The sequence below is a fragment of the Carya illinoinensis genome, chromosome 3 (assembly GCF_018687715.1).
Source record: "Carya illinoinensis cultivar Pawnee chromosome 3, C.illinoinensisPawnee_v1, whole genome shotgun sequence".
Taxonomy (NCBI): domain Eukaryota; kingdom Viridiplantae; phylum Streptophyta; class Magnoliopsida; order Fagales; family Juglandaceae; genus Carya; species Carya illinoinensis.
The window spans coordinates 6,287,749-6,355,394 of NC_056754.1; the positions used below are offsets into that span (position 1 = coordinate 6,287,749).

The 67,646-nt window shown below is 37.3% G+C and overlaps 5 protein-coding genes across 5 annotated transcripts; 1 reads left to right on the plus strand and 4 right to left on the minus strand.

Annotated features, from left to right (window-relative positions):
* The first annotated feature begins 4,891 nt into the window (after positions 1-4,891).
* On the plus strand, positions 4,892-5,359 carry LOC122302643 (leucine-rich repeat extensin-like protein 4). Its single transcript, XM_043114012.1, has one exon. It carries the CDS (start codon positions 4,892-4,894, stop codon positions 5,357-5,359), a length of 468 nt encoding a protein of 155 aa, XP_042969946.1.
* Positions 5,360-6,832: 1,473 nt separating this feature from the next.
* LOC122302872 (protease Do-like 7) lies at positions 6,833-46,202 on the minus strand. Its single transcript, XM_043114320.1, has 24 exons — positions 45,654-46,202; positions 45,351-45,421; positions 26,958-27,092; positions 26,352-26,410; positions 25,604-25,640; positions 24,389-24,514; positions 23,956-24,045; positions 20,943-21,008; positions 20,795-20,851; positions 20,586-20,651; positions 19,892-19,999; positions 18,386-18,466; positions 15,085-15,134; positions 14,057-14,222; positions 13,322-13,831; positions 11,967-12,149; positions 11,446-11,548; positions 11,003-11,173; positions 10,841-10,920; positions 10,534-10,761; positions 8,978-9,193; positions 8,621-8,778; positions 8,155-8,266; positions 6,833-7,361 (listed from the first exon to the last, which is right to left on the minus strand). The coding sequence occupies exons 1-24, from the start codon at positions 45,943-45,945 to the stop codon at positions 7,185-7,187; spliced, it is 3,342 nt and encodes a 1,113-aa protein (XP_042970254.1). The 5' UTR covers positions 45,946-46,202; the 3' UTR covers positions 6,833-7,184.
* A 3,210-nt stretch (positions 46,203-49,412) lies between these two features.
* LOC122302873 (probable aquaporin NIP-type) lies at positions 49,413-51,451 on the minus strand. Its single transcript, XM_043114322.1, has 5 exons — positions 51,132-51,451; positions 50,749-50,970; positions 50,367-50,564; positions 49,982-50,043; positions 49,413-49,873 (listed from the first exon to the last, which is right to left on the minus strand). The coding sequence occupies exons 1-5, from the start codon at positions 51,279-51,281 to the stop codon at positions 49,660-49,662; spliced, it is 846 nt and encodes a 281-aa protein (XP_042970256.1). The 5' UTR covers positions 51,282-51,451; the 3' UTR covers positions 49,413-49,659.
* Positions 51,452-53,471: 2,020 nt separating this feature from the next.
* Positions 53,472-56,736, minus strand: LOC122302874 (U-box domain-containing protein 4). Its single transcript, XM_043114323.1, has 2 exons — positions 56,214-56,736; positions 53,472-54,578 (listed from the first exon to the last, which is right to left on the minus strand). The coding sequence occupies exons 1-2, from the start codon at positions 56,525-56,527 to the stop codon at positions 53,726-53,728; spliced, it is 1,167 nt and encodes a 388-aa protein (XP_042970257.1). The 5' UTR covers positions 56,528-56,736; the 3' UTR covers positions 53,472-53,725.
* Positions 56,737-64,690: 7,954 nt separating this feature from the next.
* Positions 64,691-67,154, minus strand: LOC122305647 (putative transcription factor bHLH086). Its single transcript, XM_043118226.1, has 5 exons — positions 65,935-67,154; positions 65,649-65,750; positions 65,475-65,540; positions 65,276-65,341; positions 64,691-65,164 (listed from the first exon to the last, which is right to left on the minus strand). The coding sequence occupies exons 1-5, from the start codon at positions 66,613-66,615 to the stop codon at positions 65,042-65,044; spliced, it is 1,038 nt and encodes a 345-aa protein (XP_042974160.1). The 5' UTR covers positions 66,616-67,154; the 3' UTR covers positions 64,691-65,041.
* Between the last annotated feature and the right edge of the window lie 492 nt (positions 67,155-67,646).

Below are 67,646 nucleotides of genomic sequence, written 5' to 3' on the forward strand. Positions count from 1 at the left end.
AGATTTTAAATAACCCTCCGAGTCTGATGGCACAAACTATAATACATTTTGACACTTCTAACTATCTCCAATAATCAAAAACACACTTCTGATACCATAGTAAATAATAACACTAACTATGTAGTTAGACAAAAACTTATACGATTAATGGATTCGTGAAAACTTATGGGGTTTTCACAAGATTCCTAAAGTTAATAGAAATTTCACAATTGAATTTCTATCGGGCTGTTACAGGTCATCTCCTTTATCTCACAATTACAAGACCAGATATCAACTATACAACATATGTTCTCAGTCAGTTCATGGATCACCCTTCAACCTCCCATCTTGCTACAGCCCATAAGGTATTGAGATACCTTAAAAACTCACATGGTCAAGGGATCCTCCTGTCTTCTTGTTCTTCCATTCACTTAAAAGGCTACTGTGATTCATATTGGGCTTCTTTTCCTGATACTCGAAAGTTAATCAATGGCTACTGCATTTTTTTATGCCAACCCAATCATCTCTTGGCGATCAAAGAAACAGAAAGTAGTATCAAGATCTTCTACCGAGGCAGAATACTGTGCCATGGCCTTTAACTCTACTGAATTTATTTGGCTCAGACAATTGTTTAATGATTTGTTCATTCCCCATCCACAAGTTGCTGACTTGTTTTGTGACAACCAAACTGCCTTACACATAGCAACCAATCCCCTTTTTCACGAGAGAACAAAACACATTGAAGTTGATTGTCACTTAGTCCGACATAAAATCATAGAAGGTTGTATCAAAACTGCCCATGTCTCCACACATTTACAACTTCCTGATATATTCACCAAGTTTGTTCCATCGTATCTGCTTTATTTACACCTTTTCAAGATGGGAATAGTCAACATCTATTCTGCATCTTGCGGGGGGATATTAGAGCAGCATACATAGTATGGCATCAGTGTCCTCAAATATCCAGATGATGAATAATTTGCTGCTCGTGGCAACATAAATGGTTCTGATATGAACTCTCCATCATCAAGCTAATAAACAAATTACTTGTAATAGTTTTTCTATTCATTTACTAGAATGTCCTTCCCTTAGCTGAGGTGTAACACACCTTTATGTAATTTCATTGTATAGATGTATAGAATATTCAGATTGATTCTTTAGTTAGTTAGGATTTGGTTTTCCTCTTGTAGTATAAAGCAACAGCACCCTGTAAAGAAAACTCACGATAGAATAGAAGGAAGAATTTTCTTTCCATTCATTCTCTCTCTATTCTTTCTCTTCTTTCTCCTTCTTTGCTTTTATTATTCTTACATAGAAAATGAGAAACATTGAAGAAGATATATAAAATTTTTATTGTTTTATTTTGGCATTTAGACCTTGACCCGTTCACATAGTAACTTCTGCTCTAAAAATAGTTTGGCTGATTCTGACATTCCTGAAAGAATTCTTATGCCAAAGAATTATGAGTCGAGAAATACCTTCTTAAACTTGAAGGAGAACGATTACTTCGTTCTTTAAAAATTAATACTATAGTTGGGTATTGCAAGAAGACCGTGGGGTTCGAAAGGACTACCCCAAAATTATAGTCTAAGCTCATTTTAACAGAAATCGATCTCACATTTTCTCAGCAGCCAAATAGAAATCACTCCCACGTTTTCTAGGCAACCAAACAAAGATTAAAATGCAATAAAATTAGTGTAAAAACTGACCAAACAGAAAGAGAGAGAGCATGTATGGGATGGTTGTGTGGTATTTGTTGTAAAAAAATTTGATAAAACTAGCTCTCTACAACCAAATAGAAAAATGAATGAAGAAAAATTAAACAAAAGACGAAAATATAGGAAAACCCTCTGATCTATTATTGACTTTGCTCAAAAGAGTTGGGTTGTTTGGGAACGCTTGATGTTTGCGCATGAGACTTGAGGTTGAGGGGGCAACAATCGGAGGAGAGGGAGAGGAATTTCAAATGAGAGATTATTTGCTTGGAGAGAGAGAGAGAGAGAGAGAGAGAGAGAGAGAGAGAGAGAGAGAGAGAGAGAGAGAGAGAGAGAGAGAGAGAGAGAGCCCATGGGTGGAGGGAGAGAGGAGGGAAGAGATCACAGAAAGAAATAAAAGGAAATCACCTACATGTAGGAGTAAATTCAATTTTGCTATTACTCCTACGTGGCAGTTCTTCATTTGTTGGTGTAAAAAGGACTACACACCTGATTGGTTGAGAGTTACACCATAATATAAAATTACAATAATATCCTTTTAAAAAAGATATTTTTCTCCTTTCACCCTCATTTATCAATGAGATTGCATACACAATCCCCTACTTAGGACTGCAAATAGAATTTCTTATTAATTTTAATATTGGAGTGTTGTTGATAAGGAAGAGAGAGAGAGGAAAGATAGTAGTATCGAAAACGAAGATGATACTATTAATTTAATGGAAAAAGATAGGGATCATGTTGCCCAGTACCGCTCCCATTTGTTTTATTTTTTTAACTTAGTGATTAAGAAAGTGTTGTTTAATAATATTGTGAATTTTTCTTTTTTAAAAAATATTTTAAAAGTGTTAGAAAATGATAAAAAAATAAAAAAATATATAGATTAGCAGGATTAGACAACGGAATCCCTCAGCAAGATCCCTAGCATTGCCCTAATTTAATGTGTGGGGTGTGTCAATAGAGCTTGTGCATTGTGAAGCTTCTCAATCACTCATCAATATACATGGACTTCTTATTCCTAACTTTTGTCCTTTTTTTTCTAATTCCATCAATACCCAGTACCATACCTGGCCCAGCTCCCTTCCTGATCACTAAGCATTCGTGGGATACAGTGAGTGATGCACGCCATTACTTTCAACAAAAATTGTATTTATTTTCTAAGTGCATGTTTTTATATTGATCACATATCACATATATATATATATATATATATTTTTTTTTTTTTAAATTTTTATTTTATCTTTTTAAATTAATTAAAATTTTCTACTCATCATCTATATAACAGCAAGAGAAAAAATAAAAAAAAAGTGTGATGTGTTGCCTTATGCTTAAAATTTTTCATAAAAAGAATGGTTCATTATTGCTTCGATGGAAAAGATAAAAAGCTATATTGCTTATATATGCTTTTTTGATCTTTTTCCAGTATGGGTATATGATTCGGTCTGATGAATCGATGATGAACGAGATGGGCCGAAACGGATGTCCCTTCGATATTGATCGATGATCAGGTGTAAGTAGTAATGGTACGTACGTTGGATCACCGAAGTACTTTTCACTAATCAAATATCACGGCCACATTAATCTTCTGATAATTCCCATTCGATTCTTTGGATTTCTACTAAAAAAAAAAAAATGATCAGATTTATTACCTGTACATGATATATCCATCGATGTCTCTTTCTTTGAAACGATCGATATCATAATAATTATAAGTTATCTTCGATTTAAAACTTCATTAATTATTGTTTGTCGTCACGCACTTTAATTAACAGGCAATTCCTAAGACAGAGGATCGAATATATTGCATTGATTGGCAAAAAAATTGATTAAAAGTAGATCAAACTGATGAGAGAGAGAGAGAGAGAGAGAGAGAGAGAGAGAGAGAGAGAGAGAGAGATCTAACACGTACGAGGACCACAAACAAAAAGTGCTCCACTACGTCCTCTAGTATTCGTAGTTGATCGATCATGCAATTATAAGATGCTCGATCGAGCTATATATATATATATATATATATATTTATAAGTAGAAGATGATTATATAAATCTATTACAGTACTGTGATATTGGGCGATGGAGCATTACATTATTGAAAGCCAAAGTGGAAGAATAATGCCAGAGTTACACTTTATGCAAAGTGCAACATTCATCTCTAGTTGGTGGTGAGACCCATGCGTAAGCAAATTTTAATTGAAGGTTCCTTAATTTATAATATATATTATGGTGCAAAAGTAGTTCAATTCTGATATGTTTCTTCAATTTCTTCATTGATAATTAATTAGCTGGATGAATCAGTCACCGATCTTTCTGCGTCCTAGTCTTGTAACAAAGGAGTAACGAAGCTAATCATTGAAAAACATTAATAGATCATTATAATATCCATCGTTCTTATAAGGTCATCATTTTTGGGGATCGATGGTCTATTTCCCTACTTACTTAGCTCTTTCATCATGTTAATTTTGTCATAAAATATCTCCACCATCTTAGTTCATAGACATTAAAACGCATAATATATATATATTCTTACTTTAAGGTATATATTCTTTCTGAGACAGTAAAACAAAAAGATATTGGTACCACATATGGCAAGGAACATATGCCTATTGTCTCATCAACTAAAGAGGCTCATTAAAGGCAGTCTGGCCGCCTTACCAAAGCTAGCTAGGAAGAAATCAAGATGGAAAAGACATATTCTAGGTAATTATCTTTCTGGTAAGGGCTGTTGATAATCTTTTTGTGCAACTTGTAGTAACATGTACTTTCTTATACAATATATATTACCCTTTTTCTTAGCTCTATTAACCCTCGAAAATGCAGCATGTCTATCGACACATGCAAAGGTCCCCCAACATTTACAACAGCCACATGCAATTCGCTTTCAAAGCCATTGCATCCCCCTTTAAACAGGCTCATTATAACAAGTCCCTCTCAGCACTCACCTATGCATTTTTGCACAAAACTAAAATTAATAGTGTGGTAATAACAAGACCCTTTGGCGTTGAACTTCCCCATGCACCAAACGTAAGCCATATTGTCATATACACCGATTAAGCTAGGCCTCAGTTCTCACATCCAGTAGCTCTCCTTTTCTCTTCATGTAATCTCCCTCTCTGGCTCGACTCTCTCTCTCTCTGTGATCAACCCGTCTGCATCCATAAACAAACGAAAAATCAGTCACGCGCGCGTCCTTTTCCCCGGGAAATGATATCACCAACACATTGCTCGAGCCCTCAGAAACTTCTCATGCTGCTGCCTTTTCTGTTCATGTCATTTTCGTTAGCAATGAGTACTACCTTTCCACAGAAGTTGGACCAAACATCGGTGCCTCAGGAAGCAAATGCTGAAATAAAGTGCGGAACATGCCCTTGCGTGAACCCCTGTGCCCAGCCGCAGATGCCTGTGCCACCACCATCACCTCCGCCGCCGCCGCCGGCACCTCCAAAGAATCCTTCCACACCGTATTGCACTACTCAGGCACAGCCACTACCACCACCGCCACCAAGATTCATTTATGTCACAGGTGTACCGGGGAATTTGTACGAGACTGATCCATATAATACTTGGGTGTATTACTCGGGTGCTGGACAGAACGTGATTGGGATCAGGTTGCTGCTTTTGGTTGTTTGTGGAATTTTAGAAGTACTGATAGTGATCGGGTGGCAGATGTAGAGCATGACGCTCTGTCAAATAATTCGTCGGGTTGGAGACGGATCATGATCAATTAGTTACATTCTTAGCTTTTATCTCATTAATGCTTTAACATGAGCTATATATTCTGGTTTTAATTCCTATATATGCTATATATTCATGTACTTGTCTCTTCTCTAACATATAATTGGTGGTCCATTATGGAGATTGAAATGAGCTTAATCTTTTTTATTTTGCCTGCGGAACAAATGTTTGACTTCCAGTTTTATTAACAATAAAAGCAAATGGTATCTTTCTATAGAATATATAGAACATATAGACTCTGCATTAGGGGGGCACATTAAAAGATGATTATAAGATAAAAGGATGCTTTTCTAGTTACACTTGGGTGACTAAAAATGATCAGAAAGGCGAGTGCTTGAATTCCGAGTGAGACAGAAAATGCAGAGTGGATGCTTTTATTTCTAAGTGTAGTCTCATTTTAGTTATTACAGTTATACGTTGTTGCTTGGTCAGAAGTACTGTAGATTTTATGGAATCAGTGATGCTCGCCAGTTAGAATTTTATGAAGCTTGAAAGTCAGTCAGTCTCTGGGACTCACCGAGCTATATATGCAGTAGTGTCACAGTTTGAGGATGCAACGTATGTACATTCATCGATATAAAACCGACGGGCCAGTTGCTTCCTCAGCCCTTACGAGTGCGTCATGTTGTACTTTCTCGTTATTTATATCGACATGACAGATTTCTGCAAAAATCGATCCGTCCTTATCAAATTAAAATCTCATTCACTTACAACACCATCGTGGCAGTTTCTAGCTGTCAGTGACTACTCACCGCTGACTCCCACATGAAGAGTAGTAAACGAAGCTCTGTACGTCCAAACCTGCTTGATTCAGGCTCAGAGTATCACAAAATGCCCAAGTAGCTCTATAAAATTCTCTAACATTGATGCAAAAGTTTGCAATTGGCCAAAATGGGAAAAGCTTTGTAGCAAAAGAATGTAGGAATATATACACACATATACATCTATATATAAAGTTATGGCCACGACTTACCGTTGGTTGTAAGTACAACTAATTCCGTGGCTTTTAAGTGATAAGTTATTAACATCAGTAATTTGTTGACTGTCACTTATCACATCTACCACTTATCTAAAAACCGATTTAAGGTTATGTAAGTAGTAGTAACATTGGACATACTGTAGAGGTTGCGTTTACTGGTTTTAAAATGTTTTTTGGGGTTCTAGCAGCAATTCTTGCCACCTCTAGAGTCCAGAGAGAGAGAGAGAGAGAGAGAGAGAGAGAGAGAGAGAGAGAGTTGAAGCCCATTAAATACAAAGCCGATGCCCATTCCTAAAGCATCCCCTCAAAAATTAATATGCAGGAGAAACATTTGCTCGCTTGGGGATGGGAAATTTGAGATGCAAAATGTATCTATATAAATAAGATATACAGCTTAAAAAAAGGCATTCATGCATCCACGACAGCCAAAATAAATCTTTCCAATACATGGAAATAAAAAAGTGCGGGAGAGTATTTATTTCCTTTTTCATCTAATAATTCACTTGTATGAATATTTTCAGCGTTACAATGAAACCTTACATACACTGCTTCAATATATTTTAAATTAGCTGTCTTCCAATCCCCACTTCTCAATCCTCTAAACAAAATGCCCGTCGAAACCCAAGAAATCCGGACATTTCCCATGATAACTTTGTCCAAACTGAAGCTCCAATTCGTGTCAGAACTAACAATTCCAGGTAAGGATACTTCTTTTATGCTTTTAAGGTGCTATTTCCCCAAGGAGAAAGTGTCAGGAGTCTAGTCCGATTCCGCGTGTTTCTTTCATACGTTAGCGCAGCCCAATGCCTTGATCGTCTTTCGGCTCCATATTGATGTGTCAGGATCAAATCTCACCTCCCATGTAGGCCAGTAGTGCAAATCCTGCTTCAACGTTAGCACTCGAGGCTTCCCATTCAGGTGGACTGTCTTCACGCGGACAAACTCCCCATGTTCTATTTCCTGAATTAATGTTTAGAGTTGCATCATGAAACTAGCCAAAAGTAAATTGAAATTGCATACCATGCCTCTGTTTGACCACGCACATACAGCTGACCAGGCGCTTGCTTAAGTTGGAAGCAAAAACAAGTATATCGTGATTGATAATTCACGTGCGCAGAAAATAGCATCTTATAAAGGAACATATTCTATATGAAAAATATAAAAGTAATAATGCAGCCATATGGATAAGTCATGGGTTTAATCAATTTACATGAATAATAACCGTGGCATCTCCCACTAATATCATGGAAGTCAATGCATCTTGCACCGACACAATTGTCCGTTTGGTGTTCTTGTTGGTCTTGCAAACGATTGAGTTAGTTCATATAGCCACAAGATACTAACGATCTTGGAGGCCCTGAAGTCAAAGTGAGGCTTAAGAAAGTGTTAAAAAATCCACATTATGTTAAAATTAGTTTATCATTTTTTTTTTAAAAAAAAAAAAAAAAGAGAGAGAAACCTCTAAAGAAATGCTTTTATTTCCTTTTGTTCTTCATGTTTGGCATTTAATACTCAGCATGTAGCTTCCCCTGAAACCGGAAAACCATGTCATAACGTTTTCCAATTGGCTAGCAAAATCTAATAATCTAAATGGAAAAAAGAAAAGAAAAGAAGCAAAAGAAAATGGCGAGTTAAAGGGGTAGGAGATCCTTGTTGAATTTTCAAGTCACAAACGCATCCCAGTTCATATTATTGTGTGCACATGTACGCATGTACAAAGAGAGAGGAGGAAGAAGAGAGGTAGCAGATATACCTTTGTCACATTAACAAAAGCGTCCAAATCAGGGGTCGGTTTTCCATTAACTTCTAGTATCCACTGAAGTGCATATAGACCATACCTATGCACTGGACTGCCATGGCACCACCTGGTAAATTTGACAAATTGCCAGACAATAAGTTGAAACTTTGGAATGGCAAGCACTGAAGTTTTATTAGAAATGTAAAAAGAGTAGGGAGGCAATACGCTAGGATTGGACTGGGCTCGAGTCAACAGTGTAAAAAGCACAATTGAAGTTGATGTTTGGTGCATATTATCATTCCCCACCCAAATTTTGTGGGTACAATTTCCCTCAACATCCATAAACTAGCAGTTTAAAAACATTTGGCCGTGCAATTGTTTGTGAAAATGGTGCTAATGGACAGGTATTGCACTTAGGTTTCTGTTACCTCCATGTAAAGAAAAAAAGAACAGGATATATGGTAACGGTTGAATTTCATACCTTGCCACATACACACCATGACCTTCTTCAGGAAGAAATCCAAGAGCACGTACCGCTGGATGAGGATCCTGAACAATGCACCCACACCAATTTATCACACGAGTTGTGCCATTCCCATCCCTAACATCTGTCCCCACAAGAATCTCAATTTCACGTCCCTGGCAAACCGTGCAGATCAAAGTATGAGCAAGGATTCATTCACTAGAGCTCTCTTATATAAAAAAAAAACTTTTAATGCACAAGAATATGGAAGCAGATGAATAAACTGAGGCAGGCCTTTCTTCAATCCCTTCTCCGAAAAGAAAATATTAAAAAGAAAAAAAATGAAAATCTACATGGGAGATATTATTTGCTCACCTGCCGGAGAATGGTCATGTTAAGCTTCTGATCATTGTTATCATATTTGTCTAATGCTTGGCAAGCATTTTCTATGTCACGGAAACATGTAACAGGCTCTTTGTTGATTGCCAAGACCATGTCTCCTTGCTCCAATAAATTTTCAGCTTTTGATCCAGCCAAACAACCCTTCACACGTAAAACCTGCCGTCTGATTGGATCTTTCTTGACAAGAGCCTACAGGAAAGCTCACCAATTACTGAGTTTAAAACCATGATATTTGTATTACAACAATATCATCCAAGAAGCACAGCAAATAAAGGCACCAAAGCAAGATTATATAGATAAACTTATCATAACTACTTGCACGCCATTCCATTATCTAAACCTGGAAAAATAGTTGATGTCTAGGCAAAACCACTATTGGTGAAAATAATGGGGGAACTCAAGCACAGACAACAACTAGAGCCTAGGCACAAACCGCATGCGTAAATTTTTTAAAAATATAATGTACAATAAAAAATAGTAAAAAGTAAATAAATAAAATTTTAAAAGGTAAGAGATATTAGTATCTTTAGCCTAGTAACTCAGTTTGTTGGAGAATTATCCAGCATGACAAAAAATTCAACATAGCATTTTATATAATTCTTGTGTTTAAAAGAATATGCATAACCATGATATTTGACAGCCAAAATCAATAAAAAAGTTGAGTTAAAATATATGCACAAGGTAACAACCAAAAAAGCATGGAATTGTAGGTATTGATTTCTATGATAAAACAGGCAGTAAAATGCCATCTTAAAGTATACAATCCTAGGTATTGTCCCCAAATAAATTGTTCAGACAAACATTAATAGTTAAATATGATACATAATATTTAAAAAAAAAAAAAACTATAAAAGCGTGCTTTTTGAGCTTTAAGCTGAATAGAAAAAGTGCCAAGCGAAGTGCTTTGACCTTGATGCTTCATGCTTAAGCATGCATGCTTTTACCAAAACTAGGCATAACATTACACTTCAGTTAGTAAGGTTCTTTAAAACAGATCATCTAAATGCACTTGTAAGGCATGGGCATATTGATAGGACAGCAAGAGCTATTTATTTTTCATCCTCAGATCTGTATATGTTCTTTATTCATGCTCTCATTCCAGTTCTGAAAGGCCTCCACAGACACCACAAAGTTGAATTTTAAAATAGTCCGACTCTAAAAGTAAAGCAGGGAAAACAACACACGTAAAGAAAGTCCTTGTTGAAATCTCCAAAACTTAAAGAGAGACTTCGTTTTCTATCACCAAGTTCCATCATACAGGCTATTTCCTCTCTGCATCTTTCAGGAACCACAATATTATATCAATATCAGAATTCTTTATTTTGATAAGTATATCAATATCAGAATTCTCTAGCCATTAAAGATAGCATAAGCAATACAAACTCAAAATAAAAACAGATACAAAGAAACAAAGCCACTTTCTTCATCATGAAAATAATTAATGTCTCGAGGCTTATTCAAGAGACCAATGCATTTATATTGAAAGGGGAAAATGAAACAATAAACATTTTGTTAGGAAGAATACGTACTTGCACCCAATCGTCGTTGAGTCCAAAACTCCGGGCCTTTGATAGCAATGTAGGATAAAGTTCAACCTCTAAAATTCTAACAAGCGGCATTGGCCTTTTGACACCATTTATGAGAAGAGGTGTCCCTTTTGCGCCAGATATGATTTTGTCAAGGACTTGGCTGATTGCATATATTGGAATACCCCTGACAAATTGATGATCCTCAGACGTATTGCAACCAAATTTCAGCTGCAATCAAGAATATATGTATCAGAGCTATGCTATAATAAGGCATGAGGCATATCAGAAGCGATATAAAAATGGAAACCTGGGTTGAAAAGCTTCCCCAGATAGCTTGGACCCTTCCATGCTCATCAGTTAACACCCCCGAAAATGAACTTCCAAAATCTGACAACAGAAGACATCATATATGTGTCAAACTAAACATCTGGACAAGCAAGATCTACTTAACAACAGCAAGTGCAGTTACCAGTATCAAGCTCAATGACTTCCATATTGGTTGCCCTGTATCGTGGACAATCAGCTGAGCCAATGTTCAACGCAGCGCAGGGATTGGTCACAATGGATTTTCTGGATGTTGCTTGTAGGCTTCTACTTAACCCCACGAGATAAACCGAGTCACCACGACGTAATGCAGGCTCTGTCTCATAGGGTAAATAAATAAATAATATATATATAAATCCTTCTTAAAATGCCTCTTCTGGGTAAAAGAGTCAATCCAGGAATAACAAAATTAAAATATGATTCGCAGATGTGAAAGAAGACCAGATATATGCAATATGCCTACTAGAATATGACTAGTTATGCAAGGTGTGAGACAGCAAAATTAGACTAATGGAATATGGAATCTGAAAAAGTAAAATTAAATCAACAAAAAGTAGTTTAAGAACTAATGCGAAAAGTCAAAGCTACCAGGAAGTAACTCAGCAGCACGAACTGAGGCACCATTAGCTCCCAAAGCAGAGGGGTCATATGCAACAAGAGCATAATTGTGAACAGGATGGAGAAAAACCACCTATAAATAAAAGTGGGCAACTTAAGCTGAATAATAGACAATGCTTTCTGACATCTATTGACATTAAGGGCTCGTTTGGACACTTGGAATAACTCATAATTATGTGAATAGTAGTGAAATAGTTTGTGAATAGTAGTGAAGTGGTTTGAATTAAGATGTTTTATTGGGTTTTGGAAAAGGAGAAAAAAAGTAGAATAAAAATATTATAAAGTTGAAAAATAAAAATATTTTTGTTTTGAAGTTTAAAAAAGTATTGATTTTTGTGTTTTGTTTTGAAGTTTGTAAAAGTTGTAATGATTAAATGAAAAAGTTAGATATTTGAAATTGAAAAGTGTTCTGTATTTAAATGATGTTTGGGAAGGAAGTTTTGAGAATTTCTCATCTCATTACATTATCCAAATGTACCCTAAAAACTTACCTCCCCAGGAATTTCAATTGGAAAAGCAGCAAAGGACAGCATCACGTCAGAAGCAGATATTGCAACTGTGTTCTTGTCAACCACCACAAGTCCCATGCTTTGAGAATGATAAATGATGACACCAGTACCAAAAAAATGTTGTGAATGGACACCATCAAGCATACACGATGGTGGCACATGGACCTGCAAGTATAAGGACCATCTTGCTAACAAAATCTAAGCTCTGGAAACAAACAGTTCCGTAAAAATATAGCAATAAGCCCTCCATGCCAACTTATTGGCATCACCACCTTAACATATATGATATATTTGTACACAAACAAAAAGTAAAACCATGGGGAAATGACTGTGAACCAAATATAGCAACAACATTGATATAAGATGGAAAAGAGGCTTCAAAACCAAGAAATAAGGAAAACATAAGCCTAGTACTACAGATTTCTGAGATATGATCCAAATACTGACGAACCACATTCCTTGATGCAACCAATTAAACAAACCACACAAATAAAGATAAGGATTGATAATTATATTTATGGAAAACACATTCCCTGTATGCATGCCCAGTATTTGCAAATCCCATGGGATTCAAACCTGTCGACTGTTACCCACAACAGTGCATGTTGGTGGTAAAGGGTTTTTTTTTTTTTTTTTTTGGGGGGGGGGGGGGGGGGGGGGGGGGGGGGGGGGGTTGGGGGGGGAGGGGGAGGGGGGAGGGGGTGGGTGCACAAGATGTGTCATTTGCCCAGGGGCCGCAGGCTCCCTGAATTGGAGGGGCCACAAGAGGTGGCCTTAAGCCAAAAAAGTGCGTAGTCAATAGCATGTTGGGCAGTATGCATAACAACATTATAAACATAAATATTCACATGAAAGGTGGTCCCCTTACTAGAAAATTATGGATAGCTATCATAATGAACCACATTGACACGCTCATACAACTTAACAAGGAACATACTCCAAAACAAAGTTCAAAGGGTATGTGGTGGGAATTATGAGCAAGGTTGGAGGGTAAAGCATGAAAACCTTTGATATCTGATATGATAAAAATAAAACAAGACGTACGACAAACTAGTTGGGCAAAAGCCCGCCTGGACAGTCAACTATACACAGTTGATAAAGACAATTAGATCATTTGTTTTCACAAATCATCTCATCTCTCATCTCATCTAATCAATACAACTTTCCCAAACTCCTACACAAAATACAATAAACAATTCAGTTTTTTCAAATCTCAAAACAAAAATAATATTAGAAAATAATATTCTAACAAGATTTTATTCAACTTTCACCTTTCATCTCATCTCATCTAACCTGATCTGTGTAAACTAACGAGGCCATATTTCAAAGAAAATTACCTCAAACATTACAAGAGTCGGCTCTATCACTCGTTCAGAAAATGAAGCATTGGCTGTTGTTGCTGTTGCACCTTGAAAATCTCTTAAAATAGCATTTTGCACAGTATTAGGATCCTCCAACTTCACTTCTCTTGTTTCATGCAAGGAATAATCGGAAACAACATTTCCATCAGCAGACAAATCCTCTTCAACTCGTCGTTTCTTTGTCCCAGTAGAGTCATCCCGAGGTTGTGCATAATCAGAAGCATCTTCACAATTTGTTTCCATGCTAGTAACACTATCAGTCAACTCCTGGTTGTTACTTTGATGTAAATGGTCCATGCAGTTAGCTCCACCACTCAGTGAAAAGGCCTGGACTCCCAGACCCCCGACATCATTGAGACCAGTGGATAGAAGATGAGAGTCAGGTTGAAAAGCAGGCTTTGCAGTCCACAGACCAGTACTATCATCACGGGTGTATATCTGTGGAGGGGCATACCATTCATGGCGATCGACTGTGACAAGTACAGACTGCAGCCACAAAAAAGGGGTCAGAAGAAACTAGAAATGAAGAAAAGGGGGAGGATACAGGCTGCAGACCCACACAAGTTTAATGAACCGATAGGCATCAGCAGGTCCATAACATGACTAAACTAAACCAAAAAGAGATATCAATGGTAAGTACCAGTTCACCATGCTGATAAAATACGATGTGATCCACTAGTAACCCTTATCCAAGTTATTCAAATCACATACCTTCCTGCGGTGACGATCCATGTAACTTATATACTCCAATGGCACCCGAACACCCCTGGAAAGCTTGAATAGAACTGCAATTAGTTCCTCAAGACATGATATTTCTTCACCAGCAAATTTCTTAATGATGGCATGACGAGGAACTCCTGCTCGAAAGAGCATATATCTGGAATATAAATCAATACTCCCTTATGTTAAGAAGGCATATAGTGTCAAAGTACAAATAGCAAACACAAATCAAACCCAACTGATTGAATTTCATGCAAAAAAGGCATATAGCATGAAGTTAACCTTGGCCAATGTGGCAGGGACTTTGGGACAATGATACCAAATTAAAAACCTGCTTGTACAGTGGGACAGGAGGTAAAAGGTATTATAACTGGTTTCTCATCACATAAGGCTTAGATGGTCTCCAAATGTGTGCCAGATGTTGCTGGAGTATCAAATAAAAAATGTTACAAAAAATGGGGAGAGTTTAATTTGTGCTGTGAGACCGCTTCAGCTGAAAGTCATAGGCTCAGGAAATTTTGAGAATTGCGAGAACTCTGGGGAAACAGTTACTTATCTAATTCTGCATTGTCCAGTTGCTGAAGATTTTGTCCCTAGCGTTCTCTTAGTTTGGAGACTATAAATGAGATGGTTTCAAGCTTTTTGGTTGTTGGAAAGGAAAGCATGGACAACATAATAGTTTTAATATTTGGTTGGTTTTTCCAATATGCCATATGTGAACTACTAGGAACCCAATAGTTGGGCTCTTGAGGGTTAGAGCGCTCAGTTTTATCACTTAAATATACGATTTGAGAGGATTGTATGATGGGGTGTGTGCTCTTTATAGTGCTTTTTTCTTTTAACTTCTTTCTTTCTTTCTTTCTTTCTTTTTTTACTTTTATTATTCACTTATTACTTGAATTTCAGGCTGTAAATTCCTAAAGAATTTTCTTGTACAATATTATCTCATTTTAGCAATAAAATTTTTGTTCCCATATAAAAAAGTGTAAGAACTTCATATTAAATCTAATAAAACTTACCCTGGTTCCGTAACATATACAAGACCACAATGGAAACGGAAATTTCTGGCCTGCATTAAGTCAACTAGAAGAGTTACAATGTCTGCTATAGTAATTAGAGTTGCATAAGATAAGTAACTAGCCAAAAACGACATTTACTACACTACAATTTAACACATCTAGATTCAAAAAGTCTGGATTCACATTAATTAGAGGTCAGATTAAAAAAAGAGAGACTAGAAAACTAGAAAGAAAGTGTCCAGTAAAAGAAGAAACTGATGTAACATGCGAAGCCTCATTGGTTCATTCTTGAAAAATTCAAGCTAATAGCTGATTTTTTTTTTTTTTTATATATAATTTTTTATTGTTATCCTCAAACAATTGTTTTTTTTTCATGGCACCGGGCGTCCAGGAACAGTGTCATAATTAATCCCGGGGGTGCACAGGCCCTCGGCAAGGATTTCCCGCAAGTGTAACTCGGGTAATTCTAGGGGAAAATCCCCTAATCCGATGGCCCCTAGAGATTGTTAACACTCAAGGGGATTTGAATCCATAAACAAAATTTTATTGATCATAAAATAGACAAAGGCCCAAGTATAAGGGACATATGCAAGAGCATTGCCTATGCATGCTAGTTTACTGAAATAGCTTATTAAAAAGTAGTAAAAAACCTCTGCACAATATGGTCACATGCAACCATACAAATGAATGTTCCCATAGAAAGTGATAGGTTTAAGATGTCACATGAATAAAGAGAATGTCAATCTGAATGAAGACCAAAGCACAATACAGTAAGAAGATACATATATATTGCTTTAGAAAAAGCATGGAAGCAAACTAATATAAGAATAGAGTTAAGTCAACAGGTATGGTATTTTGGCATTTCCAAGGGAAGACTCTTCCTCCTCCCACTTCCCCTTCCCCTTCAAAATCGTGTATCAAGTAATCTATGGGAACTCAAAGGATATAATTGAATTCAGGATGTTTGAATCTACAACTCATCCCAAGATCTGCTGTGATGTACCTTGATGGGTACTTCTTGCCCAAATAATTAATTAATACCAGAAATGATACAAAATTCAGATAAGAAATGCTCTTCATCAGAACTTTGCACAACAAATGAGGCTTCACCAATGCAATTGTGATTGGCTGCTCTCCTACTTCCACATCTAGATCACTTTACTTGAGATGAAAAGTAAAGATGCAACATTATTTCTAGGCTTTGTAGCCACATGGCACCTCTACATTCTAATGGAGGATGTCCAAGCTCAACTGTGTGGATGTGCGGAGCTTAAGGGCATGTTTGGACACTACGAGAATTCTCACAGTTCTCAAAATTAGGGGTGTAATTGGTCCAGTCCGGTCAGTCCAAAAGGGGTTTTTGGACCAGACTAATACTTTTGGTCCACCCATTTTCCACCCCAGGACCGGACCAATTACACCTATAGACCGGACCAGACTGTTATCTATTGGGTCCGGTTGCCCCTTCGGTCCATTTCAGTCTAGGCCAGTACAATATGGGCCACTTTTTGTTAAAGGCCCAACTTACCTTCTAATGTGTATTTCAGCCTAACATACAAAAAAGCCCAAAGTTTTTCCAGTTTTGAATATCAACTATTTAACTTGATTTGTACATTTTGTTCTTGAAAATAGCCTAAAGAAAAGTTAGATCTCGTATGGGAACCCATCTCATCTCATCTCCTTTCTAAATATCACTCAAATACAAATACTTTTTAATTTCAAATCAACTTTTTCATCTCATCATTATCTAATCATTACAAATTTTTCAAATTTCCAAAAAAAACACAAAAAATAATTCAACTTTATCAAATTCCAAAACAAAAATAATTTTGAAAAATTATATTCTAACAATATTTTAACTTTATAATATTTTTGTTCAAGTTTCTCTCTTTCCTTCTCCAAAACCCAATAAAACATCTTAACTTAAACCACTTAACTACTATTCAGAAATCCATTCACCACTATTCACATATTTCTCATTTCATCTTATCTCATTCCCCAAATGCTATCCATGATAATTAGCAATCATCATAATAAAGTTAAAAACAAATAATAGAGAAAGATATTGAAAAAAATGGGATATCATCCAAACTTCAAATAAAAGTAAAAAATATGGAAGGAAAGAAAAAAATATACATAAAAATTATCCATATCTATCCATGAAGGCTAGCAAGCATTGTAATATAAATAAAAACAACAAATTGAAAAAAAAAATGTAATATCATCCAAACTCCAAATAAATAAATATGGTTAGATGAAACTTACATAATTAACTTATACAACTACTATATAAAATAATATTTTAAAAAACTATATATAGTATTTGGTCGGTCCGGTCCGGGGTGAAAAAACCACCCCCCACGACCAGGCCAAAAACCGAAACCCTAAAATTATTTGAACCGAAACCGACCAGTATAACTATCGGTCTGGTCTAGGTGAAAAAAAACACCCCGCGGCCAGACCGAAAACCTAAACCCTTATATATGAACTGAAAATGACCAACATCATTATTGGTCCGGTCCAAAAAACCTGACCGGTAAACTTACAGCCCTGCTCAAAATTCTTGAAACTTCTTAAAATTTGATTTCCAAACATCACTCAAACACAACAATTTTCAATTTCAAATTTTCAACTTTTCAACTTTTTCATCTAATCATTACTTAATTACTATTTAAACACAAAAATCAATACAACTTTTACAAACTTAAAAAATATATATTAAAATTAATATTTAAACAATTTTTTAAATTAATATTTAAACAATTTTTTAAATTTATAATATTTTTATTCAACTTTTTTTCTCTCATTTCTTAAAACCTAATAAAACATCTTCGTTCAAATTATTTCATTACTATTCGCAAAATTTTGAGATGTTCCAAGTGTCCAAACGTTCCCTAAGTTTATGTCATTCGTTAACAAAGACCCAAAATGAATATAATAATAATAATAGTAATAGTTTTTTGTGACATGGAACCCCACCATGATAGCACCCTTCAAACCCACCCACATATGACGCCACCCATCCATATACATCATCATCCACCATAACTGCATATTTGATAATACAGGGGAACTCCTAGAGTGACAGAACCCAAGATGTTAACGCCTACAACTCATCCCAAACCCACCCTTTGATCAGTAGGTTGTAGCTTGCCTTTCCAACAACATGCAATGCATGTAATGCACAACCAATCATGGTCAAACAGAAGCAACGATGGAGAGCACAATAGCAGTAAACAAAATGGAAATTAAAAAGTTGCCAATCTTAAGAATCAGGCAATACATGCTGAGTCCAGCCTACCTGTTGGTAAGAAAGAGGGTGAATCACTGCTCCACTTACTTCTAAGAAGTGATCAGGAGTTATTGAATGTAAATCCTGCACCTGAAATATAAATTGGTGATATTAAATCTTGCACCTGATATATATATTGAAGATTTTAAATATTGCAATAATTAGTTAAAGTAAAATCAAAAGCTAATAGAAAGAATCCAAGTATAACCAAGTAGTCAATACAAATCAAACAAACCTTAACAAAAATTTTTAGCATGCAGTTGAATCTGAGAGCATTTAGGGGTGTCCATGGATTGGGTGGTCTAAGAGCCAGCCCACACCAACCAAAACCTCCCAAGGCTCATACCTGAGGTTTAGGCCCCTAAGGAACAGTTGGGCGATTTTTCTTCACCCAAGCTTGACCTCTAATGAATTGGATATAACACCCCAGTCCTACATTGGGAACAGATCCACATAGAGTGGGTAAGTTATAAAAGTAGTCATGGGTGCCAAGTCCCACATTGGTTACTCACAAGATGAAATTGGTCTTTATAAGTGGTCCTACTGAAACTTCAGATTGATTAGTCATTTTGGGTTATCACACAAATGTAGCTAGTGCTTTCTCTGGATTGTTACATAACATTTGTAATGAATTTAACCAAATCCAAGGAAATCCCAAGTCATATCAGGGTTATACTTCAAAATGATTAGTCATAACATTGCTTCATCAACCATCTATATTATAAAACTTTCCATGCAACCAAGACAAGCTTTTTAACGTAAGTGAACATAAGGTGGTCCAAGATAAAACTTAACAAAATATAATTTATGTAGGTTTTCTTAAAGTATTACCTCAAGGAGATTCTTACATCATCTAATTAGTTCAATATTGATGGAGCTCATTTGCAAATATTTTTCTAAGATCTAGAGCTGATATTGGATAGACGTTGCAAAGCACATTCATATTACTATGACTGGGAATTCAATTTAGAGTTGCAGAAGGACAAACTAAAAGTTTTCCCCCCCTCCTTGTTTATTTCAAAGTGCCAAGGTTCACTTTTAAGCCCTTGCTCAAGGATCTAAACCCCACTTCTGAATGTTTCCAAGTGACTAAATCTTGGGTTGTATTTGATAAAATTGGTCCTTGGGCAAAAGATTTCGGTCCATAGTTTCTACTGTCAACCTCCACTGGTATCTTCTCCACGCCACTGTAGCCATTCAACTATAAACAACTCTTCAATTGTCACTTACCACAGCTTTTCTGGGTGTTCACTGTAAGATCTCCAACCCCTACGATATGGGTTCAATACTTTCATAGCCATGCAGAAAATGGATCTTGCGAAGATGTTAAACCATCCCAGCATTCAGAAAATGGTTTTGAATCAACTCTCATGAGAATCTAGTTCATTATTTTCTTGCAACAAGCTAAATTCCAGAAGACCTGGCATATACGTCTCTCTGGAGAAAGTAAAAGGCAGTAGCCAAGAATTGCTTGAACATTGGCAAGACAAAACATCAAGCAACAGTAACTCTTACCACCAAATTGACAGTCAATGATGTGCCACCCCTCTCAGTTTGTAATTCAATGTTCTGGTTGACACTGTCATCAAGTAAAGTCTCCAACTTCAGGAATTGAGTAATTACCTGCATTAAAATTTCCATTCATAAAAGCAACACATGCAAGTAGTAGCTCAACTAGTAGAAAGCATTGGCTAGATTATTCTTGGTAAAAATTAAGACAATGATTATTGGAAGTCATTTTTACAATTTGTTCTGTAGTAGATAATGCCCAAATGATATTGCACAACTCCACCCTCAGATTGTTGCCCAGTACGTGTGGCTTAATTCCAAAGTACAAATAAAGCAATCAAAGGATGTCGAGAATGAAATGGCAACAGTTTTCAGCGACCATACTCCCAGGAAACAGTAAACTGTCCCATCCCCTTACCCCCAACAGAAAAAAAAATTATAAAAAAAAATGATATTTAATATTCTACCTATACACCCAGCACAGGAAAAAAATAAAATCCCTAGAGACATCATGTTTCTGAAAATCATGTTCTCCAGTGAGAAATGCTTCCAGAAGGGTTTTAGGGTATTACAATAATGGTACTCGTTTCATAATTACGATGTAGCTGAAGCCCAACAACAACAGTGAAAATAGAAGTCATACAATAATAGTATCTGAAATATATCAATGAAATCAGGAGTAATTCAAAGCATAACTTACTTCCCCATTCACACGAACAAGCACGTCTCCTGGCTCCAAATGCTTATGAGCAGGGCCACCAGGCACCTAAAACAAGTTAAGGACCACACAAGCCGTAAAAATCAACATAATGTTACCTTCGATATAATAAGAAAATTAACATACAATATAACATTTAAAACACAAACGTACTCTCTTTTGTAGGTAAAACATTGCATGATTGTACTTACCACAGAGTCAACAACAAGCATTCCAGTTTCCCCTAGTGGAGATGCATGACGTACTATCTAAACAAGTCAGAAGCACAGTGTTGAGGAACCCCAATCTTATAAAAACAATCATCACTGTCAACAACATGTAAGGAAGGGAACTAAAGACCTGCTCTGTTTCACTCTGTAGACCAAGGCGGCGTGTCTCGTCAAATCCTTTATGGAGAAAAGTTGCCTATATCAAGGGTTACCAAAACCAAATCAAAGAACAATAATTTTTTTTTATATATAAGTAAAAGGAAAAATAACAATAAATCCTCATTCCACACGATATATATTCCATTTACTTGTTCCCAAATAAGAAAATTAAATCAGTAATCACAAGCGAGAGAGTGCACAAAAATTCAGAGTCCCCAACTCCATTCGCCCCTCCCCAGAAAAATTAAAGAAAAGTGAAAAATAAGAAAACAAAGAACAATCTTTTTTTTTTTTAAATTAAGAAAAGATTTTATTAATCCACGTAATTAGGCAAGGCCTAAGTACACAATAAGTATATAAGATAAGCCTAATTACAAGCTAAGCGCTGCGAAAAGCAGCATAAAAGTCATTAAAACTCGTTCCATTCAATAAAATAGATTATGTCCAAAGCAACAATGTATGGAAAAAAAAGTCTTTAAACCATTCAAATGAGCACTCCCTATCCTCAAAACAACAATCATTCTCTCGTTCTGTGTGCACTACATTAAGCATAGAGGCACCATCTTCCAAACAACCACGATCTGACGATTGCCCCGGATTCCTCTCTAACGTGACAATAAATCTATCACCCTCCTAGGCATTACCCATGCAATACCGAGCCTGATTTCATCCTATAAAGTCTTAACTACTTCACAATGAAGAAGGAGGTGATCCACTGATTCACTATTGTGCTTGTACATGAAGCACCAGTCTATTATGTAGAGGTCATGCTTTCTCAGCTTATCAATAGTCAATATTTTCCCATGAGATGCCAGCCAACCAAATAAAGCAACCTTGAGGGGAGCATTACGCCTCCAAATGCACTTCCATGGGAAGGTATTGGAAGAGTTGGTCAACAATACCTTGTAGTAGGATCTAACTGAGAATTTCTTGTTCATAAAGAGATGGGAAAGCATTCTTCGGAGCAACATCACCACACCAACGATCGTGCCAAAATCTGATTTGCACGCCCCTACCCACCTCAAATCTGCAATTAACAAAATAAATCTTCCCAGCCATTACGAATAAATTTCCGAACACCCACGCCAAAAGCCCCTTTTACTTCATTAGAGCACCATCCTCACCAAATGCTCCCGTACTTAACGTCGATAACGTTCCTCAAAAGAGCATCCCTTCTAGATGATACTGTCATAACCATTTTCCTAGAAGGCCTTATTAAAGGTTCTCAATTTTCTAACCCCCAATCCGCCACAAGAGAAAGGTGTGTAGACTTCATCCCACTTAATCAAATGGAATTTTTTTACGTCCGCTAAACCTCCCCATAAGAAATCCCAATAAATCTTCTCCAGTCTATTCGCCACCCCTGCAGGCAAAGGAAATCAAGATAGAAAGTATGTTGGGATTGGATAACGTGCTCTTGATTAATGTGATTCTGCTGGCTTTAGACAAGTAAATTCTCTTCCAACCCACCAATTTACATTTGATATTCTCAACAATCCCATCCCACATTGCCTTGGATTTATGAGGGGCCCCCAAAGGAAGTCCAAGATACTTCATGGGCAAGAATGACATCTTGCAGCCCAAGATGGCAGCCAAGTCACTTAAGTTATTAACCAAGCCAACTGGAACCAGTTCAGATTTTGATAGATTCATCTTAAGACCAAAGACAGCTTTGAAGCAAAGCCAGAGAGCCCTCAAGAACAAATCTGATCAGGGTCCTGCTCACAAAAAATCAGCTTGTCATCGGCGAATAGTAGGTGAGAGATTGATAAACTACCATGCGAGGAACCACTAACCGAGAAACTCAAGATGAAGCCCCTATCCGCCATCCCTTCATTCTACTCAGTACATCCATTACTAAAAATGAATAGAATAGGGGATAAAGGGTCCCCTTGTCTCAAGCCCCAAGAGCTATTAAATAAGCCTTCGGGAGTGCCATTGACCAAAATTGAAAATCTAACGATTGTAATGCAATGTTTCATCCACTGACACTATCTTTCCCCAAAGTCATACCTACCAAGTATATACACCAAGAAATCCCAATTTACATGATCAAAGCTTTCTCCATATCCAGTTTACATAAGATATCAAGGATGCCAGCTTTGACTATATTCTCAAAACATTCGTTAGCAATAAGAACCAAGTCTCGTATTTGCCTTCCTTTCACAAAGGCGTTTTGTGACTTCAAGATGATCTTCCCCATGACATCGCTCAACAGCTTGGCTAGAACTTTTGAGATGATCTTGTCAACCCCACTCACCAAAATTATGGGACAGAAGTCTTGCACCTCCATTGACCTCGCACTTTTTGGAATAAAGGCAATAAATGAGGCATTAAGGCTTTTCTCGAATTTCATTCAAATTCAAGAAAAACCTTCATAATATCCTCCTTAACAATGTCCCAACTAGCTCAAAAGAAAGCCATTGTGAAACCATCTAGGCCCGGGGCTTTGCCTTTGTTGATCGCTTTTAGCACACTAAGCACCTTATCCTCTTCGAACAATCTCTCCAAGTAAGTGCACTTGGTTGATCAATCGAATAAAAAACCAGCCCACAAAGAACAATCTAAAGGAACAAAAGTAAAACAAAGATAGGAAAATAAAACATTGACTTTGAAGTGATGCCAGTACCTAATGTAATTGCATATGTTGCAATTACTGTATTAGTTAATGTACCAATATGCTGGTTACTTTTCTTTTAAGTTCCAGACCTCCACAATAAATGTCATGTTTTATCTGATGTGTTATAGCCTCTCTAACCTTAAGACCCTATCTAGTTATGTGCTGAAATAAATAGTGACATTTGCATCATACTTTAGAAGACCAGCATAAAACTATAATTTAACATGAAAATGACATTATAAGGGTATTCTGACCAACTCAATAAAACATGTTGAATCTTCTATCTAATGCAATTCCAATAAAAGAGTAAGATTAAGAAAATCAAAGGTGAGGAAGTTCTGAAAGGATAATATCAACAACAAACCTGAAGCGTACCACGAGGTATAGAAACTGCCTCCCATTTGTTTACATATGAATCATTGCTCCTCTGAAGAAACTTCAATGCCCTCACAACCTGCCAATTGAGTCATGCCATGTTTTTAAGCCATGATTATTGTATTGGCACAGGGTATCCAAAACAATGTTCCGACTAATCTCGAGTGTACATAGGCTCTCGGCATGGAGTTTCTTGCAAGTGTACCTCAGTAATTCAAGGGGAAGTTCCCCCCAATCCGATGGCCCCTAGAAATTGTTTGCACCCAAGAGGATTTGAACCTTAGACGAGAGGGCATACCACCAAGACCAAGGTCTTTACCACTTGAGCCAACCCCTAAGGATTGCCAACATTTTAACTAAATGCTCCCAATTAATACTGGAAGCAAGGAATAAGGTTTAGCAAAGTTATAAGAATCACTCACTCGTTCTAAAGGCAAAAAAAATGCTGATGCACTAGATGACTTGCTCCCAGCATTCAAAGCCACCGCCCTGCCCTGCCAATCAATAACAGGGGAACCACTAGAACCACCTTTAGTCCCAGATGCAGCCTGTAAGCAAACAAATCAATAACTAAGGAGATCGGCAAAGGAACATTCAATAAAGAAGAAATGAGAGCGTTCGGTAGAAGCTGCAACAAAGCAGATTGGTTATTTGGCAAGACCAGGAAAAAGAAACATCAAATGACCAAATGCGTAAAAAATTTGATAGGCCCCAAGGCACACATATCAAGCATAATTTTTTATAGGTACATACCAAGCCACATATAGGCTTATCTAAAAGAAATAGTCAAGGGTACAATTGGAGCCCATAGGAAATCAAAAGCTTCCTCTCCCAAGCAATATGGGATCCAATTCACCACCTATACCTCCCCAATGCGAGATATCATAATCTCCCACTTTAAACTCCCAATGTTCTTGTCTAAATGGTATGGCTCAAGTACCACACTGTTAGGATTGGCTTTGATACTATTTGTAACGCCTCAATGGAGGCCCAATCCACATTAGGGCCCCTACTCCAAAAGACTAGCCAACGGTCTATTTAGAGCTCATTGAAATCATTATAAAAAGCAAGAATTTCTCCCTCCCAAGTTGTGTGGGATCTCATTCACCACCTGTGCTCACTTATTATGAGGTATCACAATTGTTTTCCTTATTTTTTTTATATAAAAAAAACTCTTTACACGTACATCTTCTTAAGAGAACTGAGACAGGAATATTAGTGAACATTTTTTTTCTTTGATGAGTACATTAAACTTTATTGATTAGTAAGAAACATTGGTGAACAATAGAATGCGTATGGAGAAACTCTTTAATATTTCATAAGTAGAACCCTATCTATTGTTCATTCACTTGGTCAAACCAAACCAATCAGAATATCAGCCATTTTCATGCAATCAATGCCTACAAGTGTTTACAATAGCTTCACAACAACTTTAAACATGTTTGACTTATGTTTCTATTAGATTTCACTATTATTAAAAATTATATTCTGCCTTCTCATTTAAACTAAGTTACTCCATACCCTATTAAAGATCATCAAGGGATATGCCATATTAGATGACTATCACATTATAATAGGCTAGTTTTACTTTGAAACAAAACTATCATGTTGCAAGTACAAACGATTAAGATACTTACTTGCATGTAGAATGTATTGAAGTCATTGTAGCCATCCCTGCACCAAAAAAAAAAATCATTATATAGTACCATCAATATTGAACAGATCTCTTCTTTTTTTTCTGGTAACTAGTGAGACTGTGGAATCAATGATCAACAAGGAAAGCTGTTCAACATGTCAAAGGTACACAAACATGTGACTCCTAGCTTGGTTTGATTTACAGTTCCTGTATAAGGCTGACAAGAAGCCATGACCAACACGTAGTAAGCATCACGTTTTTAGAAGTTTTGTGACAAAAGGAAAATAAACATCATAACTCAGTTTCACAGACCTATGTATCATCCCATAAGCAATAGATGTATAGAAGTTGCACATGCATACAATTATATAAGAGAACCAAAACCAGAATTTATTTTTATGGGCCATAACTGTAGATTTTAATGGCCTCGGTATCCTAGATAAGTGTTTCCTCTTGTATACCATCTTGTGTACCTGGGCTATGCCATTAATACAATCGTTTACTTATAAAAAAAATTAAAAAAAAATAACCAGAATTTCCCAAAGGAAAAGAATTTCTAGTATGATCAAGTTGTTACAAGTTAACATCATTTAATTTTTTATGAATAATAGATCTAGAGCAAATGTGTGAGGATACTAAGAGTACAGAAGATTAATAGGGAGTTAATATCATTTAAGTCTGTGTAGAATATGCATTTCTTCAAAAAGCGTAAAGGAAATAAAATAGAAAGTTAGTAAAGCCACACATACTTTTTATAATGAGGAGCATCTCTATCTAATCGAGCAAGAGTGCCAGCCAAAATGGAAACCTGTAACAAAGCCAAATTAATGAAGGAAGATTCACCAAAATAAAAGGCAATATTGTAGTAGGTTTCTTGACGTTTATCACAAGCACAACCACCCCCCCCCCCCCCCCCCCCCCCCCAACACACAACACCCCTCTCTTAAAAAACTGCTTTGAGAGGAATGAAAGATAATCGTGTCATCTTAATGAAAGGAAAGGACTTAGCAAAATTGAGTATACATTGGCTTTGCAGTAAGGCTGCAGTTAAGTTGGACATGACATCAACTTGCCATGGAGGCTTGGATTAGTGGGTGACTAGTTCTACCACTCACACACACACATTGTCAGGTGTGTTTGTATGGTCAGGCATAATGATGATGTCATATATCAAGGACAGTCTTTCAAACCATGTTGTTGCATTAAACTCTCCCAATGTTAAAAAACTAATTGGGTTCTACGAGTGATGTCCAGTCCAAATCTGATGTGAATACCTTTTCTTTTTTTGATCAGTAAATAAGAATTTTATTAAAATAGGTGAAGCCAAGTGCTTACAATTGATCAATGAGCAATACCTTTTCACCGCTGTCATTACCAACAACCCTGATCTCCAGTCCAACACAGGCAGCCTCAGGGGAAAGAGGAATCTCCTCATAATTCAGAAACTGAATTGCACCAGGATCATAACGAAAGAAGCCAAAATCATGCACCTAGAAGACCATTCACATAAAGTTAGCACCACTGACAAGTACAGAGGAAAGAATAAATTGTTAGAACTTGAATAATCTCTCTCTTATCCATGTCATCATGAGGAAGAGAAGACATGCACATTCACACAAACCCTGTACAGGCAAAATACAGCATCTATGCACTTCAAACCAGAACTAGAGTGTGTATCATGTTAAAACCAAAGAAGCTTAATCTCCAAGTGTAATAGCTCTTAAACCTTCACATTTTAAAAGTAATGCAAAATGATAATAAAGGTATGAAAAGAAAAGAAAAAAAGAAATATATTAACAACCAAAAGTGGTCTGCACCTGTTTGTGGGATAACTTTTTTTGTTTTTTTTTTTAAAAAGTGTTTGTGGTATAGCTGTTAATAAACATGGGAGGCTTGGAGAAAACTAAATATCAAAGTAATAACAGGGAACTACAAAACAAACTAGAAGTGCTAGAGAGGAAGCATAAAAAAATAATACTACAAATATGAAAATGAAAAAAGCATATTTTTTTTTTTTTTTGATAAGTAATGAAGAAATAGGCATAAGCCCAAGTACACAGGAGGTACACAAAGGATAAACCTACAACTTCCAGAAAACAAAAAGAAAACAACCCAGAAAACTAAAACAGGTTCAGAAAATTATCCACCATTACATAAGCTTTCGCCCAAAAACCCAAAGCACTCAAGAAAAAATCCCTAAGATCTTCCAAAGAGCATTCTTTATCTTCAAAACATCTCCTATTTCTTTCGATCCATAAGCACCACATGAGACAACGAGGAATCATCTTCCAAACAGTCGCCGCCTTCTTTTTTTTTTGATAGGTAAAAGTAAATTTTATTCATAAAAAGGCATAGCCTAAGTACACTAGAGGTATACAAAGATCATGCCAAGTTACAACTAAGAACTAGTGAGGGTTACAAGCAAAGTATGGAGATCATCTGTATTACAAATAATGGCCGAAGCCCAGGAAAGCAAAGTACAGTAGAAGAAACGTTTCAGTTCAGCCATAGAGAGCTCCATATCTTCGAAACACCTCTTGTTTCTCTCCAACCACACACACGACATAATGCAGTGAGGTATCATTTTCCGCACAACAGCGATTTGAGCGTTTCCCCGTATACCTTTCTAACAGCACATAAGATCCCTAACACTTCTAGGCATGACCCATGCCACCCCTACCCTACTAAAAACATCATGCCATAAGCTCCGGGCCACTTCACAGTGTAATAAGAGATGATCAACAGATTCCCCATCACACTTACACATATAACACCAATCTGAAATAATGAACCCACGTTTTCTCAAATTATCCGAGGTAAGAATCCGCCTAATAGATGCTGTCCAGACAAAGAAAGCAATTTTGGAAGGTACCTTGCACTTCCAAATAGCTTTCCAAGGGTAGCTATGACCATGGTATAGGCCCAAGAGGGCCGAATAAAAGGACTGCACTGAGAATTTTTTATATCCACTTGGTTTCCACAACAGCCTATCCCTCATCTCATTTCCAAAAGATATAGCATATAGAGAGTCAAAAAAACCAGACAACATGTCCAGCTCCCAATCTTGAGCCGCTCTTGAAAAATTCACATTCCAATGAACAGCACCATTAGAGCGTATCAATAAATCAGCCACTGCAGCCTCTTTGTCACATGCGATTTGGTAAAGCATAGGAAACGCCTGCTTAAGAGCCATGTCCCCGCACCAAACATCATGCCAAAATGAAACATTGTTGCCGCTGCCAATTATAAATCTGAAAAAATGAGAAAATTTGTCCCAGCCACCTCTCATGTTTTTCCACAAGCCCACTCCATGTGCTCCCCTGACTTCGTTAGAGCACCACCACACCCCCCCCCCCCTAAGGCTCCCATACTTAGACTCTATCACTTCTCTCCACAAGCCCTCTCCTTCACTATGATACCTCCATAACCATTTCCCTAATAGTGCTTTGTTGAATACCCTTACATTACGCACTCCCAAACCTCCCAATTGAATTAAAGAACAAACTTTATCCCAACCCACAAGGTGGATTTTAGCTTCGTCCCCCATACCTCCCTAAAGAAAGTTGCGAAAGCTTTTTTCGATGCGAGAAGCAACACTTGCGGGTATCGGAAATAAGGAAAGAAAATACGTGGGGAGGGAAGATAGTGTACTCTTAATAAGCACCCGAAAAACATCCACCTTCTTACAGCCCTTCAAACCCTTCCACCCTACCAATAAATCCACCACATCTTTGGGCATCACCCAATGCAAACCTGTCCAGCTCAGAACCTCATCCCACAAGAATCTAGACGCTTCACAGTAAAGGAAAAGATGATTTACAGATTCTCCATCCTTTTTGCACATGACACACCAGTCAGAAATAAACAATCCTCTCCTTCTAAGATTAAGCAACGGGATTGAGCCCAATCTCTTCAGCAATGGTTCGAGAGCTGCCCAGGGAGGGTCTTCTTCGAGTGGGTCTTCACAGAATATTCCGATGACCTGTTCTGAGCCACTAGAGCAGGTGGCTACACCATTAGTTAAGTCTGAAGAGATACAAGAGGGCTTTGGGGTGCCGTGTGAGGGGATACAAGACAAAACAGTGGATGAGGTGGATGGAGGGTGTTCTTCAGATAAGGAGGAAGGTATGTTGATGTTGTATGATCCTACTAGTTTTCCAACAGAGAAGGAGAAGGCTGTAGGGGAGGACCACACACCTTTAAACGTGGTTCCCCCTAGTATTTCCACTGATTGGCTATTAAAAAAGGTGGAGGACCTTCAAAGCTGTTTGGGGATATCATGTGAGGGGTATGAAGAGCAATTTAAAGCTTTGATTACAGCCATTGCAGCAGGACATCAGCGTGTAGGGTCAAAAAGAGATAGGGAGCTGAAACGCTTGACGTGGTCCATAAATTACGAAGGAAATGAGGGAACTGCGAGTAGGGGAAGAAATAAGGGAAGGGCTGGAGCAGTTTGTTAATGAAGCCAAAAATTCTGAGTTGGAATGTTAGGGGGTTGAACGAGTCGAATAAATGTCATCGTATAAGAGCTTTGTTAAGGCAATGGAAGGGGGACGTCATTTGTTTGCAGGAAGCAAAGCTGAAAATCATTAGTAGAAGAATTCTTAGAAGCATTTGGAGTTGTCAATATGTAGGGTGGATATACTTACCATCGAAAGGGGCTTCGGGAGGTATATTGGTTATGTGGGATAAGAGGGTTGTGAAGTGCACCGATGAGTTTATGGGGGAGTATGCAGTGGGGTGTTCTTTCAAAAATTTAGAAGATGGGTTTGTATGGGCCTTCGCTGGGGTATATGGGCCTAATTTGGATAGGGAGAGGAAAAGGATGTGGGATGAGCTGGCTAGACTTTATTCTTGGTGGAAGGTCCCATGGTGCATTGGCGGGGATTTTAATGTAACAAGATTTCCTACCGAAAGATCAGGGGGGGACGTCAAAATTCAGCAATGGTGGAGTTCTCAGACGTTATCTTTGAGCTAGGCCTTATGGATATACCCCTAATGAGAGGGGAGTACACTTGGTCTAATAATCACACTTGGTCAAGACTGGACAGGTTTCTTATTTCTCCTTCGTGGGAGCTGCAATTTCCAGATCTGACCCAGAAGAGGCTCCAGAGGTTATGGTCTGACCATTTTCCTGTTTTACTAGATGGGGGTGGTGTGCAAAGGGGGTAAGAGGCCTTTTAAGTTTGAAAATATGTGACTAAAAAAGGAGGGGTTTGTGGATTTGGTCAGAAATTGGTGGAATTCTTATGTATTTGAGGGTAATCTGAGTAAGGTGTTGGCTGGAAAATTGAAAACTTTGAAGAAGGATTTGAAGACTTGGAATGAGCAGGAGTTTGGTGAGATAACTAAACAGAAAAATTGCTTACTACAAGAGTTACAAAGTTTGGAGGGAGTAGACGACAAGAACAACCGAAAAGAGCAAGTAGTAACTGAACTCGAAAGACTGACCTTATTGGAGGAGATTTCATGGAGGCAAAAGTCAAGGGCTTTATGGCTTCGGGAGGTGGATAAATGCACTAAGTTTTTCCACCAATAGTCAAGGGCTTTATGGTCTCCTATGGAGGCAATAGTCAAGGGCTTTATGGCCTCATATGGAGGCCATAGGAGGTTCAATACTATTGAGTCTCTGAATATTGATGGTATTACCTCATCAGATCAAGCGGAAATGAAGGAATATGTAGCTGAACATTTTGAAAACTTATTGTCAGAACCTATTGCATGGAGACCTAAGGTGGATGGCCTAACTTTTGAGAGTATTGACCAAGTTAGTATGGTGTGGTTGGAGAGACCTTTTGAAGAGGAAGAGGTACATAACGTTCTTAGGAAAATGAATAAAGATAAAGCTCCAGGCCCAAATGGTTTCAATATGGCTTTTTTCCAAACTTGTTGGGAGGTGGTGAGAGAAGATGTTATGCTGGTTTTCCAGCAATTTTTCACTTATGGCAAATTTGAAAAAAGCTTAAATGCTACCTTTATTGCCTTAGTCCCTAAAAAACCTGGTGCAATAGAGGTACAAGATTTCAGACCGATCAGTCTTGTAGGCAGTGTATATAAGTTATTGTCGAAGGTGCTGGCAAATAGAATGAGCACGGTAATGGAAAAGATTATCTCTAAATCGCAAAATGCCTTTAAAAGGGGGAGACAAACACTAGATTCGGTTCTCATTGCCAATGAATGTTTGGACAGCAGAATCAGGTCAGGAATTCCAGGTATTCTTTGTAAGCTAGACATAGAAAAGGCATACGATCATGTTAACTGGGACTTTCTGATGTACATGTTGAGTAGATGTGGGTTTGGGGTAAGATGGAGGAGGTGGATAAGGCATTGTGTGTCAACGGCACGTTTCTCGGTCTTGGTAAATGGAGAACCTGTGGGCTTCTTTAACAGTTCGCGAGGGTTACGACAAGGAGATCCATTATCACCACTTTTATTTGTTGTAGTCATGGAGGCTTTGAATAAAATGGTGACGGCAGCAGTAGGAGGAGGGTTTTTCTCTGGCTTCTCAGTGGGAGATTCACACAGCCAAATCACTATTTCTCACCTTTTATTTGCAGATGATACATTGCTGTTGTGTGAGGCAAATGCAGGACATATTCAATCACTGAAGGCCATTCTACTTTGTTTTGAAGCTATTTCCGGATTGAAGATTAATTTTGATAAGACAGAAATGGTCGCAGTAGGGGATGTAAGTAACATGAGCAGATTGGCTAACATATTGGGATGTGTGGTCTCTTCCTTGCCGATAAAGTATCTTGGGCTCCCATTGGGGGCTCCTTTCAAAGCTAAGTCTATTTGGGATGGGATTTTAGAAAAATTTGAACATAGGTTGGTCGGTTGGAAAAGGTTATATCCATCCAAAGGGGGGCGGCTCACTCTTATTAAGAGCACTCTCAAATCTTCCCACATACTATGTCTTTGTCCCCTCTTCCTACTAGCATTGCATGTAAAATGGAAAAACTTCAACGTGACTTTTTATGGAGTGGAATAGGAGAGGAGTTTAATTTTCATTTAGTGGGTTGGGATAAGGTGTGCAATCCCTTGAGAGATGGCGGATTGGGGGTTAGGAATGTGAGAAATCTTAATAGGTCTTTACTAGGTAAATGGCTTTGGCAATATAACAATGAGAGGGGAGTTTTATGGAAAGGGATGATAGATTTGAAATATGGTCGTGAAACGTGGGTTCAAAAGAGGCAAGGGGGTCCAATGGGGTAGGGTTGTGGAAGTTCATAAGGAAAGGATGGGATTCTTTTGCTAGTAATACTCAATTGAGCTTGGGGGATGGAAGAAGGATACGCTTTTGGAAGGATTGTTAGGTGGGTGACACAGTGTTGCTGGAGGCTTATCCCGCTATTTACAGTATTGCAAGGGATCCAGATGCCATGGTGGCTGATTGAGGGTAACTATACAAGGTTCACAAGAGTGGAATATCAGCCTAAATCGGGATGTACACTACTGGGAAGTGAACATGCTGGTGGATTTTTTAACTTGCTGTATAACATTCTTGTTGCTGCCACAACTGAAGATGTGATGATTTGGAGACACTCTAGGAAAGGAAAATTCACGGTACGCTCGTTTTATGACTCTATTACTGGGCAACAAGGACATTCTTTCCCTTGGAAGAACATTTGGATGACTAAAGCACCAACAAAGGCCGCCTTTTTTGTGTGGACAGCAGCCTTAGGCAAGATACTGACTAATGATAATCTGAGGAGAAGGGGCCTTGTTGTAATGGACTGGTGTTGTTTGTGTCAGAAGAGTGGGGAAACGGTGGATCATCTACTTTTACACTGAGTTTGCTAGAGATATATGGAACTACTTTTTCAGCAAGATGGAAATAGCATAGGTGATGCCAGGCCGGGTGGTTGATCTTCTGGCATGCTGGAGAGGTATCACTGGGAAATGGCCCCTATTTGTATTCTTTGGTGTATTTGGAGTGAACATAATGAGAGACTTTTATCAATGAAATATCATATTACTTACAAAAAGAAAAAGACTCTGCTCAAAGAAGCCACCCAACAGAAAAAAGCAACCTTGGGAGGAACTTTCACTTTCCAAATACTTTTCCATGGGAAAACACAACTACTATGACTTGACATAACTCTATAATAGGAAGAAACTGAAAACTTAACATTTCCAGCAGAAGTCCATGCCATGCTATCCTCCATTTTTTTTGTTTTGATAAGTAAGAGAAAAAATATTATTGATCTGAAAGAAATAGGCATAGTCTGCATACGCAGGAAGTATACATAGCACACCTAAATACATTCTAAGAGCAATAAATTAAAGAGAGGAAATTATGAACGTTGTCCCTGTTTAGGACAATAGCAGAAACCCAAAGCATTAAAGTGTGTAGAAAAAAGTTCTTTAGCTCCACCCTAGTGCGTTCCTTGTCCTCAAAGCAGCGCGCATTCCTTTCCAACCAAATACACCACAATGCACAACGAGATCATCTTCCATACAACTGCTACTTGATGACAACCTTATATCTTCCTCCAGCAACCCAACAAATCCACCACCCTCGCAGGCATAACCCAAGCCACTTCAACCCTGTGAAAGATCTCATCCCACAACTCCCTTGTTACCTCACAATGCAATAAGAAGTGGTCCACAGATTCTCCATTTTTTTTACATAAATAACACCAATCCATAACTACACAACCCCTCTTCCTCAGTCACCAAGTTTATGTTGTAAAGTTTAACCAGCAAAGCCTGAACTTCATCCACTTCCCAATCGTTAACATCCCTTTTGAAAATAACATTCCAATCAACCTTATTATTGCTACTGCTGTAAGAATCATAAGCAGCAGCATTTTGATCCCTTGCAATTCTGTACAAGGCAGGAAATTCCAGCTTAAGAGCAGCATCCCCACACCACAAATCATGCCAAAAGAGAATTCTCTTTCCATCTCCCACCTTCAATCTAAAATTATTAGAGAAAAAATCCCATCCTTTTCTAATAAATTTCCACAAACTCACCCCATATGCTCCACTAGAGGCTTTTGAACACCAACCTCCCCACAAACTTCCATACTTCACATCTATCACATTTTTCCATAGGGCTTCACGCTCCAAATGATATCTCCAAAGCCATTTCCCAAGTAAAGCTTTATTAAAGACCTTCAAATCTTTAATCCTCAAACCACCACCAACCAATGGTTGACAAACTTCTTCCAACTGACCAAATGAAACCTTTTTTCCTCACCTACACCACCCCATAAGAAATTCCGAAATAAACTCCCAATTCTCTTTTCAACCCTTGCAGGAAGAGGAAAAAGAGAAAGGAAATATGTGGGCAGGTTAGACAAAGAACTTTTAATTAGAGTTAATCTTCCCCCCTTAGACAAATAGATCCTCTTCCAACCCGCTAACCTCATTTCAATTTTTTCAATCATCCCATCCCTTATGTCCACTGCTTTAAAAGAAGCCCCCAAAGGAACCCCAAGATATCTCAAAGGCAATGAAGAGATCCTACACCCCAATAAATTTGCCAAATCTAATAAGTTCTGAACAACACCCACAAGAACAATTTTAGATTTTGATAAATTAACTTTTAACCCCAAAGCAGCTTCAAAACACACCAACAGAGCTCTTAAAGCACATAAATTATCAGAATCAGACTCACTAAAAATAGGGTATCATCAGCAAATAATAAATGAGAAATCTTCAGACTATTCCTAGTCTCATTACCCACCACAAAACTAGACAGAAAATTACCCTTCACAGCCTTGTCAATCATTCTACTAAAAGCGTCCATGATCATAACGAAGAGAAAGGGAGAAATGGGATCGCCTTGCCTCAAACCACAAGAACTACAAAAGAAACCAGCCAATTCTCCATTCACCAAAATAGAAAATTTAGGAGTCGAAATGCAGAACTTTATCCACGAACACCATTTAACTCCAAAGCCATATCTCTGCAACAAATATTCAAGAAAATCCCAACTTACATGATCATAAGCCTTTTCCATATCCAGTTTGACAAGAATACCAGCGTTCTCCATCTTAAGTCTACTTTCCAAACTCTCATTAGCAATTAAAACAGAATCTAAAATGTCTTCCTCTCACAAAAGCATTTTGAGATTGTAAAATTATCCTCTCCATCACCTTACTTAACCAATTAGCCAACACCTTAGAAACAATTTTATAAACACCATTCACCAAACTGATAGGTCTTAAATCTCTTATCTCCACAGCCCCAGCCTTTTTCGGAATTAGAGCAATGAAAGTCGCATTTAAACTCTTCTCAAACCTCATATAGGAGTGAAACTCGGCAAACACCTTCATGACATCATCTCTAACAACATCCCAGCACTCTTGAAAAAAAGCCAAAGAAAACCCATCTGGACCCGGAGCCTTATCTTTTTCCATACCTTTTACCACATCCAGGACTTCTTCTTCAAACTCTATTTCCAGCCACACAACATCAGCCAAACACAATCTTATTAATAATAATAGGCATAGCCCAAGTACACAAGATGGTATACAAGAAATAAGACCTATCTAGGTGGCTATAGTAGTCACTAGAGAGTCATGTACATTTTGTCCGTTGAAGTCTATAGCTAGAGACCACAAGAATAAAGTACTGAAAAATAAGATACGTATCTCCTCCGTAGTCCGCTCTTTATCTTCGAATGTTCGTTCATTACGCTCTTGCCAAATGCACCATATAATGCAGATCGGTACCATCTTCCACACAGCTTTGATTTGTGGATCGCCTCCCGGCATCGCCCAGCTAGCTAATAATTCCACTACTGACTTCGGCATCACCCAATGTAGTCCTACTCGGCTGAAAACTTCACACCACAATACTCTAGCTATCTCACAATGTAGCAGGAGATGATTCACTGACTCACCATCTTTCTTACACATACAGCACCAATCAATAATGATTACCCGACGCTTTCGCAGGTTATTGGTAGTCAATATCTTACCCAGAGCTACTGTCCACATGAAGAAAAGTGATTTGGGAGGTGCCTGATTCCTCCACAATCTTCTCCATGGAAACGGAGAGTTTGGTATAACTGTAAGAGCCTTATAATAAGAGCGAACCGAGAAAGTACCTTTACCCGTAGGTTTCCACCATAGCTTATCTTCTTGCAAACCATTCCGCTTCATAGAATACCGGAGGTTAAAGAACTCCGCGAAAGTGTTTACTTCCCAATCATGTGCTGCTCTACAGAAAGTGACATTCCAAACGACTTGATCCCCTGCGCGAACCACTAGGTCCGCCACCGAAGCTTCTTGATCGCAAGCCACTTGGTATACCGATGGAAAAGAATCCTTCAGTGCCTCCTCCCCACACCAAATGTCCGTCCTAAATCTTATACATGTGCCCTCCCCCACCAAGACTTTAGTATGATTGACAAACGTCCCCCACCCTCTTCTTATTTGCTTCCAGACCCCCACTCCATACGATCCATTCCCCTCTCTAGTACACCATCCCCCCCATATACTGCCATGTTTACTATCCACTACTAATTTCCATAAAGCTTCCAGCTCCATATTATATCTCCACAACCATTTCCCTAGGAGTGCCCGATTGAAGGTTCGCAAGTTCTTTATCCCCAATCCACCTGAAGCAATTGGTCTGCACACCTTATCCCAACTGATTAGGTGAAACTTGAATTCATCCCCCAAACCACTCAAGGAAATCACGGTACAATTTTTCAATCATTGCCGCCACAGAAGCTGGAATTGGGAATAAAGACAGAAAATAAGTGGGTAAGTTAGCTGCTTATTTTCTCGATAACTGTATCCCAAATAGCTATTGCTCGTGAAGCTGCCCCCAACGGTAAACCCAAATATGTCATAGGAAGGGTGGCTACCTTACACCCCAGTGTGCTAGCCAACTGACGAGCTCTACTAACATTCCCAACTGGAACTAGTTCTGATTTATCAAAATTCACTCTCAAACCCGATGCTGCTTCAAAACATAACAATAGCGCTTTTAGTGTCCTCAGTTGTTCTTGTTCAGCCTCATAGAAAATTAGAGTGTCATTTGCAAAAAGTAAGTGAGAGATCGAGATAAAGCCCCTATTCAAATCACCCACTGAAAATCCAGCCAGCATACCATTGGTAACAAGTATCATTAACATTCTACTCAAGGCCTCCATGATGATAACAAAGAGGAGTGGGGACAATGGATCCCATTGTCTTAAGCCTCTCGAGCTGTTAAAGAATCCTTATGGACTGCCATTAATCAGAACTGAAAATTTTGCCGTTGAAATGCACCATTTGATCCACCTACACCATTTTTCCCCAAAGCCACACCTCACCAGTAGGTAAATCATGAAGTCCCAATTTACATGGTCATATGCTTTTTCCATGTCTAACTTACAAATAATCCCTGCAAAACCAGATTTTAGTCTACTATCCAAGCACTCATTGGCTATTAATACCGAATCCAGTATTTGACGACCCCTAACAACATTTTGTGGCTTTGAGATTATCTTACCAATGGCCGCCCCCAACCTGTTTGCTAGCACCTTTGAGATAATTTTATAGAAACCGTTAATGAGGCTCACGGGCCTAAAGTCCTTCACTTCCACAGCCTCGGACTTCTTTGGAATTAAAGAAATAAAAGACATATTTAAACTTTACAAGAATTTCCCAGACGAGAATAGTTCTTGGAAAACCTTCAATAAATCCTCTTTTACCACCTCCCAACAAGTTTGGAAGAACCACATCGAAAAGTCGTCTGGTCCTGGTGCTTTGTCTTGCCTCATACGTCTGATCACTTCATATATCTCCTCTTCCTCAAACGCTCTTTCCAACCATACCGTTGTCTATGGCTCAATGGAATCAAATACAAGTCCATCCACTTTTGGCCTCCAACCCTCTCTTTCTGTAAATAGCTATTCGAAAAAATTCAGCACATGTTCCCGTATCACAAGTGCCTCATTGCACTCTCTACCATTGATATTCAGCATCTCAATGGTGTTATTCCTCCTCTGAGAGTTTGCCACTCTATGGAAGAATTTTGTACTTCGGTCCCCTTCTTTCAACCACAATACTCTTGATTTCTGTCGCCAAGATATCTCTTCAAGTGATAAAACTCTTTCCAGCTCTAAGGTCAATTCTGCCTTTCTTGATCTTTTCTCTGTGGTGAGAGATCTACCTTCATTGATCCTTTCAAGAACCCGGAACTCCTCCATCATGTTTTTCTTTTGCTCCCCTAAATCACCAAAAGATTGAGAATTCCAGAGCTTTAAATCTTCCTTTAAAGCCTTTAGTTTGCCTGCAAGAATATAAGGAGTACCATTAAACTGGTAAGAGAACCACCACTGCCTTACCCTTTCCACAAAGCCAAGCCACATATTTTCAAACTCGAAGTACCGCCTCCCACTTTGAATGCCTCCTCCATCCAGTAAAATTGGAAAGTGATCTGAGCATATACGCGGCAATCTCCTCTGACTGACCTCTGGATACAGACATTCCCACTCTGGCGATATTAAGAATCTGTCCAACCGTGACCACGTCTGGCTATTGGACCAAGTAAAAGGGCCACCAATGAGTGGTAGATCCACCAGGTTCAATTCAAAAATACAATCGGAAAACTCTGTCATTGCTGGCCGTAAACGACTGTCACCCGATCTTTCAATGGGGAACCTTATGATGTTAAAGTTCCCTCCTATGCACCACGGAAGGTCCCACCAGCTATGAACCCCTGCAAGTTCCTCCCATAGATGGTGTCTGATGTTGTCATCATTCGGTCCATAGATTCCTGCAAAAGCCCATAAGAAGTTATCCTCCACCATCTTTAAAGAAACAGCCACCATGTATTCCCCTATAAACTCCTTCATCTTCATCACCACCCTTTTGTCCCACATCACAAGGATACCCCCCGAAACCCCATTCGACGCCAAATAGACCCAATCTACATAAGGGCAATGTCACACACTTCTCACTATTTTTCTAGTCACCAATTTCAATTTGGTTTCTTGTAGACACACAATATCCGCCCACCATTCCCGTAATAAGTTTTTTATTCGAGAGCGCTTATTATACTCATTTAGCCCCCGAACATTCCAAGACACTATTTTTGGCTTCATAACAAAATAAACGTACCCTTCCCTTTGGTCCTATCTCGGCTTGAACTACCCTCATTCAATGACCAATCCAATCTTTTAAGCTCCCTTCGTTTCTTGGCTCCTTTATTCTTAGAATCCGAGTGACCCGCCTCAATGGCCGTGAGGAGAGCCAGAAATTGTTCTTCATAGCCCACACACCTCATACCCACCATATGCTAAATATCTTTCACCTTATTGAAAACCCAATCCGACATCTCACACTCATTTGGTAATAGATAGTCTAGAGGAATTGGATTCTTGTCCCCCTGCCCTACACCCTGATTACGACCTTCCCATTCCACCATAGTGTTCACTGCCTCCACACCATCTGATATGTGTTCAGATGGAATACCAATGATCTCCCTTATGGCATTCGGCTGATATATCTCTTGAGAATCAGGAACCATACTTATTTCATTAGTATGGTTACCAACGAATGAGACTAATTTATCATCTAAGTTCTGTCCACAACCCGTAGGTGGGGATGCTCTCGGGAGTTGATTATCATCATTTTCCTCCACTATCTCCTGATCCCTTTCTGTCCCATACTCAGAAAATAATTCTAAATGATCATCCTCTGCACCATGAGCCTCCGACTGAGCAATAAACTTCACCGTGTTAATTATCGGTGAGTTCTGTGCAAAGAAATCCGGGAAAAGTGCCACTGGGGGCTGGATCTCCTTGTTTTCCTCCACCCGTTGCAGGATCTGCTCCACCCTCTTTGCCGGCGCTGTCTGTGGTACCGGCGCAAGTTTCACCGTCGTTAGTTCGGCCTGCGCATGGGTAGAATGATCGGGTCTCAATTTCTCTGCTCCCGACGTAGAAGGATCAGGTCGCGTAATCTCTGCTCCCGACATAGCTGGATCGGGTCTCGGGTTACGGATCCTCCAGCTTTTCGTTATTAATGGCCCGTGGCCTGAGGCCGAGTCACTTAGCCTCTTGGTTGGGCCTTTTACCGCCAGCCCACTTATGCCGAGATTAAAAGACTTCTGGGCCAGATTCGCCCCCCCCTCCAGGCCCACACCCGGACCCTTATAATCCTGCCCCATTTCCTTTTCTATTAATAATTCTATAGTCATACGCAGATCTTCAACCTGCGACTTCGCTTCCCATAGCATTTTCAACGTCTCCCCGTCTGACACTCTACCTACCTCACTCTCTCACTCTGTACATTGCACGTCTCTCTGACAGGGGCCTTACCCATCGCCTTACCCATTTGTACTAGCCTGCCTTCGTTTTCAGTCCGTTGTGCCCGTGGCTGTTCCACCATCAGAGCCTCCCTGTAAGACAAATTTTGTGGCTGTGCCTTGATCATCATCCTTTTCCGATTGCTATCACTGTGCATTTTCCTCTTTTCATCAGAGAGGTCCCATAACGCTTCCCCCATCTTATTCCATCCATTTCCTTCTTCCTCAGGTACAAATATGAAATTCCTCCTCCCTCCACCTCCATATTCTGCCACTACCAAATAACGCCCTCTCGAGTTTGAGCACCGTTGAACTATGAAACTACTACTGCCTTCCCATTTTGTGGTGTAGAACTCCTTTTGTTCTTCCAATGAGCAGACCTCCATTGCCTTAGCCAACCACTACACTACTGAAGGGCCCAGGCTTATCTTTGCCACCATCTTCCATGTTTTTTCAGTGATAACCACCCTACCCCCTTCCTTTTCAAGAGTGAAGCATTTTGAGTCTATAACTAACTCCTTAACCCACTGCATAGTGTATCAGTATAACTCAGTAAACGCCGCCGAGAGAATCGTCTTTAATTACCCAAACTAAAGGACTGAAAGAAAGCTAACCATCACTAGTAGAAAGTGTATGGAGAGAAAGTGTCTAGACCACTTGCTTGACATTTTTTTAAGAATAACAACCTTCGTCTAGCAAACAGAAATGTAAGGGAGATTTTCTATATATATTTCTAATATATATATATATATATTCACACACACACAATTGTGCATGTACGTGTTAGGGTTCTTAGGGCTGTTGATCCAAATTTCAGTACGCCTGCTACTACCTAGCTCCCTGCAAACAAAATTAGCCTCGTATCCCTGAGAAGGATGCCTCTTATGCCTAAGTCTGTTCTTCCCCGTAGTGTGTGTGGTGGGTGTGTTCTATTAAAAACAAGGCTATCCAGTTTTGGTCTCCACGAAAAAATTTCTAAAAACAACTTCTCATAATAATTCACAATATGGGCCTTAATATCATCTTGATCCATAAACAACCTGTCGCCTTCACGAAGAACCTCAATCGCATTATATCTTCTATGAGAATTCGACAATTGATGAAAAAATTTGGTACACCTATTGCCTTCCTTCAGCCATAATGCCCTTGATTTTTGCCTCTATGATATCTCATCCATTAAAGCTAAATTTTCCAGATCTGAAACCACCCCTAATTTTCTGGATCTATCCTCTTCCGATGACGACCCTTGCACCTCATTCTCTTCCAAAATACGCAACCCCTCCATTAGCCGCTTCCTCTTTGAATCCAACAACCCAAATTCCTCTTTATTCCATTTCTTTAAATCATTGTTTAAAGATATTAACTTACTGGCCAACACAAAACTAGGAGTGCCAGAAAAATTGTAGGAATTCCACCAACATCTAACTTTATCCCCAAAACCTTCAACCTTTAATCACATGTTCTCAAACTTGAAGCAACTTCTTCTAGTCACAGACCCCCCACAATCCAACATTATGGGAAAATGATCAGAACACAGTCTCGGCAAAACTTTCTGCTTCAAACCAGAAAAATGGGCCTTCCAAGAAGGCAAAACCAGAAAACTGTCCAACCTTGAAGAAGATCTGCCATTAGACCAAGAAAAATCACCTCCCACCAAAGGTAAATCAATCAGATTTAAATCAAAAATTAAATCTGAGAAGGAAGCCATAGCACTTGAAAAATGTGAAACCCCCGACCTCTCACTAGGAAACCTAGTAAGATTAAAATCCCCTCCAAAACACAAGGTAAATTCCACCAACTATAAACACCCAACATTTCATCCCATAATTGGCATCTTCTACAATCCACATTAGGGCCATATATCCCGGCAAAAGCCCACTCAAACCCATCCTCAATGTTCTTAAAATGACATGCCACCAAGAATTCTCCCACAAAGTGATCCAACGGCTCCACCACCCTACTATTCCACAAAATAATGATTCCACCCGAAGCCCCATTAGAAACCAGCTCTACCCAACCCACACTATTACAATTCCACAAACTCTGAACTATAGCTTGATTCACAAATTTAAACTTGGATTCTTGGAGACAAATAACATCAGCCTTCCAATGATGCAACCAATTTTTCACCCTAAGACGTTTCCTATAATCATTTAAACCCCTAACGTTCCAAGAAATAATTATAGGCTTCATTACAAACCATTGACAGCCCTTTCCTTACCTTTATCCCTCCATCCACTCCCATCCCTGGACTTATAATTAATAGAGCACTCCAATCTTTTAAGTTCCCTCTCTTTCTTTGCAGTAGACTTGGCCAAAACAGGTTGACCCGCTTCTATAGCAATCAAAAGAGCTCTGAATTGTTCTTCAAATCCTTCACAAGAAATTCCCACACAATATCTAATCTCTTCTACCTTTCTCAAAACCCAATCAGAAGAATTACAAGGCCATTCTAATTCTGGATTAAAAAAACTCAACAGAACAGGATTTAAATCCTCATCAGATTCTACAAGCACCCCAGACTCACAAGAAGCAGAGTCATCACCTCTCCCCGCCACCATCTGTAAACCAAAATTATTAAAAAAAGTAATAGGAACCTCTTCCACACAAGTATCACTTCCCTCAATCTCTATACCATTCTCCTCAATAACCTTAGTCCCTTCAACACGATTCAAAGAATCCACAGACTCAACAACCAACTCAGAACTCAACCCCAAAAACTTCACCGATGACACACCCACCTCCTTCCCATCCTTCTCAGACATACACAACGTCGGAGTACTACTAGCAGACCCCCCCCCCCACCTCCTTCGACCCCTTCTGAGAAGACATTGACTGAAACAAAGTCATCTCCAAACTAGGTTGGACCTTCAAAAGCTCCATATCAGAATGGAACCCCTCAACACTGTTCATATCCAAAAAATGCGTCTCCTGAACAAAAATATGGGCGACATCACATCAAAACATGGATCCTGGCCAAGTAACTAAGGCATCCTCTTCCCTCCATTTGGTGATTAAATGAGACTAGAAGATTAAAGGTTTGAACTAGCAAGATATGGCATAAAGGCTAGAGTTTTGCTAGGCGAGATCAGATTCTCAGGTTCTTATTATGTTAGATGAAGTGGGCCATATAGCTTCTAACAAATCGGTAAAATAAACAAAATGAAAAAAGGGAAAATGGAAAAAGAAGCCAAGGAGCTTCTTTAGCACAAACAACTTGCAGACCAACCCGTTACCTCCTCAAGTTTCACACCTAAAGATCAAATTAGTTTCCACTACAAATTCTCTAAGGCCCCATTTGGATGCTGAAATGAAATGAGATGAGATGATAAATCTGTGAATATTAGTAAATGGTTTGAGCTAAGATGTTTTATTGGATTTTGAAAAATGAGAGAGAAAAAATTGAATAAAAATATTATAAAATTAAAATATTGTTAGAATATTATTTTTTAATATTTTTTTGTTTTGGGATTTAAAAATTTGAATTTAATGCTTTGTTTGGAAGTTTGAAAAAATTGTAATGATTAGGTAATGATTAGATGAAAAAGTTGAAGATTTGAAATTGAAAAGTGTGCTTTAGTCATGTTTGGGAAAGAAATGAGATGAGATGAGATGGGATAGGACGAGATGGGTTGAGATAGCTATCCAAACGAGGCCTAAGTCATTGATATAATTTACGGAAGGGATCCACTAGTCTTTTTTTTTCTTCCATGACTTGGGTGAGCAATCTTTCTTGTTAATGTCAACCAAGTATCTTTGACTTAACCAATGTGTGAGTATGTTCCCCCAGTAAGCACCTAATATTATTGGTACAAGATGGATACAGCAGGGTTACAGATCACCTCATAATTCCTATTTGAGACACTATAAATCCCTTGAGAGAGCACTGAGACAAATGTTTCAGTCTTTACCAAAGTTGTGGTAAGAAATCCAACTCCTCCTGGGGATTTCAAGTACTGTCAAAAGGAAAATACCATGGGTAGTGATAACTGCCATACGACTCTCCATAAGTTCCATCGAGAGGAGAGTTCCTCTTCTCCCTAGTATGGGTCTTCATCTTCCAATCTTGATCACTTCATTTCCATGAAAAAAGTAATTAGTCCCATAGTGGTTTTTTATTAACATTCTAACGATTTTCTTCAAAGAAATTTAAAACAAAAGTCATCTCCTTCTAAATGGCTACAAGACTAATGAAAGTATTTGTAGACATGATATTGCGCTTATTGCTCCATCTGCTGTAAAATAGACCATATCCCATTGGTGGCTTCAAGACAATAGACCTCATGGGTCATCTCCGGAAATTTAAGCATGAACTAAGAACTCACCAACATAACCAGCCACCAGTAAACTATTGCAATCACTTAGATATATTCCAACTACATAAGATATCGCAAAGGCAATATATTCAACCATAAATTCTAATTAAGCTGCTATCAGATCAAAATTTGTGCAATTGACATTAGAAGCAACCCAAGAACGAGTCTTCTTACGGGATCTCTGTATATAGGATGCACCGGGATTTCTTCACGGTTCACAAACATTGCCTCTGCAACTACAGGCCCTACAAAAAAGAATAGATAAGAAGTGAAAAACATAGAAAAAATAAAACCAGCCATGGGAACAATTGAGTAAACAAACACAAAATTCTGCTTCGTCTCCGCGCATATAAATTGCAACGGGTATCTGGTCTAAAGTGCTTCAATTTCTTACTTTTTCCACATGTTCCCAACGAAGAAACGAAGACAAAAATCGGTTTTTTAATCTTTAAGCAAAGAAATTATATATATGAGTACCGGGCTTGACAACATGCCGGTTGGTAAGGATGATCCCACGGCACTTGTCGACGACGAAGCCGGTAGCGTAGCTGGCACCGGCAGACTCAGTGTCAAAGGCGCGGCAGGCAGTGGTGCGGAGAACGACCACGGCAGGGACCACCTTGTTAAGTGCCTTCCTCCAGTCCTCGGCGGTGGCCACGTTCTCACGAAAAGGAGGGTCGATCTCCATGCACAGTTCATCCTTCACGGTGCTAGCCCCGTCCACGAGCCCCATCCCCTCCGATCCCAGCCTCTCCAACGGATCCCCCATTCACACAGTCAAGATTACGCTCGCCGATTCTTCCTTTTGTGGAACTTTCTCTGAAAAGTGAGAGAGAGTTTAGGGTTTTAGGGTGTGGGGTGGAGTCTAACTGAGTCGACTTTTGTTGCGTGGGGAAGTTGAGATGAAGGGAGAGAGGAAGAGATGCTTTAATATGCGCGCGCGTGTTGTCTGCCCGTTGAGAGGGCTTTCGTGCGGGTGAAGTCTGACTACGAGGCTGGTTTTGAGTGAGCCAATGATGCTTTCACTTCGGGAGAAAGTAGGAGGGCCAAGTACGACCTCGACTGTCTACTTACATCTTGTTGAGAAAGTGGTACTGTTTTATCTCGTATTTTTTTATGAAAAAATCTTATTGTAAACATATTTTATGTACTAATATTTACATCAATATTAATACGTAAGGTATATATTTAACAAAATGATATCAATTAAAGATAAAATTTAATTTTTATAAGATAGAAAATTTTTTTCTTCTTTCAAAATTTTTTTATATTTTTTATAAAAAATATAAAAAAAGTATCAGTATACAAATTGGTGAACAAAGTATGCTTGTATCTAGTAAAACTCTTTTTTTATTATAATTTTTTTGAATTTTTATATAAAATTTAATAAATAATTTATTTTTTAAATTTTTAAATAATAAAAATATTAAAAAATAATATTCTACTAATATTTTATTTAACTTTTAATTTTTATCTAAAATTATCTTATCTTATCTTACTATCTAAACCATATTTTAAAATTTCCATTTGATTTTTAGATAAAAATTGAAATTTAAATAAAATATTATTTTTATTTTTATAAGAATTTAAAAAAATTATATTGACTAGATGAGATATAATTTTTTAATATTATTTTTCTTTTAGTATTTAAAAAAATTAATTATTTATTATACTTTATATAAAAATTTTAAAAAATTATGATAATTATATTAGGTGAAATGAGATAATTTAAAAACAAACCAACTCTTATACGAATTTGCTCATGATGGTCAACTTTTTAAGCAAAATAATGGATTTTATATCACTAATTTACACTATTTGCCATCGAAAATTTGAAAATGAAATTAAAATAAAATCAATCTGACTGTTATATAACTGGAAAAACAAAAAGGTGGTGGATGATTGGTCCCAAAAAATTAAAAAACCAGAGGCATGCAGCCAATCGATCCATAAATTATAATTTTCCAGGAGACTCATGTGCGGTAGTACTTTTACGAGATTCAAGGTCTGATCGCGACTTTGACCATTGCATTTTACCGAAAATCCAAAACAAGCTTTGCATAAAGTTCATATCATGTGCATCAATCATCGAAATCTCTTCCCCACTACAGATCATCAGTTGCTTACACCCTTCTTCGCCTAAATATGGCTACCTATATTATGAGACACGACAGCAAAATATATGTTGAATGCACGAAACTGCAAGGCGAGGTCCTCGACTCCCTCGTCCCTCAATGTAAGCTTTTTGTTTTTTTCTTCTTCTTCTTCGAATTTCAGAGCCAGCCAAATTAATATGTGCTTCATGCATGCATACCTTGCAAAGTGATAAGTTTACGTAAACTCTTTACAAAACCTAAAAATGAAATCCAAAACAGAGACAATCCACTTTCATACGTACTTCGTTTTGTGAGAGCTAGAGTAAATGACGATTGCACGTGATAAAAAAATAATTATAGCAGAACTGTAGTACACTAATATGTAGTGCACCTAACGCCTCTTAGCAAAATATCTCATAAGCAAAGAGATTGTGTTAATCTAAAAATGTGTGTAGGCGTATTCTTGTAAAAATCTTTGTAAAATTATATTATAACAAATATTAAAATGGATTAAAGTGAGAATGGGTCAAAGTGAACTCAACATGACTAAAGCAGAACTCATACAGAGAGTTCACTCAACAAGCACTTAACATTACATTCGAGTGGAACTCATACAGAAAGTTGGCTCAATAGACGCTTGACATAGAGCTTGAGCATAACTTATACAGAGACTTCACTCAATAGGAGCTAGACGTGGAGCTTGAGTGTAAGTCAAATAAAGAGTTTGCTCAACCATTGATCTACATGGAGCTTAAGCAGTAATCTAGACAGAGAGTTTGCTTAACCCTCACTCAACTTGCAGTTCAAACAAAATTCAACCAAAGAATTCACTTAACCCTCGCTCTACATGGAGCTTAAGCAGTAACTTAGACAAAGAATTCACTCAATCCTCGCTTGAAATATTGCTCGAACAATTCTGAAGTATAATGTGTGCTTGACACATAACTTGAGTAAATATTTAGAATTGTCACTTAAACTAGGGTTTGAGCCAAAGTTTTTAATACCATTCTGATGACCATTTCAATTAAAGCACTGAAACAAAATATATCGATACTAGTATCGTTTCAGAATTAATTATATATAAATAATTATATATATATATATAAACTACCAACTAATACAATAAATACATATATATATATATGTAAGTATGTATCATATATATGTGTATATATATAAAAGAATTAAAAATTTATAAAATAAATATAAGTTTAAAAAATACAAATTTGAGTTGAAAGACAGAAACAAAGAAAAAAATTAAAAGAATAGAGAAATTATTAAAAATAATGATATTTAAAAAAAAAGGCATGAGAGGGCATATTTAAAGTTACAAAAAAATTAAAATTATATAAATAGATTTTATATTTTAGAACTAATTAAATACTATTTGAATTTAAAATTTACAAAAATGTTATCCAAGCACAAAAAAAATTATAAAAACAATTTGAAACAGAACAGGGTCTAGAATGCCAATTCCAGTCGAAATGGCTGAAATTTGACTGGAATGGCCATAACGGACTGGAACGAGCTGAAACTTGGAACAAAATGGAACAGATATAATATACCAGATACTATACTAGAACAGCTAGAATGGAATGGAATTTAAAATTATGGTTTGAGCTCTGTATTCCTAAGTGGATATAAAAGAAAACTTATGTGTTGTCATAAGGTGTGGAAAAATTGAGTTAAAACAAAGTTCCTGCCAAGAGCACTTAAGAGAAACTCACTTCCACATTCAAAGTTGAGTCTCTCTTGAAAAATACATTTCCATCATATCATACTCAAAATTAAACATAGTTGAGTACATTGGTGTGGACATGTTTATTGGGTGGAAGGTTTCCAGAGCTGCCGTTAATGCAGAGATAAAGAGGTTCTCATGGAAAGTTATAGAAAGGTCGAAATTTCGACACTGCATGCATACAAAGACCGAGTGGGTTACTCAGGGTGTTGTAAGCCTACTTAACTACTACAAAAGTTTTGTAAGTGTTTCTAAATTAGTTGTAACAAACTAAAATTTCTATAATGGATTTGAGGTGATGACTTACACTCAAAATGATTTTAAATTTTGAAGACCTTATTCAAATGAGTTTCCACTTTGTGATTAAAATTGATGTGTTGATTATTTGTGTAATCTATCTCATTGATTAATTGATTGTTTGTTATTAATTTATTAATAGACCATCAAATTCAAAATACACCTATTCCTCCCTTCTCTTCTAGGTGTTGTATTGGGTAGAATCACTACTTTTTCATACTGAAATTTAAACTCAACAGCAAACTCAAAACAAAAAATATGAAGAAATTGAAAACAGTAGTTAGCCCAATGCTTGTTGCGGAAAATTGAAGGCTCCTGATCGAAACTGGCCTGCAACTGCAAGTACTATATATTAGGCTGCAGAAGCTCTCAGAAATAATCCACCTCGGGCTAAGTCCTTGTCCTTGAGAGGTTTGTCTGTGCATCTTATTAGATTATAGGCAAAAGCTCCGGCAATCGCTCCGATAATTGGCCCTACGATATACACCCATAATCCTTTATAGAGATGCTTTACAATTGCAGGCCCTATGCTCCTTGCCGGATTCATCGAAGCTCCTGAAATCGGCCTGCAATGCATGTAAATATTTGATCTGTGTTTAGCAGAGAAGAATAAGGAGCGCTTCGACTTTGGATGCTATGTATAATATCAATATAGACACATAACAGAGAATTACCCAGCAACGAAGACATTTAATAGTATAGTCATTCCAACAGCAAGTCCTGATAGTTCTCCAATCTGTCAAAATAGAAAAATTGGTAACTAAATCAGATTTATTATCCTACATACTGCATCAAGCCACGTCGCTTTTCATCTTACATACTCAAGTTTTCATGCGGATCTTCATTAGATGTGTCCCACAAATTAATTGTTTTATCGATGCAGTCGAACAAAACATGATATATATATATATATATATATACGATATAATATCAACACAGAGTAATGCGTAAGTGGCAAACAATATAGTTTTTTTCGATGCTCTTAATTAAATAGGTTTTTGATGTAGGAAAATAAAGTGTAAGTGACAAATTTTAAGGTTTATGATCTGGATTACATACCGCTCTATTATCTGTGCCAGTGCCGGAGATGACAAACATCAAAAGGAAGGTGATGACAATCTCCAGAACTAAGGATTGGGTGTTGGATCCAACCGGTACAGTTCCGAAGTAATCATTTGGGGTAACATCAAGCACTAGAGCTAATGTGCCACTGGCAAGAATTGATCCCATTAGTTGAGCTGCCACGTACAAAGGAACCTATGCAACATTGGAAAAATGGATACTTATAAAGCGTCAAGTTATAGACATTAATCAGTAAATATCATGACCACTCGTGGCATAACATTTATCATGTTATGTATTTATCATATTTATGGAAGAAAGTAATGGTCAAGATTGCTAAGAGATAAACAAAGAAAATGAGTCTTATAATATTTATGACCTGCTTGTAAGGAAACCGGCGAAAGATTGCGGAAGTAATGGTCACAGCGGGATTGAAGTGGGCTCCAGAAATATGACCAACAGTGTAAATCATGACCGTGACAATCAATCCCCATGTCACACATATGCCCGGAAACGTGATCGACCCATAAATCTTATTCACAGCAACTGAGCCACAGCCAGCAAATATCACGAAATACGTACCAATGACTTCTGCTATCAACTGCAAATAACGTACCCAACTATACTCATTTCGAAAATCGCATGCAAAGAAATTCCAGTAGATATATATGCACAGCCATATTCATATGGTCCCCCATCAGTATCGAGGATATATATATATGGATGATATATAGAATTGAATACAAATATACACGCACAAACCTTTTGCGTGATTGTTACCACTGAAGCCGATGAGCAAAAGATGTCTGCATTGGTTTTGGCAGTGGTGGAAGGCTCGACATGAACACCTTCTTCGATCTTTATGATCTCATGTGTACGTTCTTCTTCTATTCCATGTGATTTCGTGGCCATTGTTGTGGAAAGAACGCAATGTAGGAACTGAGCCTGAGGGGAGTGATGAAAATTTTGAAGGCTTTACAGTGAAAGCCTGCTCTGTATAGGTTGGCGTGATTAATGGGGTTCTACATGATAAGGTAGTTTTGATTTAGATTTGAATATACTTGAGGGAAAAACGTTTTTTTTTAGTTGGAATTAGACACTTGGCACGGGAGTTTAGTGGATTTAGGAATTAGGATACTTCTCAAAAAGGGAAAAAATTGGGATTTAAGATAAATTGGTAACTAAAATAAATAGGATTGATCTAAAAGAAAGTCGGTTCATGCCAAATCATTTTATTTTTCCTCATACATCCAAAATAAATTAGCTACCTTATTTTATTTTATCTTATTTAATTATTATAATTTTTTTAAAAAAATTCAACACAAAATATAATAAATAATTCAACTTTTTTAAATTTTAAAACAAAAATTATATTATAATAATATTTTATTCAACTTTCATTTTAAAAAATCATTTCTTATTGTCTTATTTAATTATGAAAAAAATCTAATTGTAAGCGATCCTGCATACCAATACGGCACATCCATCTAATGTGATTGATAAAAAAGTAGACTTTATTGAAAATAATATCAATTTAAATTTTGAATATGAAAACATCAACATTGATGATACGTGAATTAACTTGTACATAACAAAAATCTTTAATTATAATAGATTTAATTAGCTTTAAATTCTAAACTCCGTCCTTATTTTCTTTGTTGGGCCAAGCATGATTGGTACGACGGAATTGATAAATTGCATGTAGGTGCAACATTTTTCTCGATGATTAAAGTCCTTTGTTGACTTACGTAGTAGAAGTACTATCGACATGTTTTTGTGCCCACGAAAGGTCACAGAGTACCCCTCGGACGCCTTCCACATTAATCAATCGTCGCTTTCACTTTAGGATATTGAGAAAGTAGTTTAGAGACTGAAAAGTTTAAGAAGATAAGACTATAGGAAAAAGAGGGGTTAATAATTTTGCTTATTAAGCTTTTATGAGCACAGCCATACATATCAATTGCACAGGTTGAATTTCTTTTTGCATTTCTATAATTTTACTTACTTTATACGTAAGTTTTGTTTTTTACCCTTTTTTCTGTGCTAGTCCCTTCCTATATATGTGCTCTCCATATGGTAATATTAATGTTTTTTTACCGTAATAATAATATTATTATTATTAATATCATTTTTGGTCACATATGGCGGCTTGCCTAGCTTGCTGTCCTTTCAAATTCAAAGTCATTTTGCTTAGTAATAGGAGAGATTCAAATATTAGGCCAGTTGAAATTACGGGAAACTGAATTTGGTGAGAGTCCCATTAAAATGGATTTAAGCAGTCCATCGGGTAGACTAGAATCTGTTTATTTTTTTATTTTTTTATTATTAAAAAATAATAATAGATCAGATTTCCTCAACTCAGCATTTATCACGATTAAAAGGGGTATTGTCAGTTGTGCATTAATTAAAGAAACTTAGAAAAGCCATGAACTTCTATGACTCCCAAGTCTTCGATCCTTTTCCAAGACGCAAACATGATGAATTGAATCAATATTGCAGAACAGACTTCCAACATGCAACTCCAAAGATATAAGCTTGCAACTTGCCAGCCATCACCATGCATGGCAACGCAGCTTAACACCACATTCTTCATTAATCCTGTCTCATTGCAAAATCTCGAGAAAGAAAAGCTAAAGAAAAAACCGTTAACATCCACTGGCATGAGTACTAAATGCAACCTTTAAGAATTTCCTTCCACTAATGACAGCTCTAGTTTGGTCATCCTGCCTAATTCTCTGTTCCTTTTTCAATTTAGGAATCATGAAATAGAGATACCAATTAATTCTGAAACAGAAAACAGGCGGATAATTCAAGCCAGCAAACCAGAAATCTTTTTTACACTCATGAAAGCAAAGGTCAATTCCACAAACAACAGAGATGCTGACTCCACGCCCATTAGTCTTGAACCAGAAGTGAACATCAGTCAGAGAATATTCTACATGTTCACCATCGCAATATCATGCCTCAGAACCTAGTGTCGAACTGGGAGTTTTCCGAAGAAAGATTCCAGAAAAGCATAATAGTAACTGCTAGTGGAAGAACTACCATCAGGGGAGCTCCTAGGCAAGCAAAAAGAGAGACTGAAAAAGTATGAAAACCAAGTAGAGGTGAAAGAAGAACTTTACTATCTCTGTATAACAAGTAATACAGAAGTTCCTTTACAAATCTACTACAAAATTATACTTTTTGACCTCATACAGCTTCAAGTTTATTGACAGTTACCAGTCACCCGGTACGTCCATATACGACCTGGACTGGCATCACTCACTATACCTTATTTTATTTTTTCTTCCTACGGGAAGTTACATTTTACAAATCCCATGTGCACAAAGACAAAGCCTTAAAAACCAAAACAATCATTTTGAAGGAACTTCAGAAGTACAACTAGCAATAGGCAGATCAGTTGGTGTGCATACTAGAGCCCTTCGCTGTAAGTGCCTCAAACTCTGCTCCATACTAACTTGCACCATCTCAGCTAGCATCTTCTTTGCTTTACCAGATTGATCGTCTCCATCAATTTGAGAGATTATGTTGCATACTATATTCTCCAGCGTGTCAGCTTGAAGCTCAGATCTTGCATATGGAGAGTCTCTCAGTAACTGCAAGAGCATTTGAGCTTTGGACTGAGATTTGGGTGTTCCTTGAACAGTGAGCTCAAGAAGTCCAGGTATTACGCCCTCTCTAAGAATTGGTTCCCTATATTTGCATCGGTCACTCTGACACATTGTCAGCAATGCTCCAACTGCATGCTCCCGACTTTGGAGAGAGCCATTTTCAAGCACCTCAACAACTGCAAGCACTCCACCTTCTTCAGATGCCAAGGCACTCCTGCCCTCATCGAATCCCACTAAAGATTCTATAAGAGCACTGCATTTTTCAGCAGTTTTTGAAGATTTTTTACAGGTTTTAAGCAAACTGACTATCGAAGGGATAGGTTTTGTTTCAAGAATGATTTGAGGATTATCAGGGTGCGTTGAAAGATTGGAAAGGGCCATTACAGCATCAGCCTTGGCTTGTGGCCTTCCACGTCCAAGGATTTCCACAAGTGGAGGAATGGCACCAGAGGAACTTATAATTGGCTTATTGGCACCTGAAGCAGACAAAGTAAGCAAAGATGCAGTTGCATACTCCTGTAGATTTATATCCTGTGACTTGAGGAAACTAATTACGGGTTCTAAAGCACCAGCTTCCACTATGCTGATCTTATTCCTGCAAGATAAAACAGGGGCAAGTTTATGCTTTCATAAGACAATTAGTTTTGTCTACAATATCTGCTAGCAAAGTGGAAGGTATATGTTCCTGTCATCCAGGCTCATTAATCAAGCCGCCCCCTTTATGAAACTAGAGGCTGTTGTGTGGTGGTGCACTAAGCAATTCCCTCCGTCCAACATGAGATTTATAAGAGTTGGTTGTGCATCCTTAATGCAGCACAAGAGCAGATTGAAACATAACGGTAAAACAATCAACAAAGGAGATAGAGTTCAGCGGAACCTGTACTAAAGAAACCTTTATAAACTAAGTGAATTATCCCACCAAGTATAATTCCTCTGACAGAAATATAATGTTTAACAACAAAACAAACAGTTGGATATAGCTTCTCCAAGCCAAATAAAGGTTCCAAAGTATTTGATTATAACTCCAAATTGTCAACTAACTAAAAAGAAAGCATATACGCTAATTTCAAATATATAAACATTATATAAGTGAAGGTAACAAAATAAAATAAATAAGATAAAAAGAATACCGCCACCTTGATAGCAAAAAGTAACAGACACAAAACTCAAAAGGGTGAAAAAGAAACGGAAGGATCCTTCACTCTCACATGAGGTATAAGTTTTCTTCCTCACCAGCGGAAACCCATATTACAATATATCAATAAGAAAACTTCATAGACAAGAAAAGGCAAAGGCGAGAAAAGCAGAAAAAAAAGAAAAAAAGAAAAAAAGAAAAAAAGAAAAAAAAGCAAGAGAAACATGTGAACGAAAGAACCACCACCACTCACGCACCCACCATCCAAAATCCGATTGGCTTTCAACCATAAAAGCATCCAATTCCTTCTAAAGGTCAAAGGACGCCATGGGAATTGCATTGAAACTTTAAGAACCACCAAAAAGCAGATAAGATCATATTAAATCCTAAGGTCAATACTATCCAAACTCATTCCTATCATCAGACTAAAATTTCATTCATTTCATCAGTCCCTTCTCCAATTCCTTCGATTTCTATAAAGTACTTTGTTTTACAACAAATAAAAAATAAAACACAAATAAGAAAAAGCAAAATTCTTGAATGACAAGCATGAGCTATTTGTTCGTTTTTCCTCTGAGAAAGCCAAACCATACCATGAGCCCATCACATTTTACGTCCTAGATCTCTCAACGATCATACGTATCGGAATCCAACCAATTGAAGGGACAAATATTTTCCAAAACTCATTCACGTCTAGGACAAGATAGTCAAGTATAAAACCATATGAAACCATTTGCGGTTTGGTGTGCTAGAAAATTGAGTAAAAGAAAATCACATCTCGGCTTCCAACGCCGAAAAGGTTTAATAATTTTTCTCACCAACCAATCAGAGAAAAATAGTCACCTCCCAAAAAAAGATTAAAAAAAAAGGAAAATAGAGAATAAAGGACAGAACTTGCGAGTACTATTCAATATTCATGCCACGGAAATTGATGAATCGGAGGGCATTAATCTACACGATTGTTAAAAAAGCGTAACTTTTATTCTGCACGAACTTTAGTGAGGCTCTTGAAAATTCGTTTAATTGCAAAAGGAGTTTTATTTTGAATAACTAACAGCAATAAAAGAATATGTAAGAAGGGGGGGCGTGACTTACTTCTCATCTTTGACGGCAAGGTTGAGAAGGGCGAGGAGAGCGGGCTCGTGGAAGCCGGGGTAGTCTGCTCGGAGCATGGACACGAGCGGTTTTACAGCCTGGGAGAGCTGGCGGCGGCAGCGGTGGGAGGTCTTGGTGAGCCGCCGGATCTCGCGGGCTGCCTGGAGCTTGCCGTCGGCGTCGTCAGATTGGATGAGCCGGAGTGCGCGGTCGACGGCAGGGGACGGGGACGTGTAGGAGAAAGACCCTTGTTGGGGAGTATTGTCGAAGTCGGGATTCGTGTCGGTACCGTGGCTATCTCCGGCGAACTCCATGGTATAAAAGAAAATCCGGTACACTAGAGAGAGTAAAAAATAAAAGTGGATTGAGAGAGAGAAAGAGAGAGGCGAGGTGGGAGAGATGTGGAGTAGCAGTTATAAGAGAAAGGAAGGAGGTGAGGGTTGGGAAGGGGGGGAGGGGGTAGAGGGCAGAGGGTTGGTTTCCGGTGTTGTTTGTTTTCTTTGTATTGTCTTTCCCTTTCAACGGCTTTTCTTTTTCTTTTAATTATTTAAACTTGTTTGGCAGTTGTTGGTTCTGGTCGTTCGGTAAAAAGTCTAGAAAACGAATAAAATATAACACAATTAACCAAAAAAAGCAGGTTGTGATTATACCGTTTTTTGGCTTTTACTTTAGATAAATAAATCCATATCCGTATTCCAAACCAAAATAAATAAATAAATAAATAAGGCTAAGATCAGTATTTTTTTTCCTTCTCTTTTAGAGCATACAAAAGGTATGTTCCATGCCCGATGCAAGTATTTGATTCACCTTTTGCCACCGACGTTTCATATTTTGTCAACCTATATTTTTTTAATGTTCGTTTTTATCGTTTATCCCTAATGCTTTTTACAGCGCTATGTTCTTGATGTGTTAGGATTTGATTGGAGAATCCCCAACAGCCTATCCAAAACAAATACTGTGATATTCTTGTTTCTTGGAAGAAAATACAAAATATATATATATATAACATGAACCTAATTAGTCAAGTTTGTTTTCTCTATTAATCGTTAAGAGTAGTTACTGTTCTTGTTCTCTAGTGGAAGGGTCTAATTTTTCTGGCACCTACTCTTTGTTTCGAATTGACTTACAACTAACTCTATCTCCCAAAAAATATAGATTCTAAAACTATATACTCTAACTACAGAGCAAACAAAGCCAAACTTTCTTTTGGTCTCCAATTATTTTAGGAAAATATATCATCCGCTTCATTTAAAAGATGTTTGTACAGTGAGATGAAATAAAATAATATAAAAATTAAATAAAATATTATTATTATTTTAAAATTTAAAAGAATTTAATTATTTATCATGTTTTGTATAAAAATTTTAAAAAATTATAATAATTAAATGAGATAAAATATTTTTTGTATCAAAACCTAACCTTATGGTGGGTGCAGTTTTGCCACGTGACTTTGGTTCAACGATGGTTGATTCTTTATATGTAAAAAGCTATCATAAATTATAAGGTAGCTCGAATACATTATCGTACCTCTCAGCCTTTTGTATGCATTTGTATTTTATTGAGTAAATAATTCTAAATGCAGTCATCCTGTTAGATGAAACTGGACGTGGAGAGATGAAACGCTTGGTTTCATCAAAACTTTGGGACTGAATCGTAAGTGCGTAGGCCATCCTTTTACCCTTTGGAAGGTTTTCTTCTGTTTTGTGCGAGAGAGAGAGAGAGAGAGAGAGAGAGAGAGAGAGAGAGAGAGAGAGAGCTTTTTCCTCCTTCGATCATGTGGAATGTAGATCCCAGAGAGAATCCGTGATGAGTAAAAGGACATAGGACTCCAGCGGACATGGTAGCTGCGGAGGGAAAGAAGAGATTTGGAGCTCGTCAGTGGGTGCAATTTGCAAAGCTGCTTAAATATTATTAACATTGCTCACGTTAACTAAAGCCGCACAAGGATAGCAGAACTCCGTGACAAAGGCACTCAGATGAAGCTCATGGGGTGAGCTTTTCAACTCCAACTCCGAATTAGTTTGCTACTAATTGAGCTTTGAAAATTTCTTGGAAAAGTAGTTGCCAAGTCAATTTTACTTTCTCTCTCACTCTTTGCAATTTATTGAGCTTTGAAAGTTTCATGGATGGAAGAATAATTCTAAACGTAGTCATATGGTGCGGCGGCAGTTCTATGATGATAGTTGTGGGGGGAGAACCCAAGATGAGAGCGGGGAGGATGAAAGTTGTGCTAATCGAACTCAAAATCCAAGAGAGCTGGAAACTGACGGTGGTGGAGGAGAAGAGATCCAGTCCACACCGGTCGACGGAGCTGCAACTCGAAATCAGAAAGAAATTTTGTACAACAAGTGCTGGGCAGAACTCGAGGACTTTAGACAGGCCTCGATTGGTTACTAAAATTTAAAATATTTCATTTTATATCATTTTATTATTATAATTTTTTTAAATTTTTATATAATATATAATATATAATTTAACTTTTTTAAATTTTAATACAAAATTAATATTAAAAAATTATATTATAATATTTTTTTATTTATTATTATTTAAAATATCTCATTTCATTTATATAATCAAACAAGATGAAAATTGAATTTGTGTGACTGTACCTAAACGTACTCAATAAATCCAAAAAAAAAAATGTTGTTTTATTAAAAAAAGTTCTATTACAATTATTTTTTTTATATTTTATTGATATGATTAGTCAAAATTATTATTTTATAAAAAAGATAATATAACTAATTATATAGATAGAATATATAAATAATATGTAAAAATAATTATATATAAAATTTTTATTAAAAAATATATGTATATAGAGTTTTATATGTATAAAAAATATGTATTTTTATTAGAAAAAATATGTATATAGAGTTTTATTTGATTGCGTCAGGTGTTCGGCAGTACTTTTTCTTCATCTGCCAAATTAATTATTTTTTTATATTTATATTCATATATACGCGTTGCAAACTTAGATATGCAATATTCTTTATGGTCTGCACCAATGAAATCTATCAACGTAAAGTTGTACAAGAATTAAATATCTACGTGGCTGGACTGCCACGTTAACCAATAAATGGTTGGATTCTAGTTGTTATATATAGAATCATAGATTATGATTATCAGCTGGACAATGTATTACAAAATGTGTAAAAGCCACGTGATTGGTGGGAACTCAGAATTCTCAGTTGGCGGGTCCTTCTCAATTCGATTTTTGCCACGTGTGAGAGAGTTCTTACTTCTTAAGAGTACAAGTTTTGTACGAAAAGAAATTTCTATGGTTCCTTTCCTGGCCTTCAAGTGATTTCCAAGCAAAGGCTACGAGTCTGTTTCTCTAGGATGTTCTCCCACGGCCACGTGTTATATTTTTTCTCCTTTTCATTTAAATTGATGGGTTGAGACTTGGAAAAGGGCATTGAATTGAGAGCTTCCTTGTATTATTTTCTACCAGCATTTTGTGCGTTGGCTTATATCAAATTCATTTCATGAAGAAATTAAAACTACCTATGGAGTTCACCAAGGAGATCATTTAAGGATGTAAAACTAGTCTATGTGACAGTGCACTCTTTAGTCTTTATAACTTAGTAATAAGTCACACTTGTGGTGTGGTAATCGATTGGTGGCGAAAATACCAACATTAAGAGGTCGTATGGATCGAGAAATCATCACAATTCATATAATCTCATTATTATAATTTTTTTAAAATTTTCATACAAAATATAATAAGTAATTCAACTTTTCAAATCATAATTCTACTTTTTTAAATTCTAAACTAATAATAATAATATTAAAAAATAATATTTTATTAATATTTCATTCAATTTTCAACTTTCATTTAAAATTATATCATCTCCTTTCACTATCTCAGTGACTCTAAATGCATAAAATGCTAGTATAAAGATGCCATTACTTGATTTTTTCATTTAAATTCATAACCCCTACTTTAATATTAAGTTATAAAAGTAAGTATTTGATGGAAAAAGATTAATTATTTAATTTCGACATAAAATAAATATTAATAAATTAAATGGACCCCTTTTTTAGCCCAAAAAAATGTATATTGGTCCATATTACGGCGACCGGAAAAGTTTGTTCTGGCCCATCATCTTTGCCCAACAATTGCAGTTGTTTGGGGACCAATAAAATGGGTTTTAGGCTGGCTTAGGCCCATTAATTCATGGGAGCTTAACAATGTCACACGAAGTCAAACCTCTAAACTATTTAACTATTTGCTGCATTTTCAGTGTTTCTGTTCTACTTACATGCACCACCTTCACAAATTGAAGAAAAGGTACACACACACACATATATATATGGTATATGGCGCACGTGACATTATACCCTTTAATTTTTTTTATTTTTTTTTGGGCATAAATGCATCCCTTGTGTTGCGGGATCTGTAATGGGTTCATGCAACTTAACTACGTGTGGGATCGAAAAACAGCTCATGGCATTTAATTGATTCCATGTTCATCATCATCCGCTTGGAAAATGTGCAATTGTCTTAAATTAAACCACTCTCAATTTCTCTCCATGATAGTAGTTTTTAAGGATATATTAAGATTTTGATGATGTTCTATGGGATTAATTTTTTCATAATTTCTATTCCAATTCTAAGACTTAAAACAAAATGTCATGACGCTACTCTAACGCCGGTTTCTTCCATTCATATAACTAACTCATAAATGATTGAGAATTGTTATAACTAATAAATCCTATAAAAATAAATTCATAAATTATCGTGATTTCATATGATATATAAGATATATTTTTTAATAAAAATAACTTTACAATTTAACATATCATATCAAATCATATAAATTTGTGTGTTTATTTTTATAAAATCTGTTTGTAATTAAAGTATTAATGATCATCGACGACAGTGGTAAATCAATATACGTGAACATTAATCATTGAGGAGAAGAATTCTTATAAACTTGAGAACCACAACGTACGGTCTTAACATTCCAGCTTACACCTCCACACGTGGCATATATGCTTTGCTCTTTGAGTTTCAAGAAGAAACCTTTTTATTTTTATTTTTAAAGAGGCTCTTTTGTTTCCTGAATTAATCAAAACAGGAGGGAAGTGGAAGGAAAATTTAAAAAATAAATAAAAAGGAAGTGCATCCCTCACAGCCATACAACATTATTTCTCTGTTTTTTTTTTTAACTCCTAGTTTTCACCAATCAAAAAATCAGTCTTGGACCATTAAATTAAGGCTTCATTATTCAACGATGTCAAGCGTGTAGACTTCAAAGTTCAAACTCCCAGCCAGCCAACCCGTGTGAAATAGTACTGTTTTGTAAGATTTCTGCTGCTAAAACTGGCTCACCATACCAGTCTGTTTTCCATGTTCCAGAAGTTTGGCATTGGCAAAAAACAATCAGCAACATGTTGAATTCTACTTAGCAACTCAGATACATTACTCAATGACGTAATCTCCCACGTGCATTTCTTGTTCTAACATTGAGTGCATACTTCAAGTCGCAGCCCAAGTACTACATGATTTGGTATAAATAATTGAAGTCCAAGCTGCCATTCCCTGGTCTCACATGTCTGCCAATTATTTTAATGGGAATGTATAGCTCTTCTTATCTTACTCATGTGCAATTTGCGCGAATGCTAACAGCTTGCTCATCTCTTTTCCTAATCTCATCATCATTTCCCCCAATAATAGAGCTCTGTAACCCCACCTTCCTTGGCTTTTGGATCTCTGAAAAATCAAAAGTTGACTTTTTCCCTAAGAAATATGCAAAAGCAGAAAATCTATGGGCTTGAACTCCCCAATTTTTTTTTTCACTTCAGCTGGTATATATTTCCCAGATTAAGATCCTATCTTCTTCCTGCAGACCACAGATCAAGTTTATTCAATGCTGAAAAAAAAAAAAAAAAAAACAGACAGTCCATGATGTGAACCCATGCTGAAAACAGAGTAGGAATGGCACACCAAGTATTTGTGAAAAAGTTCCTCAGAACTGTAAATTGTATTGTAGTATATTTCCTTGGACACGGTGCTCTGTACAGTAGTGACTATTTATAGAAAATGTACATAACAGAATGAATCGAATAACCACTAATATTGTGACACCTAGCAAGTCTAATTATTCTATTTGTTACAATGAGATTCGGCCGAGACCTTCTCAAATGTTCTGGAATATTAGTGCTGATTTCCTGAAGATGATGTTGCCTTATTCCACCACATGCACATGGTATTTATTGGTACCTTTGCATGCTTGTGCTTTACTTTGACAAGCTTCAGTTTGAAAATAACAATTCAAGATAGGCAATTCGTTTAAATTATGGAGCTAATGCGAGTCTCAAGATCTCCAAGACATTATAGATGCAAAATGAAGAGTTGGAGACCACGTAGTTAGAATCATAGACAGTTAGATCAAGATAATAATGAATATAAGTATAATTTGTAGTACTTTTTTTTAAAATTTTTTTATTTATTTATAAAAGAGGAAGGCATCCGACAATTGGAGTTGAATTTCGTTTGTGAAAAGTATCAATGGCAAGGATGATCCTATATCTTGCTATGGTCCGGCCAGAAAGACACGATTCAATAATTTGGTAATAAACTAAAAGAGAATACCAAATTTGGGGAAACAAGAGAACTTGAACCTCTGGGTATTATGGAGACATATCGTAATCTCCTAATTAATAGTAAATGCTTGCATGGAATTCCAGACAGATACATGCAGAAGAGGAAGACAACTGAATCATGGGTCAACTAAAATAATGCAAGTCAAGGGAGAGCTATTTAATTTCTGCAGAAACAGAGAACTTTCCACTGCAAGTACAGAACAATCTCAAGTCTCAACTATGGCAGAGCTAGCTGGAACGATATATACACCATAATTAAGATTACTTCTCTGTGACTCATCATGAGGGAGAAATTCATTGCTATTATGCTCAAAAAACTGTTTTATGTTGAGTACCCAAGTGCTTATAAAGCCAATTATCCCTACCTTTTGAAGTAATATTTTCCGTAAGAAAATTATGTTAATTATCTATACAGTCTTCAGTACTGGGAAGTATGTTTAGCTCGATAGTCATGAGTGACATGACCTCCCAAGGCAACTGAAGAGCTTTGTCCTACTGATGATCTAGACAGGTTAATTGAATGTTGAAGTTCATTAGATAACATTCGATCGGTGTATTCATTTAATTTAATTTTATTTGAAGAATTAATGTACGTGTACTATATGGCATAATGTGGTTCCGAACCCAAAAGCCAGAAAGGGTAAAAGCGCATTTGATGGGATTTGGCATGTGATTGTCCATGTGAACCCTATTAATTCGAGCTTGCTCAGTGGTCCCTCTTCCTTGGGGGAAAAAATAAAGAGACGGAGACAGATAAATAAAGACCAATGATTTTCAGATCTCAAATTTTTTTCACCTTAATACTGATCTTACAATCGACAGTGAATAAAAAAAAAAAAAGTACTCATCTGCAGGCACAGGATGTACATGAGTGCATGCATCTTGTTGAAAGCAGCTTAGTTTAGGATAATTACAAGCGTTTCGAGGCCAACTTAATTAAATCAATCGGAATTAATGGCGTTTTCTGTTTTCTTTGTAAGCTGGGCATAATGAACTATGAAGGAGATGGTTCAACGTGCATGATATGTACCTATACAGTATATATTTTTATCAACAGTTGATGTGAACTTGTCCTAAAAACTTAAACTGATGGAAAAATGTAATCTTAATCATTTATATTTATCTTTTTCATTTAAGTTTTGGGTGCTACTTCTAGTCTCTACTCTTCTATATTTCGCTTTTTGCAAGCAATTTGAGTGAGTGATTAGGTTTTGACTTTTTGAGTTCAGGTTGTCCTGACAAATGTATTGTATCCTGGTTTCTTTACACTTGCTATATTGGAGAATTAAGCAAGTTGTTGACTAATCGAAGTAGCTAGCCATGGGACGCATTTTGAAGTTTTTTCATCCAAACTCACACCAGTCAATGGCGATTGGAACTAAAACAGCTTGTTTAATTATGTCAGTCTCTCGGGTGAGCCATTAGAAAGGTTGTCAGACTCGTCAGCTAGCGGTAAGCATTAATTGATGATCTGATCATCTAAATAGTTTGTAACAAAATCATGAAGCGTATAATGATGACTGCCAAAAGTAATCAATATGCAGGATGGCTTTCCATAGGAATGATGACTTCCAGCAACAGCAGCAGTGCTCTCAGCTTGAAGCTGCAGGCACAATATTAATGATCTGTGTTATCTGATATTTAAGACTCGGCATGCAGATTTCCTGCTTCTGAACCTCACCCTGCAAGTTAGAATTCTGCATAATCTGCAATTACTCCAACACTGCATATCTTAATTCTTAAACTTCGCAAATCATGATAACTCCGAATCCTTTTAGGAATGGAACTCCAGAGTTCTGAAAGATATTTCTCTCACGCACTTCCATTTGGACATCTTGGCAATTTGTTATCTGTCTAATTATCTTCTATCACATAAAATCCAGAGTTTCATACATTAACTGCCAAATAGTACCAAATCTTAAGGAGTTGGACTTTCGACTAGAGTCATGCAGGTGCTTTAATTCAGAGTAAATGAAACTGGGGCTAGGTTGCAGTCCCAGTTCTTTCATTACATAGGGAAATTCACAATTATGTCATAAAAGCTTCAGACATAAAAGAAAAGGATATGTCAGCTATTTAATAATATCTCAAATGCTTTACTAGAGCATTCTAGTTAGCTTTCAACACAAATCTTTTTCATAAATTTCCTTTGACGTTGGCCTCAGACATTTACTATTCTATTGACTCTTCTTCTTCTTCTTCTTGTCGATTTAACCAATTCACTTTGAGCTCGAATTTCTATCTCTCTGAGAGGAGAGAATAGCATCAATTGCTTCCTTTACTTGAGAAATATCAGGAGCTTTCCCACCTTGAGCAGGCCAAAATTCATCCGTTGCCAAAACCTAAAACCAAAACAAAAGCCGTATGTGTTTATCTATTTAGGCCATGGAATTAGGTAAGAAATAAATAAATAACAAAGAATAATAATAATAAAATACTTTGTTAAGTCACACCTTAACTTGCAGTTGAAGAAACTTGACATAACTGATGGCTTTCTCCAACATGGTAACCAGATCAACCTGGGTAAGACAGCGCCAAAATATTGGAGGGGGAAAATTCCAATAGAAAGTCAACATTCCAGGACAATTATCAGTTCCTGGTTCCTAGTTTGAGTTTTAAAGAAGCAAGAATGCATAAAACAATGCTGATCACCTTGGAACCATTAGGCACAAGTTCCTGCAGTACCTTAAGCCGCTCGCTAATCCGCTCTCTCCGATTCTGAAACACAAACATTCTTTCACCCCTGAGATTTATTTATAGTTTTTTTTCCTTAATTTGCGCTTAAACTTTTCATCACTGTCAGATTAACTTGGAATTGAGGCAAACCTTGGCTGCAATACTTTGAGGATCCTTAGGGGAACTTGACTTTGGTTCGGGCTTCTTATTTGCATTGGTGCACCGCTTCTTTAAAGCTTGCGTTCTCTCTCCCTATAACAAAAGATTTCACAATATTAAGACCATATCTAACTTTGGTAATCTTGTCACCAACATCAATTTGTTTAAGATGCATAAGAATTGAGGTCTGGCCTGTTATCTAAAGAGATCAAGATAATATAATTCTGCCCCAAAGATTGATTATTGTACTGCGAGGAAAAAAATTGAAGAAAATTACCATATGGGCACGCTTGTGGAAGCTTGTTTCATGTGTAGACTCCTGGGTGCTATCAGTGACCACAGTAGCTTCGGAGTATAACCATCCATATGTCCCATCTCCCCCATGCTCTCTTTCTTTGGCAGAGGTGTTGGTGATGGATCTGTCATTGCTTTGTGTCTGAAAACAACTCAACTCCTCCAAAAGGCGTGGGTCGGTGCCGCATTTTGGAGTAGTACTAATCTGATTCCGCTGGTAATTCTGACTGAAATTAGCCTGCTCCCACATTGAGTACTCATCTTTGTGATTGTTAGTTTCAAAGAAATTGCTGTTTAGCGAAGCCCGTTCACTCTGCTCAAAGCTAAGTAAAGATTCACAGGCATGCATGAAATTACCGTACCCGCCTTTAAAATCTATCAAGGAATCACGAGCAGCTTCTTCAGGTTGATAATTACTTGTAGCCGTAAACACAAACGATGCATTAGAATTCACGCTGCTGCAGGGACCGAAAAGTACTGGAGATGAATGGCCCATACCAATATTCTTAATCACAACCCCATTTTCTAAAAAGTCTTTTTTTTGCAGAACTGCCTTGCTATGTCCATGATCATCTACGGCATAAGGTCCTGGCGAGGAAAAACCAGGAACTTGAACCGTGCCCATGCACGAGTCATGTGTTATTTGGTCCTTGGCAAGTGCCATTTGAGGGGTAATGAACTGCCTAGAATTGGAGCTACTGAGGCTAGTTCAAGTAGGCAAGGTTCAAGTAGGCAAGGGATATTGCAGAATGGCCACAACTGTATGATGAGTCTATTTGTAGAGACTTAAACTATTATATCAATGATGATAGAATTTATTGCAGTTTGAACAGACAGAGAAATTAAAAAGTGTGTTTAATGAGAGTAGTTAGTAAGTCTTAATGGCTATGGGAAGAGGAAAAGTGTTTAAAAATTTATAGATGTTATGAACTTGGAAACTACTCAAATAATTAATGTTTTTTTTTTTTTTTTTTTTGTGTTGGGATTGTTAGCTGGCAGAAGTGAATAGATTGGAAGAAGAGAAGATGGATCAAAAAGAGAGTAAACTAGATAGCAACAAGCTCGCCGGATCTTTCGCTATATCACGTCGTCTCTCAGATTCCCATCTCTTGTTTTCTCTAGCTAAGGCCTCAAATTCCCATATTGTTAGTCTTAACTTTCAGGAACCTGGACCAAGTTTGAGGGACCTTCCTGTGTCGTTTCCTCCTTGCTTGGGCACGTGGACTCGTAATCTATTTTTATACAATATTTTGCTTCATTCTGTGTGTAGGCGTGTAAGCTGTTCTTCTTCTACTTCTTCTTCTTCTTCTTTTTATCCTTAGCAGCATGTGAGCTGGTCGATCTTGATGGAAATGTGGTTTCATGCATGGCTGGGTTTAATTTTCCAGCGGTCAATTATATCGGACTCCAGTCACATCTTACACTGAAAAAAGATGCTTTTGCCACCGGAATTCCCACATGTTTGAATAGTTATTGGCTTTAAAAAAAAAAAAAATTAATTGAGGCGTTTACTAATTTGGTGCACATTATTGCTGAGATGATTCTTCAGACTTCAGAGTTCAGAAGAGAGAAGTTAAATAAATCACCATTTCAATTGTAAGCTGCAGCCTGCAGGTACGTACGTACCTAGTTATCCACTCAAGAATTCTCAGTGCATGCGCATCATTCATATATATATATTTAGCTGAAATAAGT

Coding starts and splice junctions, on each gene's coding strand:
- LOC122302643 (XM_043114012.1), top strand. CDS start 4,892: ATGATATCACCAACACATTGCTCGAGCCCTCAGAAACTTCTCATGCTG.
- LOC122302872 (XM_043114320.1), bottom strand. CDS start 45,945: ATGGGGGATCCGTTGGAGAGGCTGGGATCGGAGGGGATGGGGCTCGTG. Junction 45,422..45,653: donor CCGGCATGTTGTCAAGCCCG/GTACTCATATAT, acceptor TCTTTTTTGTAG/GGCCTGTAGTTGCAGAGGCA. Junction 10,762..10,840: donor GGGGAAGCTTTTCAACCCAG/GTTTCCATTTTT, acceptor TCTTGATTGCAG/CTGAAATTTGGTTGCAATAC.
- LOC122302873 (XM_043114322.1), bottom strand. CDS start 51,281: ATGGCCACGAAATCACATGGAATAGAAGAAGAACGTACACATGAGATC. Junction 50,565..50,748: donor GCCGGTTTCCTTACAAGCAG/GTCATAAATATT, acceptor AATGTTGCATAG/GTTCCTTTGTACGTGGCAGC. Junction 49,874..49,981: donor TTAAATGTCTTCGTTGCTGG/GTAATTCTCTGT, acceptor CATGCATTGCAG/GCCGATTTCAGGAGCTTCGA.
- LOC122302874 (XM_043114323.1), bottom strand. CDS start 56,527: ATGGAGTTCGCCGGAGATAGCCACGGTACCGACACGAATCCCGACTTC. Junction 54,579..56,213: donor CTTGCCGTCAAAGATGAGAA/GTAAGTCACGCC, acceptor TTTATCTTGCAG/GAATAAGATCAGCATAGTGG.
- LOC122305647 (XM_043118226.1), bottom strand. CDS start 66,615: ATGGCACTTGCCAAGGACCAAATAACACATGACTCGTGCATGGGCACG. Junction 65,751..65,934: donor TCCACAAGCGTGCCCATATG/GTAATTTTCTTC, acceptor CTTTTGTTATAG/GGAGAGAGAACGCAAGCTTT. Junction 65,541..65,648: donor CTCAAAGTATTGCAGCCAAG/GTTTGCCTCAAT, acceptor TTTGTGTTTCAG/AATCGGAGAGAGCGGATTAG.